Genomic DNA, 70,735 nt, shown 5'->3' with positions numbered 1-70,735 from the left:
TAATTTTCTACTGTTTTAGACTTTTCTTTTTACTGGAGCCCCAGCCAAGTTGTTTACCAGAGGTACATACTGTGAAGTGTATTTTCCGAAGTTTCCCATGGGTGAAATAAATTGCTTCATGTGGGAAGAATGGGAAAATGACATGATGCATTCACTCTACAAGAGATATTTCAAAGTATTTTCTTTTATTTGCAGTGGGATATTCAGCTTTCTACCTAAAGTTAAAAAACTTTTTGACATGATTTTTTTTTCCTAATATGTTTGTCTTTTTGGAAGAAACTGAAAGAACCTTCACAGTGTGTTGTGAAGTACTGCCTGACCCATGTGCCTCTCTTCACCTCTGGTGCATGACACCTTTGAAGCAAAGTGAAATTTTAGTCCTTTTATTATGCACTCCTTCAGCTGGGGAGAGCTGGGCTGGAGACACCTCTCTTCCATTTTTAATGCTTTTGCTGTCTCTTTATATGGACATTTTCCCTAATGTGCAGACATTGAAATCATCCTATTTTCTTCTCTTTTTAAGAAGTGGATGGGAGCCCATCAAATAGTCTGGCCCATCAAGCATCTGCACAGAGCTTAGAGCAGAAGTGCCCTTTTGAAGCAGGAATGGATGTAAATACATAAACACACACATTGTGTTCAGCAGATCACAATGTATGCCTGCACAGCTCCTTCACAAATTAATGTGCACAAATGCTGGAAGGCTACCAATTGTAATCTTTGTCACAAAGAGCCCCTCTTAGTGGTAATCTTTTTTTTTTACTAGCATGAAAAAGGAAAAATTGTCCAAACTGATACTGATTTTTGCTTAATGTACTCACTGCCAAACTTGGAGTTAGATTATTATGAGCTCCAAGTGATTTTAAAATCAAATTTTCTTTGATGACAAAGGCACATTCTAAACTGTGTGCCATTATCTCTTTTGTGATATTGCATAAACACCTTTGATGAACTGGCAGATTACATAGTAATGAATCGCCCTTTCAGTTTGCCTGGGAAACCTTCTTCTCTTTTTTGCAGAGCAGAACACTAAACATTTCGTGCATTACAACAAAACAGAGAAATTGAGGCTATGAGTCTGAACTACAGATTCTGTGCTTTTATAAGCAAAGACTGTGCTCCCAGGTTTAATGTAATAACATCATCTCCTTCTCCTCTGCCTTCAAATTGGTAACCTTGCAGCCTGGAAATCAACATTATATTGTCAGTGCTTCCACTGATGCCTCATGTAATGCTGAGCAAGTCCCTCTCCCTTCTTTAATTTACCCTGTTGGATGGATATGATGGTACCTTCTTTTTACAAGGCACTTTGAATTCTGAATATGGAACACAAAATGCCATGTTAAATGCAACTTTATTTGTTATAAGATGGTTTGGAATCATACCACGTAGATGAACCCAGAAGTATACAGAATGAGAAAGAAATGGAACTGCAGAAGTTTTTGTCATGTAATTGAGTTCCCATATAAGGCGAGGACAGTGATTTCCCCAGGTAATTATTTCAAGAAGTGCTGAGATGCTGCATGCAGCATTCCTAATGTTGAAACTTCTTCCTCACAGTAACCCAGGCATGCATTAAAACAGAAGTGTGGTACCTCTTTTTTTGGTTGGATTTTTTAACGTCTTCATTAGTGCAACTTTCTTCCCAAATCAGCAGAACTAGACTTGCACCATTTAAAGCTTGTAATGGATTCCATAGTTTGTGGGTTTGTATGTGTCTGCACTGCTTCAGACACAACATAGCACAGCAAATTAAATTTAATTAAAGTGTGAATTACCTGAAAAGCCAGGAATTTAGGAATAGTTGTATTTTCAGTGGTTCTGTCTTCATTGGAGCTTTATCTTACCACCTTTAAGCTTGAAGGATAATATGGAAATAATTTTAATTTCTATGGATTATTTGGACATGTGAGCATTAATGGGATTGAAATAAATTGATTTTCATCAGGTCAGATATCTTTCCTCTACTTTACCATATATGTGATAGATCAGAAATCAATGTTCAATATGGCACTAATACTCATTTTAATTTCTGGATGAATTTGCTAATGATATTTATTCCTGCTTTGAGGAACTGTTTCTGAGGTAACTGGGGGAATTTCACACTTCTTAGTCTTAATAGACATGGCAAATGCTTCTCTCTAACCTAAAACATCTTAGAGTATTCTAATGATTTTCTGAAGTTCTTTTTCTTCTTTCTCACTCCTTGCATTGAAAGAAATCCAAGTTTATACTTCTTTTGGCAGCTACAAATGTAAAAACTTATCAGCAAGAATATAAACTTTGAGACTAAGTATCTAAATTAATGTACTTTTAAAAAGGCCTAAAACTGTGGAGCTTTAATATAACATGTGGCTCCAGATTGGCACTGGATTGTTGAAAATCTCTGGAATATAGTATTAATGTTTCAAAATTAAAACTGATATTTCTTTTTATATATATGAGTATTTCCTTATTTGTGCATTCATAGGCTAGACTGTACATTTACAGTGAAAACATCCCTGATTGCATGTGTGTCTGTTTCAGCTCTTACCTTTTATATGAAATTAGCTTTGTCTTCTTACCATGTATTCTTGTGTTATATACGTATTTTATTAAGTTGCTATGCTGTCATTGCTATTATGTTGGCAGCTTCATGCAAACAAAATCCCATATTAGCAAAAGAATGAATGGTAAAGAGTGCAAATTACACGGAAAGAAATGTCTTCAGTGCTGCATATTTTACACTTATGCTTGGTGACAACAGGAAAGCTGCTTCCTATCCCCAGTCTAATTACCCCAATTATGAACCAGTGTTGAAGGTTTTAAAATTCAGACACACTGTTGCAAAAATAAACACTTTATTGATATAGCAATAAGGTTATTTTCCCTTTTTCATCTTTGTTAATCAAGGCCTTTTGTTTAGTTTAAATTGGTGATATAATTGAAATAATTTTATGCTGTGAGAAAATAATTGTTTGCCCCACTTATAGAGTGGCACATGTGGTATTTATAGAGATAAGTTATGAACTCTTAAAACCAAGATTTTATAATGGAAGTGTTGACACAGCCTTCATTCTGCTGGCATAATAAATTCTATTATAGTATTCATTATAGGAATTTCCAGTCCTTTTATAGACTATGGAGTCTCTGGAAAGCAAATTAAGTAAAGAATTACTAGACTATCACAGAAGCTCCTCACAGTTATTGCTTAAAAGTAGCATATGATTTGGAGTGTTACTTTTTTTCCCCCCAGGAATATATTCCTTTTCTCCAGACAGTGGGAATTCAGTATGACTTGAATTGTTTGAATTTGTCCTCATTTGGAAAAGAAAATCAATTTAATATAATCTTATTTTTAGTTTTCTGTGAAAGAAAGATACAAAAGCTTTTCTGAATAGCACCTTTTGATCCATCTCACAAATTTGTAAGACCTGAATGATGTTTCTAGTATTTTTTTATTTTCTGAATCTAATGGGTGAGATGTGTGAGTTGTCTTTCTCAGATGGATCATGGTGCACCACCTTGTTGAAGGGTTCATATACATTTTCACCCACAAAGAATTTCACTAGGCGTAAAAGCAACTCCCACACATTAGCCTCATGTACAGCTTTGATTCCTTGTGTTTTGTATCAGCTACTTCTAGAAGTAACTATTTCTTATTCTTGTCTTGTCTGCAGTTTCAGAAAATCATAGAAGACATTAATTAACATATAAAAGATATAATACACTTCACACAACAGGAAAGAGCCTGAATGGAATATTTTGATTCCCCCATAGTTTTCTGTAGATTCTTTTTGGTCATCAGACTGGAGCAAGCTAGAGGAGTGGTTTTGTTGTATTTTATTGCGCCATATTGTGTGTATATACATATATTTCTATAAAATAGCCTGAATCCTCACAAAAATGTGAAAAAAAATCCCTCAGGCATATCACAAATATAAGTAGAAAGATCCAGGAGGACAGGTTCTAATGTTCTTGTATGGGTATCTAGTTATGTATGAAATTTTTGTTAGGAAACAAAATTGTGTGATGCATACATCACAAAAACTCCAACTCATCTTCTTTAAGTATTGGGTATCCTTGAAGTTATTCCAGAATCTACATGGAATCAGGTGTATTAGGTGGACAAGACAAGATATTAAGTCTGAGGAACCCTCTGGATGTTCTTTAATGGACTAAAAGCATGTTATGGCTGTGGTGACAACTGTATCTGAAGACAAGGGGAGGGTATGATGCTAAATGCAGCCTTGACTGACAGTGGAACAAGTTGCTATCCTGAGTAAGACCACAGTAAGTTTCTCTCTTCAATGAGAATTCTGCTTTTTTTTGAGGCTGGTTATCATGTGGGCTTGTTAATTTGTACATGGAAAGGAGATGGGGGCAGTGTTCTTGCTCACTGCTTTTAATTCCCCACATCCCATTTTTTAGCGGTTGTTCTAGGAAATTCCTTAGGAAGTACTGAGGCATAAATAACATGCTTTTACACTTAGAATAGGAGAAGAGGGAAGAAGGTGTAGATGCTTCAATGGCTGGTCTGGTACTGAAGCAGTTCAAGCCATCTACTCCAAGCTGTGAGAGCTGGCTGTATTTAATTAAGAACAGACAGCTGACAATTTATGAGTGCTACATGCAGGCCATCTTTAGCTCACTGAGTAGCTCTGGTATTTGTTCAACTTGGCAAATACAGTATTCTTTTCACCATTCCATAATACACATCCCTTTCCCATTTATGTGTGCAGGCACATTAACTGAACAATGAAAGTACACACAAAGTAATGTGGATGATGTTATTGCACTGTAAAGAAATAATAACCATTGGAATACCCAGTAAGTATAGTTTCATGGGCATTTGTGCACTTTTTCAATTGCTAATATTATAGTCCTGAAATTTCAGGGAACAGTAAATAATAATACATAGTATTACAGTAGAACTGTAATAAAATATGTAGAGCCTTGGTTTAACTTGGGCTAAAGCTTGAAGGTCACGTAGGCTTTTCATTTGATGTATTCAGTTTGTTAATAAATACAGGGATATTATAATTATACTCTTCAAGCTCCTGAAGCCCAACCTCTTCAGAGACTGTGTCATTGATGTCTAGTGCCTGGGTTCTGTCCAAATGCTATACTGTCAGATTTCTTAAGACTGTTCATCTGTCTGCCTTTCAGGAAATTTATAGGTAATCTGACTAAAAAGATAGAATCTAAAAATGCAAATTATTTCAGGTGAAGAAATGTCTCAGTGGGAAGTTCAGGAAAGAAATAATAGTTATTATGAAATGTATTTCCTTTGACTAGGTGCTATAACCTTCATATGCCCTGTGGAGCATATTTCAGTGGACCACTTCAAGGGAAAAATAACACAGGAAACTGACTGAATAATGCATATGTCAGATTCTCTTTCTATTTATGTTTGCCTTATTTGGAACAGAAAATAATGAGTTGAGAAAATAATCTAACAGGGGAGATTGATACCTCAGGGAAACTGAGAGAAAGGTTAAATGACAGTAAAATATATAGGGCAAATGTTATTCATGTATATTATATATTAATAACTTATATAATCAGTGAAAATTTAGGAATTTTTAAGAGATATTCAGTAAGTTAATAGCTGGATAGATTATTTAGGTAGCCATGCATGTGAATGTAGTCTGTAGAAGTTTCTATCACTCACATAACATTATATGTCCAAAAAAGTGAAATGCCTATGGTAAGAAATCAGAATAGACCAGTACTGAAAAATCTGGCACATTATTTATATTGTAATTGTGATCATAAAATAAAGCCTTTAGTATTAATATTTATTTACATTTAACATTTATTTGCATAGTAATACATGCAATATATTTTCCTCTATTTAAAATGGCAAAGTTACTGAGAAATAAGCCTTAAGAGAAATGGAGGAAATTGTGGGTTTTATTTTTTTATGAGTCAATATTAATGCAAATATGTTTTGAAGAGGTTAAAATTATGAAAACTCAATTTGCGAACAAGAATTTGATATGAATTTACGATGGATCTTTTTCTTCTCTTCTCACACTCATTTGTGTCACTTCTTATGAGAATGTACATTTAGAGAACAGAAAATCCTAATTATGAAAGCTTCTAGCTTCAGGAATGAAAAAATGCTTTAATTGTTCTGAGATATAATTAGATTCTGCTGTGCCTCCACGATACATCAGTGCCATACCAATGCCTTTTTCCTGTCAAAGTGAGAGACAACCAGAGACAACTGATTTCTTCTCACTGCAGTGTTTCAATATGAAACCCAGGCACTGACAATCCCACCTACACCAAACACTTAAGAAAATTCCTGACTCATTCCTAACCATCAACAGTATGCCTTAGATGTGAATACTTCACCCACAGTGAAGAATATACAGATTTACATGCACTTGAGGAAATTGGATGGAAAGCACAGGATCTGCACTGCAGTTGCCTGAAATTCTGTTGTAGAGAACATCAATATGTGGTATAAATAATTAATGCCATGTAACAATAATTATGTTTCTTTGTGCCATTTCATTCCCAACAAAAGCATCAAATTAAGACTGAATGCTTGATTGTTGAAGTCACAGTTATGCACATCCCTTTAAGATGTGATGTGTCATTGGGTGAGTCATAACAGCCTCATGTTTTTACATCTATTTTCTACTTTGAAATTTATTAGTATTATTTGTGCTAGTATGGTGATGGTATTTTTTTTTTTTGTAAATCACTGGAATTAAGTTTATATGTGATTGCTGGGATTTTCCTTGTAGATAATTCCTCCAACACCTGAGCATCTTGCACACAGAATTAATAGGAAAGTCTTATGTGGACCTCAAAATAATGCAAATATTTTGGCAGTTCCAGAATGCTTCTTTTTACATTTTCTTTGTTTTCATGGGTTGGGGAGGCAAGGCTGTCACATGGTGGTATTAAATGTAATATTATAATTGTGAGCATCACTGATGTTGGCAAGGTTTGTTCAAAGAAGGCTGTGAAACGTTTTCAAATGAAATTGAGTCTAGATCTGCCTGCTGTGTTCTGACAGAGGCTGTGCTTCATCCCCTGCACACAAGAGTAATGATAATGGTGCTAATGACAATTAATCCACCTTGTTTTGTTGTATCCCTAAGTCTCCCTAAGCATCTCAGTTCTGGTGCTTTACTAATATATTTATTAGTTTTCTTCAAAGATTCTTTATCTGCTTATCCTGAGGTGGAGGAGATTCAAAGTTGCTAGACATCAAATTTCCCATGTCTGTTTTAAGTTCCTTGTAAGGATTATGTATGGGTTTTGGTGAACCTTTTTATATTGTAGAATCGTTGCAGCTCTGTTAGCTGTAGAAAGCCATTACTAATGGAAGAGTATATTTTAAGGTTGTCTACTCTGTGTCCTTCTCTTTTGTTATTTCAGTCTGCATGCTGACCAGTTGACATTACCAAACACCTGTCTTTTGTACTAAGTGTTGGCTTTTGCTGTGTCTGTTAGTTCCTAGTAAATTGTGAAGGAATGAAGAAAGACCTCTCCTATGAGGCCATTGCTGTTTATGCAAAAATCATAGCAACCTCCCCAGCCACTTTGCTTCCATGTTTTTGCTCCCTCTACCCCTTTCTGCCCAGTTCTCACTCTACCATTGTAAGAGCTGCTCAGTGTTGCAGGATTGCTACCCACCTGTTGGTAGCAGCCGGGTGTTGTGGCATTTGATCCAGTCCTTTCCCCAGTAAATTTGTCCTAAAGCTCATATTTATCATAGTCTTACACTTCTGCTGAAACACCTTCCCAGAAGCCTTTAATTACAACACATTATTGGCAGAAATCCATCTGTTGCTTCCTTTCACTGCTTTCAATATCTTTCCTTTGGAACTTTCATGCAGCTGTTCCTTACGTATAGCTAATAAGTGTTCACAAATATGTCTCTACTGCTAAAAAAACCCAAAAGATACAGGTTACAAATTAGGATAAATAAGGAGAAAAGAAAGAGGGAACCAAGACTAAACCAATGCTACAGGCAGAGAAACTGAAGCTGCTATCCCATGCAGTGTAACTAAGTCTCAGAGCAGTTTGTCTTTTCTGGCAAACAAGCAATCCTCTCTTCACACTAAATGTAATGTTTGCCCAGCCTTGATTTTGGCTGTTTCTATGCCTTAAAGCTATAAAAAGCAGGGAAAAGTAGGGAGAGGAGAACAAAACCCTTTCATACAGCTTTCCATGCTGAAATGCCTCAGCCAGGGTCAGAGCTGAGACAGGGAGGATGGCAGAACTGCAGCAGCCAGCAGGAAGATCAACTTCAGGATCTATCACCTCAGGCAGGAGCAGATTAGATAGCTAGCTGCTTATCAAGTCTGAGACAGAGCCAAGAATGAATCAAAATCAGAGACCAAAATCAGTAATAGAAATATGTTTTAGTGAACTACTAACTCTTCTCTTGATTTTTTCCATCTAGTAGTCTTTTTCACTAGCTGGTTTAACATTTGAGCTGTGCCTAAAATACCTTATTTCTTTCTCTACTTTATTTTTATTTTCAAATAGCTTTATATGCTTTTGGTTAATTTGTGTATGTGCATCAGGCAAACTTAGATTACAAAATGAGACTGGAATGTAAGTATTCAGATTAAAAAAAGCAGCGTGTAAGTTTTCAAGTACACAATAGACAGCTTGGCTTTAAAGATATTTCTATAATGTTAGAAAAATATAAGAATGTATAATTAAAATGGTACAAAATCTGAAGGTGTTTCAATTTAAAAGGGCTATATTTTTGGATAGACAAAGCTTACATTCAAATACACATACAGTTTTGTGGGGCTGAAAGTCTAGAGGCACCACATAAATGATTATATATCAAAGGAAATATACTATGTAATACAGTTATGCAAAAGAAAATAATATCCCTAAAAAGCTGACAATAAATGGCTGTCTGGAGTATTTCAAAAATGAAGAAGTCTAGACTTCAAAAATATGTTAATTGAACCAAGTCTTTTTTTAAATACAGACAAATGTGTAATAAATAAAGTTGGCATTTAGTTTCAAAACAATGCTAAAAGACATTCAAAGTTAAGTGATTTAGAATAAATGGCTCTGGATTATGTGGCTATCAGCATAATAGAAGGAGAATACTAATTAGCACTCCAAATCTTTAATACTGTACCAATCCAATTCTCTCCTTTGGTAATACTTTATTGTAGCCATAGTAACAAAAAAAAAAAACAACAAACCTTAAGCCACACAGACATTTGCAATTCCTTTTATTTTTCTTAAAGAAGTCTTAATTTCTCTAAGAAGCTCTGTTTCATACTTGTAGCACTTGTAATTATACCTTTTTACATTTAAATATGACAGCATATCCTTAGGCATTAATTCATTCCTACATACCTCATCTAGATTAAATTTTTAGAAGCTTGCTCTTGCTTTCATTATTTTATGAAGAGCCTTTCAAAATAAGCTGCAGTATTCAGAACTTAAATATATATGTATAATGACAGTACTTACCTAGAATAGAACAGTTATTTTGAGGGATGTTCTTTTAGATGTACTTTTAGAAATAGTTTAGGAGATTTTCATGCCAACACAAAAGAAAGTTAAAGACAGAAGTGATTAGAAAGCTCCAGGAAAGGTCTTAAAACATGTAATGAATCATAGATTAATTCAGTTTGGAAAAGACCCCAGAAGATCTCTAGTCCAGCTTGCCACTCAAAGCAGAATTAGTCGTGAGGTCAGCTCGGGCTGCTCAGGGTTTGATCCAGCTGGGCCATGAAAGCCTCCAGGGCTGAAGGTGGCACAGCTTTCTTGGGCAGTCTGTTCCACTGCTGGGCTGCCACCAGAGCAAAAGGGTATTCCCTGTTTTCAGTGGGACCTCCCCTATTTCAGTTCATGTCTGCTGTCCCTCACACTCCTGACAAGGGCTGTTGTGACTGTGTCTCCATGCTAAATTCACCATAAGCACTGGGGGCTCCCGTTGGGTCCCCCTGAAGCCCCATTCCTCCTCCCAGACAAACAAGCCTCAGCCTCTCCTCAAAGCCTGCCTGCACACCTGCTCCAGGCCCAGCCATCTCAGCAGTCCTCCCCAGAGCTTGCTGCAGCTAACAGTGCTTTCCTTTTTGCTGCTCAAGAGACCTCAAACCAGACACATTCTCCTAGACAGGGTCAGCAGGTGAAATTAAAGGGCACAGACATCTCCCTTGCTCTTCCTGATTATGCAGCCCCAAACACTGCTACCCTCCATTACTGCCAGAGTGTTAATTTTTAAATGATGGCCCACTAATTACTTCTCTACAGAGCTGCTCCACCACTTGTACCACTGCAAGGATTTCATACATTTAAGGGGCACAGCTCTGCTTTGTTTCTTAGGGTTCCTGGCAGCCCATCCCTCCAGCCTGCCTGGGTGCTCCTGGGTGGTGGCCATGGCTTCAATCAGATTGCCTGCATGCACCAACTAGGTGTCCCCTGGAAGTTCGGTGAAGATGAACTCTGACCTCTCCTCCAGATTACTGAACATGGAGTTAGACAAGAGAGGTCCTGAAAAAAATCACAACTGGCCTCCAGGGAGAGCATGCCGCATTAACCACCCACCCTTTGGGCCTCAGGGCCCTGGCAGGTTTTCACCCATCTAACTAGGCCACCCATCCAGACCCACCACCCATAATGTTCCAGTTCAGATACCAGGATATTGTGGGAAAAGAAAAAGTACCTCTTGATATTTTTTTGGCCAGAGTTCATATTTCTAAACTCCAGGAAAATTCTTTACTAAACAACACTGCAATTTTTTGAAGTCACACTTCCATAAATATTTACTCTGACAAAAGTAGTTTTGTGGTTTTGCACATTGTATATAATACAGTTTGTTGATTTCTATACATTATATAGATACTGTTTCTTCTCTGTCTAGCTAGTATAGCAATGGGAGTGAGAAATATCAGAACTATTCAAAGAACACGTTCTTATCATTGTCTAAATCTACCATAACAAATGCATTATCCTGTAACTGACCACAGCTTTTTCGAGAATGATTTCTATTCAAATGTATTTCTCTCATTCCTCTTGTAGTCTGTGAAACTGTGTAGGTGTGTGCAAAACCAAAATGGCCAGGGAATGGGAGTTTTTACTTGGGAAATGTCTTAGCAGTTTTTGAGGTGGGAGCCTTAGAGTACTTGATATGAGAGGCAACATCTAAAGAGACATCTCTCCTCCATAACTCTTTGATGGGTGCCATTCCTAACTGATTTGGTGTAAAGGATACACAGGTGTCTGCTCCTGTTAGATTTCAAGAAGCATCTCCATCCTCGTGCAATTGTCTTCACCACCACAGTTAAAGGCACTTGCAGCTCTGACCCAGAACCAGGCTGCAAAGAGTGGCCCAAGAACTAACTTTGTCATTGCAGACAAACAGATTTGGGCCACTGGAGGCTGTGATACATTCATTCTGAGTCCCTGATGTTTATAGAACTTTTATATGCTTCTTATAGAAGAGGTGATTGGAAACCCTCTTCCCCCTCCTGCCCCTCAGACAAGAGCTGATACCTGCATATCTAAGTCATGTATGTTGTCATGCTTTTCCTTTCTTGGCTCACTTCCATCAAGTTATTCTCTTACACGCCACCATCTTTTGCAGTGTGGTTGTGTAGTTCTTCGTGTCCAGCCATTTAAAGTTGTGTGAAATTTTCCTCCACAAAATTTTGAATTTCTTTTACTCGGATTTTCCCACCATATAAATAATCTGAAGAAAATCAGGACAGGATGAATCTGAAAAAAACCAAAGTTGCCTAATATTTACTTTAAGGCTCTGTGTTCCAAACTGCAGCCTTTATGACTCCTTGAAGCCATAAAGGGTCTGCATAAATTTGGAGCCACCTGAATTCTTTAGTTGTCATGCTTTTTTTCTGATCCTTCACACCGATATGGCTGCCCAGCTTCTCAAATGGAGCAGGCTTAGCTGGAGCTGGGTTGGAGGCAGTGCAGACTGAACCTGTCTTTAGCCACCCGTTCATGTCAAAATCCCTGTATTTCCTGAAGGCTTTAAATTCTTTTTTCATGGGCATCCCAGAACTAGCTTAGTGTGGAGTGACCCAGCCGTAATTTACTTTTAAGCCTAATTTGAATTCATATGGAAGGCATTCCTCAGTCTGTTTCACCTGAGGGGCTCTATCCAGCTGGCATCCTTCTAGCATGACTAATGGTGCAGACTGTGCATGAAGCACAGCAGCAGCAGAAGGTGATGGGAATCTCCATTCATTCAGGAATATGAGAACGCAATGTGGGTTCAATCTCTGCCTGGCAGAAGGGGTTTATGTCAACCTTTCACCCCAATCTTCCATGTAAAATCTATTTTAAGCTGGCTTTTCTCTGTGAAAATCTCTACATTTAGAAGGAATATGTACTTTTTTTTATTAGTAGGAGGAGGTGGGGGAGAGTGTGGGCAGAATTTATGCCAAAATAGTCATGTTCTTTAGGCATCCTGTGGCAATTAGAGCTATTGCCTGGGAAAAGGGGAAGGCTGACTTCCAGTCCTTACAATTGTTTATTGAAAAGCTTTACCTGAAGTCTGATCAACAAAAAAAATCATGAACATTAGCCTCCTGGCTATTCTGAGTCTCAAATGGATGCTTAATGCTACTCACAGGTTGAGAGGAAAGAGGTATACCTGCCTTGGTAGAAAGTGTACTCTCCTGCTTGCCCCTCCTTCTCCCACTCTCCCTCCATCCCCACCTCCTTCTAGCAGGCCTTTTATATATTTTCTGGATTTAGACACTGAATATAGGCTTCAGTCCTTGCATTCCCAAGCTATATTGATACCAAGGAGCATGAAATGAGATTTGCCTTAAGGCACAAAGCCCCAACGTATACATTTAAAAAGCTTTGTGTGCACACAACTGACTAATACAGTGGTATTTGAAAATGAACAAAAATGTATGTTATTATGCACGTTTGATGGCAGCGTGTACAGAGCATACAAAGTGGAACAGGCCTTGTGTCTTGTGTGTTCATTCAGAATCAAAAGCAGTGAATAGAAGAGGCTAAATCAAGATAATTTTCACACTTAAGATTGTTTGAGTGTTATTTGGTAGAGTTGCTTTTCCTAAGACATTTCAATGCAAGTGTCCTTGAAAGGCAAAAAGCACTTAAAATGTTGATGTGTATAAATGTAAATTTTCACTTAACAGAATGTGTGTGCTGTTTGTTTTATTGTAAAGTTGTTTATGAGATATTCTTACTGAAGATGTGCACTCAGTACATGAAAAATAAAAAAAGTGCCCACTCTTTATCATTTTCCCAGCATAAAATTTGAATAAGATATTATTGCAAAGCGACTCCATCAGGATAAAATTGTAGGTGTTTGAATATCATTAATCCAGCTCAAGTTATTTTTTACACTGCTCAGGGCATTATCCAGTCTTTATACCTTTGGCTTCAGGAATAGTTGGGATGGGTATGTGGTGGTGTCTGATAGGCATGATGGCAAGCTAAGGGCAGATCCTTGTGCTGTTTGTGTATGCCAAACTCAGTACATGATCTAGAATTTTAGCGTTGCGATAAGACAATCACCAGGGAGGCAGGGAACATATTAAAAAGAGACTTTTTTGTTGAAGTAGGACTACACACGTGAGAAAAAACACTCAGTAATCTGTAGGTGGTAACAAAGTAATTTAGCCAACAGGTTGTTTCTAGTCAGGTTAAAGCAGAAAAGCTGGGAATTGTCCAGCAGCTAAGGAGGGGATCAAGATGTTGAGAGATTAAGATTTATCACCAAAGTATATTTTCCCAGATCTTAAAGAAACTGAGAGGTCCCTTTTTTTCACTTGTAGCACCATTATAAAAGTATCTAAGACAGTCCATTATCTCAGACACTAGATTATCTTGAAACTTCAGAAACTTGAAAGCATGTTATATGGGAAGTGCAGTACTGCATAAGCACTCAGACTTCAGTCAGCAAAAAAAAAAGAGAAATTTAATACTTCAACAGTATTAACATTGTATTTACAGCTGCTGCTGCTGCCCACATGAAAAAATGTTTCCCAGGGGCTAAGATCAAAGGTAGTGCCAATGTGACATACTATGGGACTACACTATAATAATTTTACAGTTTTAACAGATTGTTTCCAGTGAAAATGTGTGTGATAAAAACTGCAGGTGTTCATAAACAGGGAATGAAGGATTTTTTATATTAATACAGGTTAAATTTAAAATTAGCTGCTTGCTTCAGCTGTGCAACAGCCTTGTGTTTGAAAAGTACCTCCTTTATCTATAATTTTCAAAAAGCACATATAATCCAAACATCCTAGAATTTTTGTGAGACCATGAATCCTGTGTAGCTGCTAGCCTACTCTTCCATATTAAACAAATATGTTGAGGGCATATGTTGATATGGGGTTTTAAAATCAGTTTTTGTAAGGCTACTAATGCCTTGCATGTAAGGAAGTTCAAGTGGAAGTGGAAGGTTCTGTGTTGAAATTGAGGCAGAACACCCTCACAGTTATTTTACTTTCCAGAATGTCTTAGTTGAAGGAAAGTAGGCTGTCCCTCTCTGTTTTACTTTGCCACCCTGATGCTGAAGAAGGAAACATCATACCCAAAAGGGCTTAGAAATGGCAGCAGGCTCCTTGCCAGATGCTGTGGCTACGTCATCAGAATGGCGCGCAGGCTTTTAGCCTTCTGACTCTATTAATGTTAATGAGAGTCAGGCAGTTCAACCTCCATATACCATGCTCTAAACATATCCATTGAAGTCTGGTAAAGAAGCCCTGAGGCTTCCTTGTAAAAGTCTTTGAAACTGCTGCTCTTCTCCAGTAAGATTTGTGATGGAAAACAAGCCAGAAAGCTGCCCGCTATACAGAGATTTCCATGCAAAAGCTGTGCCTGAATGTAGATAGGTCTGGTGTTGTGCCATGCTACTAAAATCAAAGCACTGTGAGGGGAAGAAGGGTGATGTGAGAAGTATGTGCTCCCCATGGGCAATGAACTGAATGGCTTTGTAGAGGCAACTCCAGGCAGGCATTTTCTTTGCACATTATATTGAAAGCTGCTGAGAATCACCTGAACCAAGCACCACAGTTCACATCCCCATCCCTGACAAAGCATTACTGATTTATTGTGTTGCTCTGGTCTGGTGCAAAATGGCTCTGTAGTCAATTTATTTCTCTTCTGGGAATATGGAAGTCTATTCATGTATTGCAGAGGGCTGACCATAAAAAGCTCCTCTCTCAGTAGGGAAAATAAGCATATCCCTGCTGTCTCCAGTTATGTGGGGAGCAGGAATGGGGGGAGCTGCCCTCAAAGCAGCTGATCATCTAGCTACCTCTAAGAGGAGGAGACTTAGCCACATCTGTGATTAAGGCCCCAGGGATCTCATTCTTCATGCCTTATGCCATGTGTGGTCTTATCTACAATGAAGTCTGAAGGTAGTATTTATTCCCATGTAGATATTGCAACAGAATCACAGATGGTGCAGAAATGGTTTCTGGAATGCAAATAAAAGGTGAAGGAAGGCAACATCCAGTGCTTGCCTAGTTGTTCCACCATAAGCATGAAGGAATATAACTCCCATCATCAGAACTACTCATTATGAAGGCCCAGGGAGAAAAGAGTCAAGTTCTTCCTTATTTTCAAAGATGCCTTAAATTCCTGGATTCTTCAAATTGACACGTGAAGATAGACTGTTCCAGGTTAAGGCAGTTTGCAGTTCCTTTTGTACATGCTCAGAATCACCGACTTTTTTAACACTGGCCTATTTTTCCCTTCCTGTATTTCTCCAGCTGTGTGGTCCCCTGCAGACTGGACTGCCTTGCACAAGCCATAAAACAACCTGAGGACTGCCCTGATTTAGGCATGTTTAAAAATTCTCCTTGATTGCAGTCACAGGAGAGAAGTGCAGCAGTGCAGGGTGGCAGAACCCAGCCACATTGCTGCCAAGAATCTGCCCCCAAGCTGCTTAGGTTTAATCAAGTCCTGTGCAAGACACGTCAGGTAACAGATTTCCTGTTAGGAGGACTCATTCAAATGCTTTTTGGTGGCACAGAGGGGTGGATATTTCCCTGTTTACTCCTTTGTATTCATTCATACAAAGTATCTTGCAAAGAAAATATGTGGCAGGGTCAGGAGAACTGAACTTGGTGCTTTAGGCTGTAACATGATCCCTGGCAGAGGAAGAGCTCTCTCCTCTCACTGTCCCTGCCTGTGCACATGCAGTGCTGAGACAGGAGCCAGCAAGAGGCTCCTGGTGGTCCTTCCACCTCCCTCACTGGTCACAGCAGAGAGCTGGAGGACAGATGACAGCAAATGTGTGAAAGTCCATGTGTCACACTGTGTTCCTCACCACCATGTGAGGCCACATTTCTACCTATGCTACCCTAACCTGCAGGATTTGTTTGTCTGTCACTCTAAAAGTTTTAATTTACTTCACCAGCAATTTTACTCTCTGGAGAAGTGCCATCTGCTGCCAGCCACTGTCTCCGGAGTAAGATACTCCCACTCTTTTACATGTAAATGGTCATCCTATTTTTAACCTTTTCCAATTTTTTTCTTGAATAAACACATAAATTGCAGTTTATATTTTTGTGCTGCTTCATGCTTTTTTTCTGTCTCCTACAAGACATCTGGTGAAGTAATATTTCAACGAGTAGTATTTTTGATTCTTCAGAAAACCAGTTAAGCATTTTCAGAGGCAAGGATGTTGCGTGTCTTTCTCCATTTCAGAAGTGCAAGCTTTCTCTTTCAAGATTCCATTCAAAAGTCTCCAGACAAACACTTTATCAGCAAGGGCAACTGAAAATAAACTTTCTACTTGACTTACTAATGCTTTGGCGATTGAAATAGAATATCACACAAATTTAAAAATTAAAAACTACAAAGCTAAAAATAGACTTGAATTGTTTATGTTGTTTTTTCAGCAAGCTGTGATTATTCATCTAAGAAGTAGTGGTGTCATTTTAAGATTGCTTTAAAAATAATTTCACCTTCAGTTCTTGGGATACTGGACAGCAAAGTATATAGTGTCAAAGTAATACTAATATCTTGTTCTTAGAGCAGAGAATGGAAAAGTCACCTCTGGTCATATGTTGCATGTTGATCCACTTCCTATTCAGAAAGGACACATATTACAACCCCAACTAGCAAGATTTTGTTTTTGGAGTTTTTGGAGGCCTGCTCTTTTAAATGCAGTCCAACAGAGGCAGGTGGGAGCTCTGGAGGAATTATTTAACTGTTGGGTGCAATTACATTTTGCTGCTGCTCTACAGCTGATAGAAATTGCAAGCACCTGTTGTGGCTTGCCCTTAGCATTGCATTTTCCTGTCCTTGTACCAGCAGAAAGGTTTTCCAGCAGATGCAGCCCTGAGAATTTTGCATTCCTCTTTGTGTTCCTGCAGCAGCGAGGGATTCTTGATTTGCTGATCTGGGATCTTCACTGTCACAAAGGGTAAGAGTACAATTTAATTTAAGAAAATCTGCAGTGTGAGAAGGCTAGAAAATAGATACAGTAGAATACAAATGTTTTAAATTATTTAAAAGTAGCCTTTGAGAAAGTTAAGAGATGATTTACTGTTTCTGTAGTTTTTTATGTCTAATGGGGCATGAGGGGCAAGGAATGTTACTGTTAGTCCTGTGGACAGTCTACCTGTGTCCTGTATCAAAACTCAGCAGCTGCATGTGTGTGGCTCTGTACCTCTCTGGCTTTTTGCTTTGTCTCTGTGTGTCCCATATCTGAGTGATCTGTGTCTGTGGCAATTTTGAAAAGAATGTTCTGTGGCCAAGATCCAGAAGGTTTTGAAATGGCAATTTTGAAACTGCAGCAACCTCCGGTTGCCCTTAAGGAAGAAGCACTGTAAGACACAGATAGGTACTGTTTTCTGGCACTCCTTTTTCCAATCTCCTTTATTTCATTTCATCAAATTTAATAAATCCAATGTCAGTGAATGTGATAATTTGACGAGTACAGCCAATCAGATACTTAGTGGGATATTAAGCTGTGTTTAAACTCAATTCTGTTCCCAAGACAAAAACCACAGGTGGCTGTTTTAAAAGAACGAACTAATTGTTCCAACCAAATGTGACTGCAGTATATCCACCCCATCGGTGGTTTGCACCCTCAATAAACTTCTCAGAAAGAAAACATTGTTGGAACAATAGCCCTTTAAAAAGAAGCTAAAAATCTAGGTAGAGGCTAAAATACTTTATCAGGTTCTGGAAAACTAAGGCTGAAATGCCTTCTTTAATGGCAAGGTTTGAACCCTACTTAACTGTCTCCAGTGGGAATGCTTTAAACCATGGAGTGGAAAAGTATTCTGTGATAAAACACACTCAGTTTTGCTTATGGAATTGTTCAATTAGCCATTTAAATAATGGCATATGTAATATAAAATGCAAAGTGTGGTTAGCCAGCTAACCCTATCCTGAATAAATGTTCTAATTCTTAGGTTGTACCATTACATTTGTTCTCTGTGGACCCAGTTTTCTGACATTGAGTCATTGAGTATAAAATTACTTACAGTATCTTTCTTTTTCACTTTCAAGGAAGTACTTTTTCCACACAAGAGTTACCTCTGTGGAGAGAGATGCCAGAGAGTCCTATAAGCCTGTAGAGTTTACTTTTCATGTTCTATCACCTTCAGCAAAATTGGGAATTTAAAGCCATGTTTTATTCCTTGGCCAGGTGTTCCAGTAAGGCTGATTCTACTGTAGAGAATGCCTCTCCTTTCTCTCCAGATACGTGGGATTTAGATAGAGAATTTGTGGGGTGGTTTTTTGAAGAACACAAGAATGATAAGAAAATAGGAACAATCATAGGCTGAGAAAACCTGGCAAGGAAGGGGATCACCTTCAGAGATCTTGGCAGGGCTTGGGTCTCTGCTCTTTGTTCAGCTTTGCCAAGGTTTGGGCAGTTAGAGGCAAGCCCAGAAGCAGTTCTTTCCCTTTATGCAGAGAATCTCAGCCACCTCTTTAACCCATTCAAGAAATATATGGATCACAGAGGAAGGTAGGAGCCAACTGAGATTTCTGTGTATGAAACTTTCAGGCTGGTGTGGTCAAGTTGCCTGAATATCTTTATGCTACTTCTAAAATGATACCACTAAATGTAGCTTTCTAAAATGAGATAAATGCATAGAAGTGGGTGAATAAAACAGTGTTACTGCAAATCTTTGTCCCTTTACTATTGCCAGGAGCCTTTTACAGATCAATAGGGATTTTTCATGTGAGTTACTGGTTAAGCATAGGAACAAGCATAGTGGTTTGGAGCCTGTCAAATGCATGAATATTTCTAAGCCACTCCCATTCAACAAGGAAAGTATTTCTACCACTACAGATTTGATGTGCCATGTTATGTACAGCACTGGGGACTTGGAATGATTTGTCTGACCGTAGTTCAGAAGAGAGCAATAAATCACAGTTGAAACTGCAAATGATTTCTTGTTCAAGTTTAGTCATTTCAATCATTGTCTTCAGATTTATCTACTGATTCACATATTAGGCAAAATACACTCCTCTCTTTTAAGGGTGCATAATGTCATGTTTTGGACACTGTATTTATATGCCAAGAAAAGCTATTTACATGCATTACTTTAATACTATTTAAATGAGACAAATAAATTGGCAGAATTGTTTTTTACGGAAGAAAATGTTTTGATTGTGCAATATCAAAATTGGGAGAAATACTTTATTTTAAACATTTAAAGGCAACACTTAACTTAATCAAATTACTTAATCAAATTACTAAGAGTCGACTCATAAGGTATGTGAGGGGTTTTTTAATGGTGGGCAATTAAGATAATTCTTATTTCTAAGTAAATGGAAGAGCATAAACTTTTGCTGAGTTAGTACTTCTCACTATCACTTCAACCGACCCATACATTAGTAAGATTGTAATTGCCTGGGATGTTTTTCCCTTTTAACATGATTCAGTTATGTTCAGCATTATGGATTTTATTTTTTCTCTGTTTTTAACATCAGTTGTGAAGTAGGTGCATATATGGGTATTTTACTGAAAAAAATATAAGAACTAAGGTTGTTCAATCTGCATCCTAACCAAGCCTCCCTACTCTTTTATAGAGATCCTTTTATATTTGCCTTCCTATTGCTTTTCCTACCAAAGGGGTTTAAAAAAAGCATTTAACCCCTTGAAATAGCAAGGTGACGAAGTGGGGTATGATTTGCCCTCCACCTCCATGCTCTAGTAAACCATAATGATATGGCTATATATTCTATGGAGCCAAAAGCAGCATTCCAATAATTTGTATGAAAAGCCATCTGTACACTAATGTGACATTGTTACAATTTTTATTAGCCTTGGAAAAGAGAAATTTATTGTCTTCTTTTACAAAGTCTTGCACGAGTCAGTGATGTCTGTTATTGGCAATCAAATTCAAAAGCTATTGCATCAGTAAAATAACACACAGTTTGAAAACCACCAGATGTGGTTTCAATTCCTTTTTACTTATTTTTACCTTCCTTTAATTAGGGAGTGTCAAAATGCATAAGAGACAAAGCACTACTAAACTTCTAACTTTTAAAATACTGTTGAGGTCAACTAAAGTGTCTAATGCTCTCCTGTCCTGAATGTAAGAATTTGGCACTGCCCACTCAACATATAAACAGTGGGTGGATATGAGTGAAAGTGCAAGTAATTTTTCTTTTTTGTGTAACTGAGTCACAACAAGACCTATGGTCACCGATAAAGCTCTAGACTAACCAGGACATTAGGTGGGAAAAGAGCCAGTGCCTTGGCAGGATAGAGGTTGCCAAAGTCCTGAAATTGGTCAACAGCCATGAGAAAGTGCTTACTGGACTGGGGTAACCTCAGCAATTCTATCACCTTGCCCTCAGGCTTCTCCTTTGTCAGCAACTGAAGAACCCTTTGCTGTTTGACCAACTTATGCTGTCAGTGGAGACTTCTCCTGACTTTAGTAACTGTTCAGAGTTTTGCATCCCTCCTTTCTCCTTCTCTTTTTCTTACACCACCCCTGATGTGTTGCAACCACATTTTGTAAGAACTAAGATGCACCTTTTTTGAATGAATCCCCCTGAACGATCTGTCTGTGCACAGCAAAAACAAATATGCAAAAGTGATGTTAAAATATATTTGTAGCAAACATGACTGGATTTTAGTGAGATGGCTCATTTTTCCCTTGCTTATTTCATTTACCTATTGTTTAATATCTCTTTTGTGATAATATTTCCTTTGTTAATCGGATACTTGATTTTTGATAATAAACCTGCATGATACTGTCCTTGATAGTTGACTAATTACCATGACCTAGTATTCCTTAGACTTTTAAACGCAAAATTTCTTGTCTTTACCTAGGTGAATGAGGGGAAGTAAAAATCCTGTATATTAGCACAAAGTTAGGAGTGTGGGAAAGTAGTTTGACAGTGCAGTGCTGGCAGGGCTGCTGCCTCTGTGGTCCCCTCTTCCAGGATTGTGAGCTGTGTATAGTATCATCTCCAGTACATGGCTTCAAGCAGCCAAAAATCCATGCAAATATTTTGATCAAAACCAGGTGTGAGGGGAAATGGAGGACCACTGTGACTTTTGCAGAAACTATCATTTTGTGGTCTGTTGTGAACTTCACTACTGGCTATATTTGATAACTGTGGTATTTATAATGAAGGGCTGGGCTGGTGGTTTCCATGCTCTGAATTGTCAGGCTGTGGTATTTGGCCTTCACAACTATGCTGAATAAAATAACAGCTCTGGATTCACAAGGACTCAGCTCACTGTGACCATGTAGCTTCCCTGATTTTCCTGTGTGCCTGCTGGTCTATAGGAGATGTTGAACAATGAAACTAAACAAGGACAATGTGGTTTGTCTGTTGGTAGCATCAAGAATATGAGACACAAGAATCATGATCATGATGAATTTCAGTCCCATTGAGGCTCAAAGTGCAAGTTCCTTGTTCAATGTCACTGATTTTCTTTCCTGGCCTTCTCTTCCTGCCAAGATATGTAGTCCCTATATTAGCAGTTAGGATGGAGAATAAGGGTGAAGATTTCCACAAAAACACAATGTCTTTAGTTGGCACAGAACATGCTTCTCTTTTTCCCCAGGCTCCTGCAAAGCTAAACATGTATGAAGACTTATCTTCACTTGTATAAATATTCATTTTGGGAATTTCATTAACATAAGTAGATGTTTAACCTCTCTCATTCCAGAGATGGTTTTATGTGCTGAAACAGAATCTCCATTTTTACAACACATACAGTTCCCTAAACTTCCAGATAACTATTGTGACAGAATAATTGGCAGTTACTCTGGATTTTTTAACAGAGAGGAAACAATAAGAGAGAGTCTTATTTTTCTGGGAAGATTTTATTCTTTTGTAATGTGCTCTGAACATACTTGTCAAACTCAATTTTTTGAGCTTTTTCTTTTTTCCACTTCTGGTGAAAGAAGCAGGAGGTAAGGTGTTTGTAATGGCACTGAAATGGTTTGTATGCAAATTGGTGAGAAAAAAATCCCAAAATTATAATGGTGTGAGTCTCGCACCTAAGTGCTGTGGTGACTGTAACCCTAGAGACTTTGTCAGAAACTGGACATGGGAGTTTCCTGATGTAGGAAAAAAAAAAAAAAAGAGAAAGCTCTAAGGTATTATTCTTCTGACCTGTTTCAGATGCCTTCTTCATGGCAAAAAAATGTTATTGCCCGGATATATTTCTTTCTATTGTGTATAGAGAGATTATTTCAAAACTAGACAGGAACACCTAGTGATACAATTGTGGCCACCCAGGGTCCTTCACTGCTACTTAGATAGATAAACAAATAAATACGAAATTGGTACTTTATCAAGACATAAGTTTGTCTTGGTATGTTAACTGCTACCAATGGAAGTAGAGTGTTTACATAAATAATTTAATCAGAAATTTCACTATTCTAGCCAACTGACATGATCTTTTTTCCATTCTCAATTAAAATATTAGAAATGTTTAGAATAATCGGGGCAATTTAGTAGTTTGTTAAGATGCTTTGCATATTGGATTTTATTGCATATTTTTTCCCCTGTCATTCTTTATCTCATACATATGCACAGGCTATTACAGACAGGAGTTTTGTTGTGTGGTTTTGTTTTTTTTTTTAATATGCCTGTCTTTCCTTTTTGGAAGTTTATTCAAGAACATCTTTTGCAAAGGACATTGTTTCAACTTCTTAAGGAAATTTATTGCTTGAATATAATTTATGTTTTAGCTATTTTCCTGAAATGTTCTGCATCTTAGCTGAGCTGTGAACCTGCAGCCAGCTTCAGAATGTGGTGTCAGTATTTTGGGTTCATTCCTACCCTGCCCCTTAGTCAAACTTCAGTGTGGTATTACAGCTTTTTGGTACCAAAAAAGAGGTCAGACATTGTCTGTCTTCCTACAAGAGCTCCTTTAACTGCTAATACACGAATGTGATGGGTTATAGAGGTTAAAGTTTCACTGTATTTTATAGTTTTCTGATCACATTGGGAAGTTTCAGTACAACCTGTTTAAGTTTTGTGCCATATGTGCTTCCTCTTTCCCAAGGAATTCAGGTATGTTTCTGGCTTTGCAGAAATGTGATTAGTTCTAATACTGTAAGTTGGATGTGAACAAAAACCATCACAGCTTTTGTAGATCTGAAGCATTTGGCATTATGCATTACAAAATAAACAGGCAACTCAAACATTTTCACTTAGGTAGCATCTGAAGACCAGACTTTCTGACTAATTGCTATTTGGTGCACAATACAGGTACACAAGGAGCAAATAATATTTATCAATAAGGCCTCGGTTAACTGCAGCCTTAAATTTCTTCATTTTATGGCTCACATTATTTTTTTTCCAGCTGGTGAAGTCTTTGAAGTCAGGTGTTGCACATAACATTGGCATCAGCCTGGTGGGCTGTGTTAATTATTTGCACTGTATTGTCACTATACTAGAGTTGCGAAAACTTTGTAGACGTCAGAGTTGATTGTCCCCTCTGGTGGGGATACTTTTGTAGTTACCATTGACACTTTTGTTTAAATAAATAATAATTAAAAGGCTTTTAATTTATGCCTGTGATGTTAAGGTAACAGCAAGGAGATTAAAGCAAAAGCATACAAGGCTAGAGCATTCCCTGTGTGCTTCGTTAATAATCTCTGTGGCTTCTGCAGTTGAATGAATTCCATTTTATCCTAAGCCCATTCAAGAGGAATCAGAACTGTTGAAAAATAGTCCATTTTCTCCTGCCTGAAGAGTTCCAATAATTTTGCAAGTATAATTGTTTTTACCCTGCTATTGACTTTGCATAGGCTGTGCAACATGATGGCTGTCTGTGTCACAGAGGCATTGATCAGCTGGGGAAATCAATGAAAATTGTTATGTGATCTTTTTTTAAATTCTTTTTCTTACAGCTGGTGTTGTAAAAGAGATTAAGAAAGGTGGTGCGGTGTAAACATACACTTGGTCAGTCTGCTATAATGTAGAGATGGAAACTTGTATGAAAGGAAAGGTATAGCTATTGAGTGCTTCTCTCTTTTCTGCTACACAGGAACAGTTGTCACTTCACCAGATACTTCTGAGAGTAGTCGTGTTAATTCTCTGTTGTAACATCAACCTAAATGTCGATATTGATGACTGATTTAAACCTCTGCCCCTGTTTGGTGTATTTCCAAAGCCTGAGCTGGTCTAGAGGAGCAGTGTGCTTTCACAGCTCATCACCTCAGTGGCCTTGTGTTGGGGCTGTGGTGACAGAGCTCTCTTCTGCCTTGGTGCTCTTCTCCTCCATATTCATGAATACTCTTGGGGCTGATATTGGGAAATTTATGAGCTCAGATAGAATGGGTTTGATGCAAGTAAGTGCACAGGGTTTAAAAGAAAAAAAAATTTGGGTAGTTGTAATATGCTTTGCACTCTAAACCTGAGTTTTTCTCCCTATAAAAAAAAGTAGGATCATTCTCATGTAGAATTGAAAATAATAACAAAAAAATTGTAACTTAAGTGATAAATGACATGTATTACCAAAAAACAGAATTTCATGCAACTTGTTAGGAAACCTAACTTGCCACTGTAATACTTTATTTTCTACTTATATCATTATCCTTTTGATTTGTTTGGCCACTGGAAAATGTCATTAGACTTCATGTGAAGTATCAAAATGTGAAAAAATTTTAAACTGTGTCCTTCATTCTGAAAAATAATGGAAGAGGGCTGCTGTATTTCTGAATTCTTTACTTCTGGATTAAATCAATTATTTCAGGACTATAAAAGAGAAAAACTTGTGTCTCACACAATAGTTACCACATAGACACTCTAATGCCCAGAACAAACATCTGGATCATGTTGACTGACTTTTCACCATGGCAAAAAGGGTGAATGAAATATAATTCCTGCTTTCTGATATCATTAGGATTTCTTCATTCTTGCAACAGCTGGGGCTCTCAATATATTATAAGCATTTATATTTTTCTTTTAAGTCTTGTAGATGTTATGTGTAAAAAATTCACACAACTTACTATGAAGCAACTTTTGTGACAAATGTAGTAGACAAATGGATTAGTCTTTACATGAGGTCTTTGTTAGTCATTAATTTGAGCAAAATATATAACCCTGATGTATTTGCAAGACATATTAGTAGTATCAGAATAAAGTAATAACTGCCAATTGTTTATGAAAAGATTAAGATTTTACATTTTCCTCTTCTATGTGTGTTTTGGGGGGTGTATTTATTGGATCTGTATTTATGTTTGATTTTCCTAAGTATTTCTAATGCTCTATTATCTCTAGAATAATATTCTTAATACAGCATAATCTTCTGTGATAAACTGTAGCAGACTGGCTCTGGGACACAAAAAAAAAAAAAAGCTGTGCTAAATTGTGGTCTGAATTTTAGGTCGCTTGTTAGGTTTTAGAAGAGAGAACGTGCATTAAAAATAGTTTGACTCTTTTATGTGGTGGATTAGCCTGGGTTTAGCTTCTTTGAAATCTGGTAATCAGATAAAGTTTGGCACAAAGCAACTGCAGCTCTTTGCACTAGTGCTTACGGTGCGGACCAGCTTGAGGTCAGTGATCAAAATGAAGGTACATTTCAAAGAATTTCCCTTGGGAATGTGCACTGAGAACTGCTGATGGATCAAAAGCACTGGTCTGTGGCAATGAAAAGACACAGAGAAGCACTTACTGTCATGGAAGTACAAACTGTGTTTGCAATAGCACTTGGGATCTTTTGTAAAGTGCATGGCTATCAGGACAACGGGAAGCATGACAGCCTGCCTTACGTACTTAATCTTCTGAACAGAATTATTTAACCAGCTGTGGCACTTCTCTTTCATGTCTGGACAGGGAGGCCTAGGCACTGGTGTAGGTTTTCTGAGAGTGAAACCAGTCCTTTTTTCTTGACAGTGGAACTGATTCAGTGCTGCTGGAGTGAATGTCTTCATCAGTGGGGTTGTCCCCAGCCATCCCATTAGTGCATTCAGGTAGGACTGTGATGCACCCAGTCAGAGGGAGAGATGTGGGTCCTCTAAAACAGAGAAAATAGGGGTTTTGCTGCCACTCTTGAGCATGAGGGGAGATTTTCCTACTCCCTAAAACTTCCCAAAAATGCAGGCATTTCTTTTGGCTGGACTCTGTATCTTGGTAGAGGAGAACATGAATAATAACATCACACTTTATGTCTTGAACTTGTTCTGCCATGAAAACTATGTGTAATGACTGCAGACTTGAGTGATCCAGAAGTAGTCTGGTAATTAGCCTGTGGCTATGATGTTTTAAGAAGGTAAGAGCCCATACCCGATGAGCAGTACCTGTGCTTAGTGATAAGTATAGCAAAATAAAGTATGCATTAAATTTAAAGTCACTGGAGTGATTTTAGGAGAAAATTGCTTTAATATATCTTACACATGCAGCAGGCCCAGGATGACAATAAAAAAACTAAGAGATGCCTGGAAAGCCTAATATAATGAGCAGGAAGTTGATTACAAACAGAAATTTACATTTTGGAACTGTTAAAATTTATGGTTATCTTGTTTTTTCTGTGACTGTATTGGAAAGGAGAATTCCTGCCATATGGGATATCTGTGTTCACTCTGCTCCTGTGCTTGTCTTGATGATTCTCCTTCCCATATGACAACTGCTATGTACTAGAACTTACCTCAGTGAATGTACAGACTGACTTCTCAGAAGCCACTTAGAAAGTTACACCAAGATTGAAGGGAATTCATCTGTAAAATTGCAGAAATCTTTTTGTGTCTGAAGCTCTGATGAGAGCACTGCAAATGAGAGCATAAGTATAGTTATTATGTCTCAGATCAATTACAGCTGAAATGTTTTCAGCTAATGTATACAGCTGCTACTTTGTCATGTTGATATCCAGAACCAAATGGAGAAAGAGGAGACAGGAACAGCATGAAGGGCAAGAAGATGTAATGGGATTTAATTTTTTTAAGTTAGGCTGATATGCCACTCTCCTTAGGTGGGAAAAAGCGCCAGCCAAAACGGAGACAGAAGAGATGGGATGCCAAAAAATGCTTATGTGGTCTGATGGCTGTTGCTCTCCAGGCAGATGTGCTGCTAGTGCAAAAAACAAAGAGTTTGCAAGCATTCCTTACAGGTTTTTTTCCTTGTCTTTTCCTTAGAGATTGGAAACACAATCCAGAAAGTAGCCAGTAGCTTTGCTTTAGCTCATACTCGAGCATGAAAGTGCCAGAGGTACTTGGCAAAAGGGGCACAGAACAGAAATGGATTAGATTTTAAGCGCTGAAATGTTAACGGGGCCTGGGGAAAGTTCTCTTGTGAGCATGCTATTCTGTAAGAATCCAGTTTGTACCTTCCTCAGAAACATCCAATTTTAGTCAGCAGTAGATAAAATATCCTGGCTACTATCCTGATTCATGAAGGCAATATTTGTTAAACATTGTTTAAAGCTATACTGACAGATACTTTTAGACCATGGTTAAGCAGGTACACAGATTGAAATATTACTCAGTACTGGTTTAAAGTATAGGAAAATATGTCTATTCAATTTTCTTTAAAACATTAACCCTAATACAAGACATGAAAGAATAGATGAACTGAAAAGTTCACCTTGTGTTTATGCTTGTCTTTGTCCTCTGTGACATTGGGACAAGTGAGTGAGAGGTAGATACTTACTGGCACTGCTTTGCTACCGCAGGTAAGAGTATTCCTAAAGGGGCAGTGATTGTATGCCTAACTTTATTTGAGTTTTGAGATATTTTCATCTAGCTACAGAATATGCCTGCTCCTAGTTCTGCTTCAGGACTGTTTAAGCATAAAATGTAAGAATGAGGCAACAGAAGTGACGGTGTTTTCTCAGGTATCTAAGCTGGTTCACAGTCATTTAAAAAGTCCAATTTGTGCGCTCTAATTTCCTTCCTTATTTTCTTACAGTCTTATCATATAAGGGTCCTAATGCTAATGGCACATTGGACTGCACTGGCATTTTAAGTCAGGGATGTGCTTTTGAAGCAAATCTCTGGATTGTCCCCACTTGCACTGGATTATATTTATTGGGGGCAGGGAGGGTGGGAGGGGTGGTGGTCTGCAAGCACATAAAATAGATTCCAAATGTATTAAAGTGAGAAATGTCATCTAGGCACCTAGTATGCTCCTCATCCAATAAGGGGCATCTAGTACCCCCTTGTTTTAACTTACAGTAGGAAGAGCCATCTTTTTCACAGACTGGGTAAATACATAGTTCAGGAACTACCCAAAGCAGAGGAAGTGTTTTTGGATGTAATTCCTTTTCATGCACAGATGAATGTAGAAAAAAAACCCCGACCCAAACAAACAAAAACCCACAAAAATCACCAAAGAAAATCCAGCCAAACAGTAAGGCACAGCAACAAACCTACATGTGAATAGTTACACAGTTTGGTTGGCACCATGCTTAACTATACACTGTATTGTAAGAAGCCTCATTTTGGTTTGTTTTGACTACTCTGACCCTAGTCTCATCTGGTTTTAACTCTTATTCTTAAAAATGGCAGTGATGTTTTTTCTTCACTCATTTTGTCACAGTGCAGGGGGTTTTATGAGCCTCTGCCACATTACCCCTCAATTTTATCCTTGCCAGGATGAAAACAATTGATTTAGTAATTTCTTGTGTGGAAACAAATCCTGAAAATCCTTTTTGCATTCACTTCATTGCTTACTAATTCTACTATTCTCTTCAGACTCTTGTGCTTCCCTTGTGCTTCAAAATGAAAATGTAGGCATGTTTATACTGACTTGATGTCTTCATAGGGTTATTCACTGCACCTTTAAGATGCAGGCTTGCTTTTCTTCTTTCAGCATCTTACAGAATTATACTATGAACTATTTTCGCTGCACTGTAAATAAGAAGTGCTACTCACACCACTTGCTTGTGTTGGGACTGGGATATAAGCCCTTCCTATGAGCTGATTTTACTTGCTAGTATACAAAACTTAGCTGCAGAAATAGTTACTTTATACAATATCTGACTTAGTGACTCACAGAAGGGAAAAATGGGAATCAAAGCTCTCTGAAGGAAAGGATAAAGTCCTTTTAGACATAGAGCAGGGGACATCTGAAGTGTAGAAACTTGCCCCAAACAAGAGATCATAAGCCTGTGGCACTCTTGCAAATGACTCTAAAACCAATGACTTTAAACTATGCTGTTCTGACCAGTCAGAGACAGTTGATTCAATCAGGTGGATGTTCACTAGTTAGGATGGATTTTCCATGACTGCATCATATCTATTTAAAAGAACAGTAATAAAAAGTGCAATGAAGCAAGAGACAAGCTAAGTTCAATGTTATAATTACAATGAAATAGATTAGAATTATAAGTATTTGTTTTCTCAAAATAATATTGTAAAGATTCTTGACTATTCCAAATGAGAATAGCTAGTTCTGAGATTTGCATGTGATGTATTATGTGTTAAAGTGCTTGCTAATTCATGGTAATTTATTATGAATAATTAGTATTGTCCTAAAAGTTAATGTAGATTTGTTTAATATTTCTCTGCTTCAGTGTAAATAATGTTTCCTCACCAAAGGCTGTGACTGCTGTTAACCAGTCCTACACAGAGCCCTTTAGAAATGTCAATTTATTGTGTCCTCTGTATATTTATAGTGTCAATAGCTCTCTGTTAGGAATTTTATTCTGAACCACTTTGCTAGTGGAACATAAAACAATCTGTTATGACGAGTTTAATGATCTAATGGAAGTTCACTGTGTTCAAATAAATTTCAATCTGCAGTTCTTTCTGTTATAGGGCTGGTTGTGAGGAGTTAGCACCTGCCTGTAATCTCAACAAATTCTGCAGAGTTTTGTGAAGAAATTGAAATGGAAGAAGTAGTAGATGATAAAACTGAGAGGAAAAGGTTTGGATTTCAGGTGTCTGCCTGAATAGGTTCAGCCCTTAGCTCTGCTTTAAGACCAAAATTGGACAGTGTACTTGAGTGTAAATGTTGAAGAGGCAAGACAGGAAGCATTACCCTTCCATACTAATTTGACACCTGATGCAAGTCTTTATATTACACTTGCTTTGAGGTTAGTTGAAAACATTTTAACACTCAGCACACTTGATTTCTTCTTTTTTAAACTGGTGATAGCCTGGGAACCATCAAGTGCCAAATGCTTTCATCAAAGCCATAAACAAAAGGGGATTCTATAGGAAATCCATTTATTCTCAGGAGGTTTCAACAAAACACATTTTCACTTATTCAAAGTGGGAGAATAAATCTGTAGCTCTTTTTAAAGAGACTTACTTCATGGCCCTAGGAGGCAGACACAGTACTGGATTTAAAACAAAAGCTGTAACAAAAGCATCCTCGCCAGGCTCAGTAAATTGTGGTAATGTTTTATAGGTCTGCAATACATCTGCATGTGAGAGCTATTCAGTTAGTGCCCAACCTAGCAACATAGATAGCCTATGAGGGGGGGAAATATGTGCTGTGTGGATGCTGAGTTTTGATCAAACAGAGTAACATTGAGTGAATCGGCTTCTCAAATAAAATAAAGAACTGTGCTCCGATAGCTGTGATCATGAGAGAGAAAATTACTTCTACAGCAACGAAAAGCTTGAACAAACAACCTCGTGTTTTACCTGTATTTAATCTTTCTTTTCACAGATCATCTTTATACACAAACACACTGTTAATTAACCTTGCCTGACTTATTTAAGGATTCATGGTTGCTGCCACAGCAGAAGTTCCCAGCTCAAACACTGGGCTGATGTTACTGAATAAATACTGTAAGGGGAAGCTGTCTAAATCTGGATGATAGCCAGCAGGGAATGTACCTATATACATCCATCTGTTGTTTTGCATCTTGGATAAATGGATTATAGACATATACATGGGTTTTGGTGGCAGGGACTACTTCTGTGTGTATTTCTACCAAGCACTGGGGTGTCAGGAACTAATCAACTGCTTGTTTATTCAGTGCAAAATGCAAAACTATCTGCTTGTGTGTATTTTCTGGACAGATTAGGCTACAGCACCTATCAGAACTCTGGTTTAGGGCGAGCACTTGTTAGGCCATTTGCAACCATCTCTCTCGCCATGGTAAATCTAAATACTCCACAGAAATGTACTTAACCAATTCCATACTGCTACAGCCATTTGACCACTGATGTGTGGACATCCAATGCAGAATTTTGCAGGAGTAAATCTTTCATGTGATGATCAGTGTCCTTCTTCTTCAATGATAGCAATGGAGATTAAAATGTTTTTGCCATCTGGATCTTAGAGTCTAGGAACATTACATACTCTGAAATAGTACCAAAAAAGAATACGGGAACTGTCTGAATTAATTTCTCCTCTGTTGTTTGTAAGTTAGGTGAACATATCTATTTTTCCAAAAAGTTTCTAGAGAAACATTAAAAAATCATAATTCTTATCATAAGTTAAAGTTTGTTTTAGTTGCAGAAAACACTTTTATTCTGACAGAAAATTGGGTTTTTTTAGATTGCTTAATAGAGAGACAGTTTAAATCAGTATTATGCATACTATTTAAAAAATGGAAATGAGCTTCAAAGTTTGCAGTGCAATCCTGATGTATAAAACTACTTAAAAATATGTTATGTATGACCAAATAGACTTAGCAATGGAAATAGGGTTGGTTTTGGTGGGGTGATATTTTTTGTGGTTTGTTGTTTGCTTCATTTTGTTTGGGTTTGGTTGTGTTTTGTTTTTTGTCCTGAAGCTATGGTTTCCAGATGTGTGGGATCAACAGTAGTCTTGCTAGTTTTGATGATGTGTTGTGGCTGAATGCTTGAGACTTTAAAGATGCATATTATGTGCAGCAAAAAGAACTGCAAGGAGCAGACTGGCTTAAAACATTACTGTTTAGAGCTAAAAATTAAAGCATGTAAAAGAGAATAGCCTAGGAAGCAGTATATTTGTTATGAGGAATATTTTAGGCAGGCAACATTTTAAAAGAAAATAGTATATAATACCTTCATTGCTTGAAATTGTATTATACTCTGAGTTCATTTACAGTATGTAAGCTGAGCTAAGAGGACAGAACCCTTGCTAATGGATATTGCTTCATTGGAATTAATTTTTTCTATCATTTGCTGATAATCTGCACTTTAGGTGTAAATGTCTTTAGTTTCACCTGCAAATAAAAAAACATATTGTTGCAAAAGTACCCAGGACAAGGAACACCCAATATGATGATAATGGGAAGATTTAGCAAGTGTTGTAGACGTGTTTTACTAGGATTGTAATTTGGCTAGCTCCACAGAAAATGTAGGCATTTTTGGTATAATTATATTATTCCCTTGAAGATGTGTTTAGACTTTGTTGTTAGACAGATTAAATTAAAAGTGATAATGCTGGTGCAGCCCACATTAAGAATTAGGACACTGCTTTTAGGGTCAGTTCTTGCCCAGAAACTCTTAATGTGACTTCTTCACAGAAGTCACAAGAATATAAGAAGCATAAGACACAGTCTTTCAATAAGAAATTACTCCGAGTCTATAGTCAGGAGCTTGGGAGGTTTTATGAGAATGGAAACAAAAAAGAACAGGAATGGACTAATTGCTTGTGTTAGCACTAGACTGAAAAAAAAAATAGCATCCACACTTGGTTTCAAATTAAAATGCAATTTCCTCAGAATAGTATCAATGTGTTATTAAGGGAATAAAGGGTTTAATTTTTTCTTAAGGAACCAAAAAATTTTGGCATTGACACTGTTTTTAAGGCTTGAAAGGAAAAAGTATGACTTAAGTCCAGCAGTGATAAATAACAAGTTGGGATATAGGTTTCCTAATCCCATCTACAGAATATTTTCTTGTACCTTATTGGGTTAAAAACTGTTTTTAAGGTAGGTAGATTTCCTTTCCTCATCATACGTAATGATGCTATTTCTTCTCATTAAAAATACCAGTAGATAACCAGTGCTGAGAACAAATCTTGGATTACTGGGGGTAAGTTTCTAAATGTGCTTAGATCTCTGTGCTCATCTGCACATGCAAAAAAAAAAAAAAAAAAAAGTGTTCTCCTTGAAAAAATAGGTATAGGGCAAATCTAGCAGGTAATTCCCAATCTGTAAGAATTTGCCTACCATCTTCTAAGGAAGTTCTGCATTCACCCCCAATAAAAATCAGTCCAAGATGTCTATATAACTTCATCATGCTGTCTTGAAAAACTCACAGATTATGGTGAACTGAATCTTCTATCTCTTCCTCACAGTAGTTGAATGATAATTGCATGTTTTTTCCATGCAGCATTTTAAAATACCACTTGATTTTAAATGCATTTTTCTTTTAGACAGATATTGTTTCATTTTAATAGAGTAGGTGATCAATTAAAAGCAATTAATAGTCTTTGTGAGCTTCTTGCCTTAGTAAAATAAAGAAATCTACAACAAAATGGAAGATTAGTCTGGTGAATGACAGTTTTATTAATAAGATGATATGAGAGGAATTTTGGAATCCAGAGCAATAGACGGTTAGAGTTCCTGCTCCCTGTGGAAAAGAATGAGGCATAAATCTTAAAAATTAAATTCTTTACATTCTTGAGACCAAATTGAAAATGGTAGTTTATATTCAGGCCTGCTTGGGCTACTCCTGAATAAATTAGTGCTGCATCCAATACATGAATATGCAGCCAGAAAGTTTTTCTCAGTCTGAGTCATGCTACTGCCACAAGTCTCCCACAACTTTATCAATACAACTTGCCAACAACAATCAGATCAGCTGTGTGGGGCAATATATAAATATTTCATAACCACCCACAGAAACAGATACTGTAAGCTCTTTGAATGTCATGAATGTGGACATTCTATATCTTTGTACGTTTGCATTCTCTGACAGGTGCAAGATAAATTATACCTTTAAAAGCTAGCAGTAATACAAAAAACTGTGGTCAGATTGAACATTAAGACTGTCTCAGAATAATTTCAGATGTGCTCTATTCTCAATTATGAATTCAGTTTATGTGAAATGTCACATTTCTGTCACATTCTGTCATTTTGCATTTACAACAGCAGAAGACTTGAATTGGGTTCTTAGTAAGTCACATTCTATACAGAGAAATATTTCCATATCAGTGGAACTCAGTTCCTGGAAAACTCTACACTGAAGTATAAACAGCTTCCAAGAAGAAACTATTGACCTTTGATTTGAAGAAATATGATTGCCAAATATGTCCAAGAACTAATATTGTGATGTTCTTAATCACAGAACACTTAATTCAAAACACTTCTACATCCAAAGGGCATCTTCAGCAAAGATTTGTCAAGGCATTGTAGCAATAGTTTTCAAGGACTATAGTCAATAGAGGCAAAAATGAACCAACCAAACTCCACACACCACACACACATACCAAAAAAACCCCTAAAAACCAAAACCACCTAAACGAAAAATCCCAAACCTAGGAAAGATATTTTCTTATAGGTTTTGTATCCATTTTTTTATCACACCCATCATGGTAAACCTATACAATAAGATATGTAGATAGACACACCTATGTTAAAGTATTTTTTATAAACTTAAACTAATGGTTACTTCTCAGTTAAGGTAAGATATACGTTTTTTTTAATGCTTAATTTAGGAAGTCTTCTTTCCTGCCTGTACACCACTCCCATGCTACCCTTGCTTCAGATGGGGAGAGAAGCAACTTTTGAAGTGAATCATCTTTGGAAGTGTATAACAATGAGATCTGTAAACACAGTTTGGGAAAACTTTGTGAATGAGGCAGAAAATTATGGGTCTAGAGGACTGCTATTGTGATCAACATTTGCACAGCCAGGAAAAAGAGATTTCTTGTCTTAATCTGCACATAGACATTATAAATGGTCTGAGCAGACAATCAAGAGCAGTCTATGCTTTGGTTCAAAAATAGGGAAGTTTAAAAATACTGTGAGGAATAAAATAATTTCCTTCTCCTACATCTTTGGTAGCTTCCTTGCAGATATCAAGAGGGCTATGAGCTATAATTTCCTTCCACAAATTGAGCAATTAAGTGCCATCTGAATAATGCAGATTCACAGCATGGATTCAAGTATAGACTTTTCTGAGCAAGTGTAAATCAGAACAACAATCACTTCTTTGTTTTCTTTCACTGTCTTTTTAACAACACAGTGTGAAAATCACAGTAGAAATTTGCTGTGCATTGCATACCCTGAAAAATTTCTTGGGGTGAACAAGATTGGGATACATACCATCTTACTCTGCTCAACATTTTTTCAGTGTTGAACTGCATTATTGTAAGCTGAACTGTGTCATCTGTAATTTTGTATTATAAAGGTAGTGCAATCAGGAACAAATGACGTTATCTGAAAGCTGGGCTTGGGTTGGTTGTGTGTTTGTTTATTTCACAAACAAAGGAGAATGCCCTGTGCTTAAAAACAGAAAGGAAGTAAAGCTACCTATCATGGTCATCACAGTGTCACTAGCAGATGATTTTGAGTATCTCAACAGTACCTTTGCTACTGGATTATTTTGGCGCAGAGGAGAGTCTGGTTCAACCAGAACTCTGCAGTGGGATTCTGCTCTGTGCATGACCACCCTGCCTGGTGGCAGAGTGGCTAATGCCTTCACAGCCCTTTGGCAGGCAGAATAAATACTGAGTAATCAGTGGAAATAGCCCATGGAAAAAGGAAAATATGAAAACTGTCTTTCCCAACCAGAAGTCTATGAAGAAGTAAGGTATGATTTTACACCTTGCAAAACACGCTTTGCCACTTCCAGTCTTCCCATTTATCCTTCACTTTACTCATCTTATGAGTTTGTTTCTTTTGGGTGGACAGCACCATGGGATAGTAGCATTATTCCTGATTTTAAAAACACAACTGACCGAAAAGTGCTGTATCTTTTGCCTAAAGTTTCTAATCAAAGTGCTAGAGTATACAGCTGCTGCTGTTACTATTTTTTCCTTTGTTGTCATAGTTTAAGGTGAGATGCTGTCCTCTGCTCAATGATTATTGAGGCAATTATTACTTAGATGTACAGTCTGTTACTTGAGTAAGTACATTTGCATTGGAACCCTGTAGACTTCTGGCCTTGTATGTTGCCTCATTGCCCAAATAATGTACATGCACTGATCTTTTGAAAACTAAAGATGTCTATGTTCTTCTTTGTGAGCTGTTTGAGCACAATTCCTTGGCCATGAATTTATATTTGCTGAAACTTTAGAACATGTTTGCAGCATTAGGTGCCTATAGTTTCGATGTCGCTGTTGAGCAGCTAGCAGAGTAATGAATGCATCAGTTCTCAGTGGCAAGAAGGAATGACCTTTATTGTTTTGATTTCATCACATATATAGAGTTCTCAAAAGTCACCCAGATTGGTCAGTCAGAAGCCTTCCCCCAGGCCTGACTGGCCAGGCCTGCACTGCCCAAGTTCTGGGACACTGTTCCAACAACATCCAAACTTTATCTTTATTTACAAAACACAAGAAAACTTCTCATGGGAAAAACCTGTGCTAGCCACATTTCATATCAGCTTGCATGTGTTGAATACATAGTTGAAATTGGGTAAGACTCAAGTCTTGTTTAAAATGCCTGTTTGATTAGTTTTTGTAAATAATCTAAAGTGTGTATTTGTTCTTAAAGCCTATTCTTAACACTCAGAGATTTTATAGCTTAGTCATTCGTGAAGGAAAGAAAAGATCAAAAGGCTACAGAGGAGAAAGTGTTGGACTGAGTCTCAGGAAATCTGTAATCTTGGCTGGGCCACAGACTTTCTGTATGAACCTTGTATCTTGGTTTCTTCTGTAAAATAGAGGTAAGAGCATTTCCCTGTCAAACGGTCTGGGGCAAATGTTTTCAATGTTAAGGAAATAGTGAGAAGTAATAATGGTAAAGAAAAAGGACTCCATAGTAAATAACTGAACATGGAAGTGCATGAAACTGAAGTTTGAAATTATTGGCTTAATAAAGCATTTGTCCCGCTCTGTCATATAATTTATATGGCCCACTGCTGTAGCATGTAAAAATAAAGGCAACAACCTTAATGTGAGTTTTTTATTAACTCTGTGGCATAAAAGGATGAAAAAAGACAACTGTTTTGCATCCTTAGATAATGCTATTAATGAGTTTGCTGCAGAACTATAACTCCTTTTACTTTAATCACAGCTAGGGTACTTATGAAAATTTGCTACTTGGCAACTCTGTTCTTTTCTTTCTGTTCCTGGCTGATATTCCTGAATCAGAGCTAAAAATAAAGCTACTTTTTTTTCGCCCTCCATTTTGCCTTGTGTTTAAACAGACATCCTTTTACTTTCAAAGCTCAGGTCATTGGACTAGGCATCACTGCACTTCATACTCACAGAAATACTAAATGGCCCTAAGTAGTGTGAAATCACTGCTAAGGTATCTAGAACAGGACAGTAATTTGGAGAGGAGAATTTCAGAGCACTGGGTAAAAAAAGAGGCAAATGTACATTTTTCTTTTTCTGGTTCAGATCTGTTTTGGGGGCATTTAGTTCAAGTGGAGGAATGTTGGTAATGTAATAATGGGAGTATGGTGAGTGTAACTGTTGGTGGTGGTAACTCATTTTCTTCTTAGAGGTCAAATAAAGTCAGATCTTAATATTATTTTTTTATGTGATGATCTGGGATTATTTTAAAATTAGAGGAAAAAGAAATGAACTGCTATATCAATGCAAATCTAGAAACTACAGTTGTGAACCAGCAAAACAGGGTAGTTTTGAGAGACAGTTGCTAAAAGCATAGTGAAACTGAAGTCTAGAAAGGAAGAGTGAGCTTCCTGGGATGGTTCAGGCCCTTGTTTGGAGTCCAAGGATACAGACACACTGCAATCAGGAAACTAATGTTAGCTCAGACAGGATGCATGAGTCAAGGATATTGAAAAGAGATGAAAAACGTGGTATTCAGGCATCTGCCACTCACCAATTGCTGGGCACTGTTTGTGGTTCATGCTCCTGATTGGAATGTACTGGAAAGGAAAGAAAAATAGTTTAAATTGGGTTAACAGCTAACATTTGTCATGTGACTTACTGAAAGAGAGAACTGTTTAGCTCCAAAACATGACCAGAAAGGATAGTAAGGGAAAAGGTCATAATAGAGAGTTCCCTTTTTCTACCCCCCCAGTCCCCCTGATCCTGTTTATCTCAGCTGATAAAGTTAGAAATACTGAGTATAACCTGGCAATCAAAGCATGTGCAGTCCAAAAGCTGCCTGTTTTACTATCCTCTTATATAATGGATTGTATATTCTGACTTAGCATCTAGAATCTGTAGGTATTTGAAATGGATATCATAATATGGTCCACTTGCATGGTTTAATCTAGGTTGGATTCAAAACAAAAGATCCCAGTGGCCTTGCTCAGATCTAGTAACAATAATTCCTTTCTCAGAACTTGCTTTGCATTAGTTAACAGCACTTTCAGGTGTTTGAGTGGAGGGATGTAGTCAACGTATAGAGCAGAAACTTTTTCATTTATCATGTGCTGGTGACTGTGCGTTTTCCATGAGCTTTAGACTGGAGTTATGTTAGTAGCTGGAAATATCTACTCAGATGAGAATCCACTTTGCATGGTCAGTTCAGATAAATACATGATATGCCTTAGCCTCACTGTTTTTTATGACCCTCAAATCTTTGTCTGAACTCTAGTAATAACTGTGACATATATTTTAATTGATTTTTTAAATGCAATGTGATGATCTGTATTCAAACAGCTTTATTTGCCTGCATTCCTGGGATCCATCAGTCAAGAAACCTGACTCTTTCTTTGTTACAGTGTCTGTATCAAGAAAAAATTCATTGAATTTTAGCTTCTGACCTGTGTAAGCTGTTTTGGCATCTCTGGTATTTTCCAGGAGCAAGGAGTTCTCAAACTTTGAGTGATTGTTTAGTTCTGTGATATTTTTAACCCACTTAAATTCTCTTGGATATATTGGATAATTGTAGACAATGATAAGCTGGTAGTCTGAATGCACTGCAGCTTGTCTCTTGTTATTAAAATACTTATCCAATGGTGGAATTTTTTTTCTTGCAATTGAAATTTACTCTCAACAGAAAAGATAGATTTCAAAAGTTTCCAAAATAGCTTGGAAAAAACAGTGAAGTAGAACTACAAAGTAAAACTGTCAGTTATTTTAAGACTTTCTGCATGCATTTGTCTAAAACAAGTCCATGTGTTTGTTATGCAGAAATGCTCAGTTCTTGGGCTTATGTTTTCTAAAACCTAAAGCTATTTATACTTCATACTGTGACTTGTGGCATTTCCTCATGTCTTACCTTTTTCTTCCTCAGAATATAGTAAATAAAATTACTTTTTGCATTTATTTGACCAACAAAACTTGAGCCTCGAGAGTAGGATTGATTGGCTGGATGGTGCCTGGAGGCAATCTGAACCCATTTTTATATATTGTCTGAAGTTTATGGGCTCTCAGAGTCTCAGAGCACTTTTGCCTGTTGTGTATATAAAAAAGGGCTTATCTGACCTTTGTGTTAACACAGTGGAATGAACTTGCCTTTCCAGCACTGGCCAGCAATAGAGGTTATCTTTGATCTCCCAAACAGTCTCGTTATTTTTATCTTGTGAATAAATTCACCGGTTTTATTGATAAATTCCCTGGCTGAGAACATCATATTAACATGGTTCAGGGATTATTCTAACTGTCCATGTCATTAACACGAAGAAAATGTCACAAATATTTTTTTTAAAACCTTAACCTGACAGCTGTGGAACTTTTATCAGATTTACATTTATTATGTTTATTTTATCTCCAAAGCAAAACCTAATATTGTTTGTTGCTTATTGCACATCTAAAATTGAAGAATTTTCTTTGCCTTATAAGGTGGATTTTACCCAATAACTGTCTGACACTTTATTTAAATATGTCATACAGCCAAAAGGTGTTGCCAAGTTACAATTAGGACATCTACTGTCCAGAATATTTAGTGTAGTGCAGATCAGTTACATGAAAAACAATTTTTAAATTATGTGACTGTGACTGTTTTATAGTGTTGTTTTATGTTTGGTAGTAGCTGTGCTTCTTTGAAGACTTCTAAGGTTTCCTGTTCATTTCTTCTAAAGCTTTTTTTTTTTTTAAAGTACCCAAACATCCAACCCTTCAAATGAATAAAGATGGAAAATGTGTAAAACAGTAACCCCTACAGTTCTTTCAATAATTTGGGAGATGCTTTGAGCTTCTGGAAAGCTTTCTGATTTTTAGGTATTGACAGTTGTTGCCATTACTATAATAAATTTGCTGAATCCGAATATGATTCAGAGATACCCAATCTCCATGTCAGGCTGGTGTCTGGTGCACATGAGGAATGAAGGTAAAAGCAATATATCCAGCTTAGCTGCACATCCTTCCAGCCACTAACAGGAGTTTGTTAGGCTGTCTCCAAAAGTGCAATGGGCTGTGTACACCAGCTGGCAATCAATAGGCAGCAGCATTGCCTCCCTGTGCTTTTTTCATTCCATTTCCCACCCCTTATTTTAAATAGCCCTGTCTAGTGACTGAATGAAAATCCTGTAGTCTCTTAAATCCACACCTGACAGCTGAGTCATTCTGGCTTTTGTTTCAAAAAAGTGAGAAAACTCCTAAGTAGAAGAGGAGATCTGAAAGGAGGGTGAAATTCAGGACTGTGCTCTTATGGAAGAGTAAAGTAGTGTATTGAAATTCAGGAACTGCTTAGAGACATTAAATACCTTTGTCTTCAGTTAGATCATGGCTGATAATAGGAACTATGACTGCTTCACATTATTTCTGTGCAGACAATGGCCCCTTGGCTGACAAGCCTACATACCTTAAGAAGAGATTGTCCTTGCTGGGCCTTGAGACAGCCCTATCTCAGATCTACAGAGTGGTAGTCCATAAGGCTGTGCTAGAATTTGGACCTAAGACTTTTATGCCTAAAACTTTCAAGTGTGTTTTCTTTTGTATCATTAATTTAATTTTTGCTCACTTTATGTGGGGTACTTTTAAAAAATCTCATGTTGTATCCATGAGCAGCTGTACCTCAAAATTTACCTTTGATCTGATACCACTCTTGAAGTCCTTGAGATAACTACTGAGTTGTTTTGTTTTCTATTTTTTCCTTGGTTGGTTCAGCTTGTTTTCCTCCAGAGCTAAGAAAAATATATTGCTGCCAGTGCTCTTGTCACTGCTACTTAGTATATTATTCAAATCAAAATGTCTAAGGCCTGTAAATTTAATAAGCATAATCTAAAAAAAGAAAATAAATCTGAGACATGTTTCAGTGGATCTGTTCAGGTGTGTTGAGACCACTGTGTATCATCTATTTCATCTGATTATTTGTTTTATTTATTTTTATGGAGCCTTTTTGAGTTCTCCCTCAACCTCTGATTTAGAAATACAATATCCATGTTTGTGTATTTTTGCTGTGGAAAGTCTGAAGCTAATGGTTATGTAAAGCAGACTAGGCAAAATATGAGAGCAAATCCTTGCAAAGGTAAAAAAAAAAAAGTGAACTGGATATTTGGATTCCAAAGTGCCACCACAGTGATTAAAAAATAAAACATAAAACTCAAGCCATTCATTTGATCTGAAACATGAATACAAGTTCATTTTGAGTTTACAAAGCTGAGAACACTGGCATCCTTCAACCTCTTTGGAAAAGCAGCCAATTCAAACTTCCTGAGAGTGAAGTTTGTGGGAAGTAGCTTAACATCTTAGAAAAGTGTTTTGAACTCTAGACAGAATAAGGTATTATGCTTAGCAAAGGAAACTACAAATTGTGAAGCATTTGGTGTATGGTTTGACTTATGCCAGTGTTAGAGTAATGTTTGCAGCTCTTCAAAATATTCTCATCACAGGGAATGTCTTACTAAAACAATTTTTTTTCTTTCTTTTTTCTTCTACTGTGCAAATAAGGAAATGGTTAAGAGCTTTCAGACATTGTGATCAAACATTCATCCTTACAGACCCTTTGAAACAACGTAAACTTTAAAGTTTAACCTGACCAAAATGAATCTAAGAAAAAATGAAAAAAATCTTATAACCATGTCCTTGGAACCTTACACAAAACTACATAAAGGCCCACTGTATAAAATATGGTCTACAGGGACATTTGAGGTATGTGAACCAAAGAGTAGGGCAGTCCTGAAAAGTGATTTTTACCTCAGACAAGCATCAAGTCAGCAGTCAGGGTGCCATCAATCTGGTGAAATTCTGTGTCAGAGGTGGAACTTGGGATTCTGTCTGGTTTTTTGTACACTGCAGTCCCAAATGGTGGTTGAGCTGAGAAAATTCAAATGGTTTTATTTTGTCTTTGCCTTGTGAAGAACCATTGCCCTTTTACTGTGTCACTCATGAATATTGCAATCGAGTTATGTAACCCTAGACAGGAAGAGAAGCTGGACTAAGTGGCCTTCCATTTTTTTTTTTTCTTTTATCTACTGCATGTATTATTTTATTTTCTTTTTTAAATACCTTTTTTCAAGGCTTGTCTTGGATTTCCAGTGGTATAAATTGTATGAGCAATAGGTTGCAAACAGTTTACCGAGGTGCTGCTGTTGAGCTTAGGTGGTATGCTCAGCTGTAGGTGTGATATTGATTATATTTCTGTACAAAGGCAGACTAAATGTCTGCACATGAGAAATCATTAAACATCCCTGCAACTTATGCTGAGTCAATGTATAATTAGATCTCAGAAAACTTTCTCTTTTCTTCTGAAAAGAAATAAGTGGCTGCTCTCTAATATGTTTTTCAAAATAAATTGTGGAAACACACTTCTTGATGTTTATTCCAAAACTAAAAATTGCTAAAAGTGCTAGGGTCCATTTTGTCATGTGTACCTGTGGATGTCTGCAAATGTATGAAGTATAAGTACAGTCTGTAATGTTAGAAAGATATTTATTTTTGCAGTGAACCTTGATTTATGGAGTTCATTAGCAAAAGCTGATGCATATTGTCAGGCACTAATTTCTTTGTGAATGAAAGCTTTCAATTTGCCTGAAGTGCAGGGGTGATACACTAGCAAGAACCCAAGTCTGGGAGCCTGTCCAGAAAAGAAAGCAGTGAAAGATGGAGACAAATAAAAAATTTCTATTTATGACTTCTTGAAGATCCTTCTGCTACCAGTTCTCTGTTACATCTATTTCTCTTGTGTCCTGGTTCAGAAAGCAAATCTACCTCCCTAGTAGTTTGATATTTAAAGATGCAAAAGTCAGCAAGTCCTGAATTGCTTTTCATCTCATACATCTAGCTATAAAAGCCTCTAACAGGGATGGTTAGAAAAAAGCATATCATAGGAATATTAATATTCAGAACCTATACAGGTACCATTAAAATAGCTTTGTGCATTGCCTGTATCAAAAGGTATACCAGTAAAAGTACATAAGGAAATTCACACGTGCTTCAGGGTTTGTGAAGCTTTTTGGTTACTTTGTTGTTTTTCAAATATTACTTTAAGTAGTGGAGTTCACTTTGTTTTTAGGGTTTTCTGTGCTCCAAAAGATGTAGCAGTTTCTTCAGTAAATATAAAAGACAGTGGAAAACAAAATTACAATATGCTTCCTGTTATCCACAGGTAACAGCAGGTTTTCAGGTAGTAGCAGAGGGATACCAATTTCTCAGTTGCATAAATGAAAAAAGGACTCAGGTACAGCAAAGGAAAATTCCTTGCTAAAGTGGGGAACAAGACGTGAGGAGCATTTTAAGCAGCTTTGCATATTGTGTTTAGATCAGAACCACCCTGGTAAAAAGGAGGCTCGGGGGGGGACCTTATCACGTTTTAAAATTGCTTGAGAGGAACTTGTAGCAAGGTGGAAGTTGGTCTCTCCTCCCAGGCAGTTAGTGACAGGACAAGAGGAAATGGCCTCAAGTTGTACTGGGGAAGGTTGAAGTTGGACATCAGGAAGAATTTCTTCCCTGGGAAGCCTGTTCCAATGACTAACCACTCTTTCAATGAAGTGGGGGAGTCAGCATGCCTGGAAGTGTTCAAGAAATTACTGGATGTGGCACTTAGTGTTATGGTTTAGTTGGCACGGTGGTGTTCTGCAAAGGTTTGACTTGACAACCTTGGATTCCTTCTCAACTCTTAATTATTGTATGATTCTGTAAAATCTTAATTCTTGCATGTTTCTGCATTCAGCACTGTTCAGGAGAGAGATTTTTTTTTTCTTTTTTTTTATTTTGGGAACTCAATACCATTGCATGGACAGGAATCAGATAATAATGGATGGTCTCTACTCTGCTATTTAATGGATGTGAAGGGAAGATTTACCATTATTTTTATAACTTCTACAGAAGTTCCTGAAACAAGAAAGCCCTTCCCAGCAGCTCCTCTACTGAAAGCAGTAAGAGTATAGTCTGTTGCTTTTCAAGTAAGAGAATTTAGGAGACTTTATGCCTAGGTTTAGGGTTGAGAGCTCTAAAGAGCCTCAATCTCCAGGCACATTGGTGCTAGAAAGGGCCTGCTAAGATGATCACTGCAAGGCACAACATTGCTGTTCCCACACCTTTCTGATCTGGACCCCCATAGAGGTTGGCACCTCAGCCCCAGTGACAAGTCACCCTGTGGCTTGGGCTTAGGCTTCAGAGAGCTGTTGAGCCTACAGCTGCAGGCACACTGGCACTGGGCAAAGTATTGCAAGGGCATCACAGCAGGCTGCTGTCAGAGCCTGGATGCTGCAGGTCTCCAAACACCTTGGAATGGCAGTGCCTGGTGAGTCTTTTTTGGGATGCTATTAAATGATTCTATGAATTTGTTTTTCATTCATGGTATGAAGGCATTTTAATGGCTGTGGAGCAAGCCACTAGCACTCTCATACCATAGCAGTAGATTAGATGGTCTCATCAGCACTCAACAGAATTACTTATTTTCTGTTGTTTCACTGATTATTAATAGGAAAAAAATTATATCAAAATCAAGACTTTTTCAAAATTAAATGTTCATTTTGGCTGGAGCCACAAGGGAGTGGAGAAGCTTAACTGAGAGCTAACAAAGCATTTCACTAGCATCAGCATAAAATCCAAATGGATTTTCTAACTTGCCATTCTATGTTTTAAAAAATGCATCTGTCAATAAGTCTTATATGTATTGAATGGGAAACTTGTTCTGCCTCCTCTGCCTACACCAAGGGGCACAGTATTTAAGGTAAGAGGTGGTAGATGCAGCTTCACTCCTCTCAAGACCTTTCACGTCAGGGAAACGATGTTATCTTTGTCATACTTGTGGTGTGAGAGACTAAAACCTTTGTATAATCTTTTTTTCACTATTTACCTTATTTTTTTCCCCCGTCTCCCGTCAGTATATTTTCAGTGATGAGGGAAATGGATCTTGGGATTTGCATGTGCATGCAGAACATTCTTAGTGCCTCAGGAGCAGTGAACTGGTCTGTTCTAGCCTGTGCCTAGAAAAGTATGACTTCCCATGGAACTAATTCAACCTTTCAGAAAATTAACTGTGGATTCAAAGACTGAGTAAGAATCCAGTAATTCAAAATCATAACGATCTGAGCAAAAGCTGGTTGTGTGGGTGAGGTCTGAAGCTTCGTTTGATGTACTTCCATTTTTCCTGCCTGGATGTATCTGGCACTGAATACACTCACTGTGCCACACTTCAATCTCTTTCCAGCCCTGACAGTCACTGTTACTTGCCTGCTCACACCTGCCTGACCAGTGGCTGCTCTACAAGAGGAAGCCCCTAAGGCTATTGGTAGCAAACCTTCTTCTGGCAGCAAGGAGGACTGGTAAGGAAGGCACTGAATTGACATCCTTCCTTGGGCATTGTGGAGTTACCCAGCTCTAAAACAAAGACTTAACAGTTTCATACCAAATGTAGTTTGTAATTTCATCTTGGGCACTCAGACTTCTGTCACCAAAATCTATGCTGTTTCATGTGGTGAAGTAAAAGTTCAGGGCTTGCATTTGTAGCCAAAACCAACGAATGAGGCTGGAAATGGCCAAGAAAAGAAGAACAAGGAAAAGGTAACATTGTTAAAAGCTAATATTTTTTAATGCAATCTTTTTGATGCTATTCATATCATCTATCATGAGAATAATAATGGAACATTTGTAATCGTAGCTGACGTGTTCAAATAGTGGGAAAGTATTTTTCTGTCTACAAAGATGAAAGACAGCGTGATTAAAAATTGCAAAAAGTATATCAGTGAGTAGGTATATTTTTTTCAATCTGTCTGTTAGCATGTGAAACAGCTCTGTGTATGTGTATTCCAATGACAGAAGCATTATTTATACACATATATCAATATTAGACAAAAAGTGTCTTGTGTATCATGAAATTGTGTTCTTACACTTCACTTCTTAACATTATTTTGTATTGGGTTGTTAAAAGGTAAATTAAAACTGGCTGTAAACGTAGTATATGTGTAAATTATTAAGTTATTGATTTCTGCCAGATTATAGGCATTTCTACTGTTTTCACATACTTTCTCAGGAGGGCAATTCTTTTCCTATGGTCTAACTATTTTCCTATATGCATGGCCTCCTGATCTTCACTTGTCATGAAACATACTAGGGCAATGTAGGAAGTTCTCAGTGAGATAGGGAGCAGCCCTTTCTTATTGTGTGGCTTTCTGATTGAATTTAGAAGGAAAAGGGACTTTTTTCAGCCATGTTTTATGAACTTTGTTGTGGGGGAAGCTGCAGATTATGAGAGCACCTCATTACAAGTTATCAATGCTCAGATGTTCATCTTACATGATATGCTTTGATGTGGCAGATGTTCAAAACTGCTACTTCCTTTTTAATTCCCTATATATGCTGTTTGAAACAATACAATAGTTCAAAAATGAAACCATTATTATTCACTCTGTAGCATTACAACAAAAGAACTCACAGGTCACCAGAGCAGCAGTTATTTGAATGGCTAGAGGTCTTAGTGCAAGGTCTGAGGTCTCTAGCTGAGAAACATTCCTCATCAGTTTCTGGAAGAAAATTTTGTATTTCGCATGTAGATTAAAGCTTCAGTACAAGCTTTCATATCAGTTTTTTGTTATTTTTGCTGTGGCAGTTGCAATACCGATGATGACATTTAATATTTTAGATTGTACACCAGAAGACAACTAAGCAGGTGTAGTACTACACAGTAACAGATGGCCTTCTCACAATTTGTCCTCCATGCTTGCAAAGAAAATCATGAAAATAATTCTGTTGAGGATGACAGAGCAGTAGTGATGTCACTGGCAGTTTTTTGATGGATAAGCCTTTCCATATTAATTTATTATCCATTTCAACCAGAATAAAAGCTTGATTTGAACAAAGATCTAATGCTGAAAGCACAAAGTAGAAGATATTTCCCTGTGAAGGAAACATTTTAGTGATTTCCATGGGGTCAAGGCGTTCTTTAGTCTAATATTCTCCTGTCTGTGTAATGTGTACAGTAAAAATGATCTTTTAAAACTCTTGTTTATACTTTCCCTCTGATGGTTGAGCACCTAGTGTTGAGAAAGGTGCACCAGAATGGATTTCTGCATTTTTTTCCACAGTCCCATAATAGAGGGTTGTTCCACTTGACCTGCTCAAATCCACAAAACTTCTCAAATGGAAAAGTGGCTCACTTACAACAGCCAGTGTGTACTGGCTGTGACTACCCTGCTTTCTTTTCTAACTGTGTTAGTTTTCTTGGCTTGGTCTTCCCTTATGTTACCAGCTTTATTACAGAGGGAGATATTTTAAGAAAAAATCTGCCCAAATAGCATCAGTTCCCAAAAATCCTAGTGTGAGGCTGTGTGGAAAAGGACAATGAAGTTCCCACACAAATACTGTTTCAAAGGATGGAGCACACAAAGGACTGAAATATCAGTCCTTAGCAGGATTTATAAATCAAATCTTTATGTGATCATTTTTTTTGGCACTTCATTTTAACTACTATCCCTAAAGGGCCAGTGTCCTCTACCTTTAGTCCCTTTACTCTCATTTGAATAAGCTGAGCTTTGTATTTCAATATCAGCATGGATATTAAAAAAAAAAAAAGGCAACTGCTGTTAGTTACAATAATCACCCTCTTGAAACTGCTTCTATTTTATCCTTTCAATGAACTGTGACCTAAGTTCATTTTCCCATTGTTCAGTATGATATTGGGAATGGAGTTAATATTAAATAATACATATATTTATGGTATAGTTATGTAGCTGTCATTAATGCTAGGAATTGAATAGCTGTATTTTTAAAGGGACTTCAGAATAAAATGTAAGAATTCTGTTCCTTTGTACTGTCTGTGGACAGCTAAACAGAATATTAAGAATATCTGCACAGATGACAACAGTGAAGCCTGGGATTGAACAGTCCGTACTAGTTCTGTAGATGTATGTTGCCTTGTCACTTCCAAACCCATCTGCCAGACCTAAATTTGTAAGCCAAACAACATTTGGAATTTTAATGTTTAATCATCACTTATTTTACTAACAATTTAATACACAAAAAGGCTGTACTTTGATGAAGAATTGTTCGGTGCTCACCTACCTTTTTGACAACAAAACAGCATCTCTCAGCCACCCACTTTTTCCTAAGTAAAATAGAAATTAATTTAAAAACATGTAGTAGCAGTTTAACTATAGATGTTTTTTCCAGAAAACAGATGCTGACTGCAGTATTCACAAGTAACTGTCTTCTCAGGTATGTTTACCTGGAGAGATGCCCCATGTCATATGAGGTGTCCTGGCCAATAGAACATTGTCTTCACAGACTTATTTAAGCCCCTGTCCTTCTATTTGTAGGTTGGTGTGGAAACAGGCAGAAGAAATCTGCACCTGGCCTGCATTATGTTGATTTTGATACTTGGAGAATGATTCATTTACATCGCATTTGAAAACACCAGTTACTGCCAATGGCTCAAAGCAATGGTAGCCTGACCCACTACAAAAGTCTTAATTTCTGTCAGGAAAGTAATTTTTCCATGTTAATTTGGTTCTATTTACTTTTCCCTAGCTTTGCAAACACCACTAGTGGAACTGAAACAAGCCTACTCACATTTTAAGTACAATATTTTTATCAGCTATGGCTGCATCTTCTAAGAATGACAGAAGCCATATTGAACATCAAATAGACTTTCCAGATATTTTTGCATCTTGCGATGAAACTGGGTCATTAGTAATTATAGCAGTGCCGTTAAATCTGACTTTCTTCTTTTCTTTTTTTATTACATATCATTGAAATAGGAAAGAGGAAGAGCAATAATTCTGTTTGGAAAAAATAACCCAACCAAATCAGCTACAGCCTTTCTCTAATGGATTGTAATTATTTTAATTTAAAACATTATAACAAGTTGCATTTTTAAATAACTTTGCTAATTTCCAAAGTTATTCAAAAGAGATGTCATTGTAAAGAAATTGTTTGGTAGATGTATCAGAAATGGCATAATCTTATCGACTATACATATGGCCACCAAAGCACAGGACAAAAATCTTTTTCCTGGGAAGAAGACTTAGGATCTCCTCTGGACAAGTTCTGTTCCAGAACTTGTTATCTTTAAGTCTGTGCCATATCTCTTGTGTGCCCATTTATCATTCCAAATAGTCATGTAACTGATGCTCTATGATCTTGAGGAAGGGCAACTGTATGATCCTGTTCTATCCATAAGCTCTGGGTAACCATTGCACCACCAGGGACTTGCCAAATGTATTTAAGCCCAAGGATTAATACAGGACACAGTACTATAAGTCAGCGACCAACTGAACAGAGGATTGTATTTCTTGCTCTTGCTTTTCATATCATAGAATCATTAAGGTTGGAAAGACCTACAAGGTCATCAAGTCCAACCTTTGACAGGACACCACCATGTCAACTTAACCAGAGCATTAAGTGCCACACCCAGTCATTTCCTGAATACTTCCAGGGATGGTGACTTCACCACCTCCCTGGGCAGCCTGTTCCAGTGCTTGACAGCCTTTTCCATGAATTCTTCCTGATAGGGTTCAAGTCTTCCTTGTTAACTTTCAGAAATTAGAGGGTTTACTCAACATATTCTTTGTTCTTATTTTTACAGCTAGTACAGTAAAAAAATGCTGGCACATCACTGAATATTTTGTGTCATGTGTAAACACTCATATTTTCACAATTCTCAGCTACTCCATGGCTGAAAAAAATTATGTAAGTGAAGAGCAGCAACAAAGGTAAGACAGAAGGGAGATTATCAGATCTGGGAGGGAAAAAAAATTGAAAAAAATCCCACTGTAGAAGCAGTGTTCATTGAAAAACTTGAACAAGTGTTGGCAGCCTGTATATCATCTCATTATAAAGCTAATAATATTTAGAAGGCTGGTTTCTAGTACTACATCTCTATTCTTTCCTGCCCTGCCTCCACCCAAATTCCAGTTTCTCTAGGCTACATGCCACTGTTCACATCCAGAGAATTTCTGCAGAGAATAGGTTATCCCTTGTTGCTCTGGTCGGAGACTAAAAGTAATAATAGAAAATGCTACAATAGTATAAAATTGAAAAAAAAGCTACCTTAAAAAATACTGCTAAAATACAAGCAAGTCTGAGCAATTATTGCCTCAAAAATAATGCTTTGTTTTTGTAAAAGGGCTAGTCTTGCTTCTAGTGCACCATAATCACCAGGATTATTATTCTTCTGTGGCCCATTACTGAGTCTGGGTATGATAAGGAAGCCAGTAATAATTTTTCCAAGTACAGGAGAGGATTTATGTAGGGTTTTCTCCTGCAGTATCTTACAGCACTAGAGCACCCTGAGCCATAAGCTACAGTACCCTTAGGTCCTGACATCATAGTGCATAGGGAATAGGATCCATCTCTCTAAAAGAGATTCTCTGGGAATGGAAAAAATTGAGAAATCCAGCAATATTTCTTTAGAAAAAGAACTTGTACAAGAGAAAACTGGCCAAAAAGGGGAAAAATTTCTTTCCAACTCCTGTTTTTCATTCCGACTCACTCTCATTACTGTGCTTTGCTGGGAAAGGGTCGTTTATTTTTGCCTCCTTAATAAAACAATTTATTTTCCTTATTTGCTTTTGCAAACACAAAAGGAACAAACAGATCCTTTATCCTGCTACCCTTTTGACACAGCATTTGAACCTATCAGTCTGGAGTTCAGAAGCATGACTTGTTGAGCATGAGGAAGGAAAAGAGCAGTCCATGCTGCCAGCCCCCTGCAAGGAATTGCAGGGCTGCACGATAGAGGCTGACTGAAACCATGCTCAGGCAACAAGATGTGGCAGGAGAAAGCCACCAGTGCTTTTGTAGAAAGCACTGATCTTTGCAAGTTTTAAAATAAACCAGCCATTAATATTCTAGTATTACTATAAATAATTGCTACATACTTTTTTCTAATCAGCATAACAGTATTCTGTTCTTCCTCACATAATATGCGTTACTGTTACTAATGGAACTCCGTGCTTGTTTTCATCCTTCTTTCAATCAGGTTTCACTAGATTGACTAGTTCACATTTTACAGTTAAATTGCCTTTTTTCTTTCATAAATTGTTTGCAGCTTGTCAATTCAACAAACAGAAAGGAAACCATTTTTGATTCAGATCCACACTATCTATATTTAGATTCCTTTGGGATTCCTAGTAAAAAAAAATCCAACCCACAAGCAAAACAAACTATGCCAAACTATGCTCTGTGAAGAGTTGCTGCAAGGAATGTTCTTTACATTTGAACATAGAAACAAATTATTTACTGCAGAATCATGTCCTGTAAATAATTTATTTCACTTGAACAAACAAAATAGATTTTCTTTTTCTCTATTGGCTATCAATAGCCTTTTACACTACTTATGAAACAGTTATCTGCCACTGGAAATCACAAATGATCTTTACTGCCTTATCTCACCTAGGGAGACTTTATGTTTTAGAAGAATAGTTCTACTGCTTGGTCAAATTTATACTTCTAAGCAGTACTTTTAGGTGATTCAGAAAAAGCATTTTAACTTCCTTTTTTATAGCATGACTTATCTAAAATGCAGGTAAGAGTTCCAGCTCAGTTACAGGTGTATCAGATAGTGTCCCATTTTTTATTAACCTTTTTCAATGAATAAAAAAAATTAATAGCTCTATGCATTTTAAATCCACCACTTTTAATCTTTCCTTACATATACATATGCTGTTTTTCATTTTTTTCTTTCCCAAGATCCAATATATCTCACACAGCAGTTGGGCTACATGGACACCATTTTAGTGCAAATCAATATGAGCAGTATGCATATTTTTATTAGAATACTACAGCTTTCTGAAAGTCTAAATGAACCAATAGTCCAGTTCTTCATGCACCAGAAATTATAGACATTAAGTTTTTTTGGGGTCTAAATTTTGTTATGGCATTTTGATGCTAATTGTCTAAAAAGGGATTTTCCCTTTCTTAAACATTTTTTTACTCTATAATTAAATGTGTTCAGTTTTACAGAGAATTACAATAGTAGGAACTTGAGTATGCCAATAAAGAATACTTGCTAAAAAACCCTTATGTTTGTTTAGAAGATATGGAAAAAGCAGGACTTAGGTGCCTAATGTGACCATGAAATGGAATTTAGGTGTTTGAATCCAAAACTGAAATTTTACAAAATTCTGTATTACTTCCTTTATCGTGGAACCTGAAATGCTTTAGTACTTAGCCCTCCTCTTCAAAGCTTGTGTCTGAATCTTGAATTTTTGAATGTTTCCAGATGGATCTAATTTTCCTCAAGGCTGAGTTTTCCAAGGATATGGAGGGGAAAGCAGAATAAATTAGATGGTAGCATATAGGCATTGGAGTCCAAGGCAGTAAACACAATGGAGATGTAAAAACAGTAGTTCATATGTTTAAGCAACTGTGAGTCAACACATACCTGTATTCATTTACTAGCAAAGCTAAAATGAAGACTAAAAATATCCCATAACTGAGCACAGCCAAAAACATTCATACACAGACTGAGCTGCACTCTCTTGATTAGACCACATCTGAGGTGGCTTGGGATTCATAAACAAGTTTTCCCTGATTCTAAGGTCCTGAAAGTTTGACTTTGGTCAGACCATGGATATTGCTGTGCAAAAAATGGGGATGGGGGAGGACATTCTGTTTCTGCTGTTGAGACAGAATATCTCTGCAACAGTGAAGGTTAGATGCACGCAGCCTGAGGAACTGCAAGTGGGGGAAGCACTACTTTTCAGTTCCTCGTCCCAGCATTCAGTGTATTATTTCTTTAGCTACTGTTTAATATGAAATGCTGACATGCTTGGGCTATTCTCCACCCCAGACAGATGATGACCAATAAGATATTAAATTGTCACATACCTTCTGATGATCATCCTTTGATTTACTGGATAATGCATTTTTATGCCCACACTTCAGGCTGCTGCATCTTGTGGAAGAAAAAAAAAAGAGGGGAAAGGGGGCAGAAAGCAGAAAGTCCAGTTTCTGAGATAGCCTGCAACCTTCTGATTCCATATCTCTCCAAGCGGAGAAGGAAATTCCCATCTGTGCTGGACATGCTGGACGGGCAGCCTAGTCAAGGAGGCTTTTATATTCAAAAGAGATATCCATTCTTTCCATAATCTACAAAGAGAGGGTTCTAGGATGTGGATTCTGATGAAAAATAGTCAGCAAGACCCAATTGAAAAAAATTATTAGATACAAAAAAATAATGCTGACAGTTTATTAACTGGACATATTTAGGTTTTGAAACCTAAATATTTGGATTCCATTTTGGCCATGAAATCTTCCCAAGTGCTCCCCACAGTCTACATGGTTTTGAAGGTAGGCTTTGAAGCCTGGGGCTGGTTCTCAAAACTTCTATCTAAATGAACAGAGAAATTCTCATGGGTTGATAGCTACCACTTTTTTTTTTTTTTTAAAGGCACACAACAATTCCAGATACTCTTGAGAATCCTAATTCTTTTTTCTGTGCTTACAAATATTTTGATTCCTTTGTTCATGGAAACTAAATTAAAGTTTGAGAATAAAACTTAGGTAAAGGGATACGGGTTGTATAGGTTCTTTAAGCCTCTAAAAAAAAAAATTGTCCAAACAAGCTTCTATGGTAAAGAGAGGGGGAAACACAGAAATATTTAATACATTATGAAATTCATACATCTTTTTCTCTAGCTCTACATTTCAAGAGCTTTTTTGCAACTTTTGATTTAATCACACAACCATGATATTATTCGAGAAAAGAGAAGCTGTTTTAACCGATAACAGCATTTCTAAAATAGCCAATTTAAATAAAAATAAATGAGCTTACTAGCTATGACCAAAGGGAGAAGAGGGTACAGTTTAACGCCATCGTTACTGAAAATCCTGGCACAGAGAAAGTACACAAGTACACCTTGGCAAAAGTACAAATAAGAAATTTGCTATCTCACAGCTTTTGTTTATTTGTTTGTTCACTGTCAGTAAACAAACCCAAATGAGCACAAATGAGATGCCAGAAGTTCATCTACTTCTCTGCCAACATGGAGTGGAAACCCTTGTACAATGCAAGTTCTTCCATGGGCACATATTATTCTTATCTCATTCTCAGAAGGGAAAAAAAGAGAAAGAAATCAAAAAGAGACAAATGAAATCAGAGTTAAAAGTAGAGACCATGTCTGAAATAAGAGAAAGAAGAACTCAAATACCATTATTCTTTCTGGCTCAAATAGTCAGGATTTTCACCTTTAGAAGTAGTTAATTACCAGGTTTAGCTGTAATCCTAATTAAAGAGAATATATTCCTTTTTGTTTCCCATTCTCTCAGGAACAGATGCAAAAGCAGTCAGCTTCTTGTCACAAATCAAAGCCTCTTTGCAGCTAACACTTTGGACTTAAAAACTTCCTCTCTTGACTCCTGAATGCGAAATCAAACACTTCTCTCTCTCTTTCCTGCATTTCTTGTGTGCTCAGCTGCAGGATCCCAGCCCCTCTTTCTCCACTGTCAGTATTTAATTGATGCTGCATTTTTTGAAGAAAGGCAACCAGAAAGTGCGTGTATCAGCTTGATAATATATTGTCATTGACCTAATTTAACAGACATAAGAGAACTATTAAAAACATTAGATATTTATCTAATGACAGTAAATGGTTATAAGCACCTAGTTGATAAACCACAATTATAACATCCTCTATTACAAATTATCTGCTAGCATTATAACTGGGTATGTTTTTTCACCACTATTGGCATTCTGTTATGCTCAGACATGACATACAGGGACTGTTCAGCTTTGGTGATCAAGAGCCACCTGCAAATGCATCCCATCAAATAAGATCATTGCTTACTTGCAGGAATGAAGTTTCATAATTTCCACTGGAAATTTATAATCCAAGCTGTTTGACTGGAGACAAGGGCACATGCTGAAAGGCAGAAGCCAAAGTCTGTCAGTTATGGCTGTCGGCAGTCAGGCACATCATACTGTACTGAAGCTTGGAAAATAAAGACAAGGCAACTTGCCTGAGATGTTAGTACCAATAAAGCAGTGAGAGTTAGCAGTCCTGTTGTCTTCTAATGGAACATGGTATGGTCTCCTTCATCATGTTGCACTTTGCCAGCCGTTCCCAGCATGTGTGAAGACTCAGGCTCTGGTCTAGTGCAGTATTGCACTGAAGACACACCAGTGTGCATAGTGTAAGGTGTAGGCCACAAAACTGGAACAAAAGAAAAAAAACAAACCAGACATAATCTTTTCCTCTGTATAATTTACTTTGGAATAGGGATCAGAGATTAAGGTGCAGGGCTGGAAGTAGAAGCAAGTACTTTTGAGACCCGAAGTCTGGATAAAGGAGTCATCCATTGGCAAGCCACTCATGAATATTAACAGGATGGGGATAAGAATAAATTTTCTGGAGTTTCTTGAGAAACAGACTCTTCAATATTGCCACAAAGCACTGACCTGTAAGTGGATGTTGTGGTTTAGCCCCAGCCAGCAATCAGGCACCACCCAGCCACTCACTCACTCCCCAGCCAGCAGGACTGAGGAGAGGATTGAAAGGATAAAAGCCAGAGAACTAGTGGGTTAAGATACAAACAATTTAATAGGGAAAGCCAAAGCAGCACACACAAACAAAGCAAAAGAAGGAATTAATCCACTGCTTCCCATGGGCAGGCAGATGTTCAGCCATCTCAGGACAGCAGGGCCCCATCATGTGTAATGGTTACTTGGGAACACAAACACCATCACTCCAAATGTGTCCCCTGCTTCCTCCTTCCCCCCACCACTTTATATACTGAACGTGATATCATATGACCCAAAATATCCCTTTGGTGTGTTGGGGTCATCTATCCTGGCTGTGGCCCCTCCCAGCCTCTGATGATGCCCCAAATTCCTCCCCAGCCTGGCAGTATGAAAAGCAGAAAAGTCCTTGGCGGTGTGTAAGCTCTGCTCAGCAATAACAAAAACATCTCTATATTATAAACCCTGTGTTCTGCATAAACCCAAAACATAGCCCTGTACTAGCTAGCCACTGTGAAGAAAATTAACTCTACCCCAGCCAAAACCAGCATAGTGGAAGAAACACTGAGCTCAGAAAGTTGGAAAGCATGACATTTTCAGCTGTGGGGATTTTTTACCTTCTCCCATAGATATGTCTGCAAGACAGAATTAATTCTAAACTAGCACAGCCTTTTTTTCCCCTCTCTAATGCACCATGTCAGTAGTCTAAGCTCCAAAATCCTTATTTCATGGAAAATAAGGTTGTTTCCATTTGCCTAAGTATGTTTATCACTAAAAGTTTTGCTGTACTTTCTCATGGATTTAAATAACAGGATTCAGCATACTTGCGAAGACAAAAAGGGACAAGGTGTGGGGAAATGGCACAAGCAGGCACACACAAGTGTTCTCTCACAGTTCTACAATTTGCATCTTGCATGCATCTCTGCTGTTCTAACACAGAGATTATCTTCAGTGACCAAAATGTACAACTGTTTGCACAGCAACAATATACACAGATTATTTTTAGTTCAAACATGTGGCACTACTCATTGTGCAGCTGCTTTCATGCATTAATGCATTGGGATACAAAACCCTAATTGCAAGAGCCCAAATTAATTGCAAGCAATGAGACATTTTGGACTGAAAACCCCTTTTGGCTACACTGTAACTGAGTTGTTGACTTTTCAAGCTAAAAGAGATATGAATCATGGAAAATATTTCATTCTTAACCCCTCAAAGTACCTAATATTCCTAAACTAATGCAAAATACTGTTACGTGTTGGCTTAAAATTACAACTTCTCTGCCAAAGGTTAATAGACTATTCATCCAAGATTAGTTGCAAGTTTTTAAAACTGTAAATAAATTCTTGTTCCTAAACAGCACAGGTTTTCAAAGCAGGGAGTATAACCCACAGCCTATAAAAGGAAAAGATTTAAAGCAGAAATGGGACATTTGACTGCTGCATATTTGGAACATTTAATCACCCTCTTGGTTATATGGAATAAGTTAGACTGGCGGCTTTTTCTTCAGCTCCTTAGCAAGAGTACATTTCTTTAATAGAGCCTTAATGTTTTGTAGGATGATTTAGAATAGAGTCCTGCACCTTTTACAGTCAACTGTAGAACTCTGCTTCAGGAGGGAGGAGGCCCAAAGATTGTAAGCACTTGAAGGTACAGAGTCTTTTTGTCCTGTTTGAACAATGGTGCCACCTTTCACCTTCATAATACAAGATATTAATGAGTGCATAATAGGAGGATTTTAGTCTCATTCTATTACACAGAGAGAGTTCTGCAAAACTTAAGCTGTTTTTAGCGGTAAGCACAGGGAAAAAAAGTTTATGGTATAAAAGTACTATCTCAGGACTTACATAAAGTCAAATTTACGAGACCTAGGTCTCAGGCAGAACACGCTTGGGCAGATTTGGCTGTAACACTTCAGAACACTGATGTTGTTGAATCATCTCATACTGTCCCTTTGCTGCAGACAACTATCCACATAAAAACAAACTTGTCTTGCATAGTTTAATCTTAGCAGGTATTTTAGCACACATTCACTGTCAGTTTAAATCTATTATTTATGTTGCCAATTACCATATTCAAATAAGTATGTGTAGTATTGTCCTGATCTGAGGGGGGAAATAAAGGATAATTCAAGTCACTAAATTCTCAAAAAAAGCCACACACATATCTACCAGAGAACCTTGTGCAATTTCACATCTAATTTTCACATTTCCCTTCCAATTCTGAAATTTCTGTAGAGATTTCATGAGGGAGCACAAAATTTTAATCCAAGTTAGACTGTAAGCAAATGTGGTTTTGATAGGTTCACCTCTGACTCAAGTAGTTAGAAGCTTATTATTTACAATTTGATGCAAGCTTAAAATTAAGGGCAATATAATAGTTAATATAAGCCTTGATGTCAGCAGAGGAAAATTCTCAAAGCTGAGGATGACAGCATTACAAGGCATAGGTGAATCAAATGTTGGTGAGTACACAGCCATTAAATAATCTACACTACCATTCAGTCAGTGGGCCAAGGCACTCCAGCTGCTGGGTGCATCCTTTGACTTGAATGATTTTCCAGTCAAAGAGTTTGGATAGAACTGTGTCTTCCCTCAAAGAGCCAGGCTGCTTGCAGCATTACACGTGGCTGGGATCTTGAAGAGCCTCATGCTGTGTTGCAAGCAGTCAGGAGCACATCTGCAACTTCAGAAACCCCTCAGGCAGTACCTGTGCTTCCTGTTAACTCATCTGACCTCACTGCACGGAAATTGAGCACTTGTATTTAGTTCAAATGGACAATTTCTGTGGTCTGTCACAGCTGGACTTTAGTCAGTGATGCCTTGGTGAACATAAAGTGTGACCATTGCCACTGATCAGCTCATCATACAGTGTCCTCCAGAGAAGGGACAGCTGGTGTATCCATGGCAGAACTCCAGTCCACAGATTTATCTTCTGTCCAGCTCCCAAAGTCTTATCCTGCATGACAAAGTAAGCTCAAAACTTTAATACACCTGCTGGAGAGCCTGATGCAAGACTGCTATTTTCTTGGAAGTGCCTGCCAGTAATGCTTTTTTTTTTCTGGGTCCATTTCTCAGTAGGTATTCATTACTCAGCAAATACCAAAAAAACAAGCAGCTTTCAGACATGGAGCTCAGTTTAGAGGGTCAAAAGACACTCTTTATTCTTGTTCCCTCTAGCAGCCCTAATTTTTCATCTGACAACCAAATTAAAAGCTGTCTGGAGAAGAATAAATTTGTGTTCCAGCACTTGTAAATCAGAAATTGGACTGGATAAACTATGTGTGGCTATAATCAAGAATTCTTAACTTGTCCATTTAGCCTTTTTAGATCCACTATACTATTAGGAGAGAGTAAGTGACTCTCCTGAATTTCAGAAATCCAAATGTTTATTTGAAGGTCCCAGTGATCATGTACCTCACTGTGCTGAACAGCATGAACAAGACTAGTTACAGGATGGACCCTTTGAGTTATCCTGTGGAAAGTGTCAGTCTGCTGAAATTGTTTTGCTACTCATATGAAGCAGTCCTGAAGACTACTGCGAATTACTTATAGAGACGAATTTTCTGTGAGGCTGCAAAAACCACAGCAACTTACCACATCCAATGCTTTTGTCAGATCAATGAAAGGAGAAAAGGAAAATGCTACATTTCCAGCACTGACTCCATACAAACCTTCCTATCCTAGCAAAATGTTCCTTTTTCTAGTGTTGCTTCCATTTATATATTCTGTAAGCACTTACTAACATTAGTAAAATTTAGTTTTGAGCTGCCCTCAATGCACACCTATTCACATTTAATAGGACACACTGAAATTGTATTCTGTTAGTTATTTGGTACTGACTGTATTAGCTTTTGGCACAAAAGACAGCTAAAAAGAGACCTGCTGGTACTCTAATCTGTAAAAATGCCTTAAAATGGAAAACTATATAAAACTTCTTTTCTCTCTTTGTATTACAAATACGGTGGGACTATTTTACTTGGATGGTATCTTCCTTTCTCCTCTTACCTGAAAGCAGTTGGAGCAGGAGAGGGAGCGGAAAAAAAAAGCTGTTGGACTTTTTCAAATACTTCTTTAGCTTTAAAGTCTTTAAAGAATTTAACAACAATTAAGTAGTTGTTCTCACAGTTACCTTGTGAGGTCTACCTTGTCTCATGCCTGCCTACCTGCTATTTATGTAGAAACAATTAGCAGCTGTGGTTTTGTGCCTTAGATCCTGCTTTATCCCATGATAATTTTCCTTGTGTTCTTTCCTTGGGCTATATAACTTAAGCAATATTTCTTACTCTTTCTTACTCCCCTCTATAAAAATATGAGAGCTTGAATTAGAAGTACTGTGATAATGTAAGCCATAATGGAGAAGCAGGAATCACAAGGAGAACTTCACAGTTGAATGATCTGATTTGTCAGCATTTCTTTGGTACATCCAGGATGTCCTGAAGCACAAGCCATATAAATATACAGACACACCTACATCAAGTGACATAAAAATCATTAGCAAAAGGAATTTTTGTGATCAATTATTGTGCAAAAGTTGCCTAAATGTGCAGTAAATAATCAATTCCATGGTTAAATTTGTGTTTTATGAGAGTCAGCTAAGGAAGTTTAGAACAGGAGTCATACAGATCATGCTCAGCCACATCTTTTGTATAATTATTTTTGCCAAGTTTTAACCTACTTGCATGATATTACATAACAATAGCTTATTCTTTACTTTGTTTTCTCTCCATTTTTAGGAAGATAGAAGTAGCATGATTTCTCACATTTCTGACTAAAAAGCCTTTTATCTGAAGATCACCCAAATATTAAGAATAAAATAAAATACTTTTCTAGACATGTGTTATCTACATTTTTCATTTTGCCAAACAGCTGTTCCTCTTCCGATCTGCAATGTACTTCATAACTTAGAAACACTAAGTAGTAGGTCTCCATGATTGAACCATGCCAAGCAGAATTCAGGTGTGACTGAATTGTGAAGTGCAAGTGCAGAGCTCTGATGCATTTTTTGTACTCTACACAAAATTATTTCTTTGAGTGGCTAAAAGTATAAAGCTTCTCAAATGAGCTCTGCTCCTACAGCTTCTCTTTCAGTGCTATGTTCATGTTAGATCACTTGACATTTCCTATACATTTACAAGCTTTAATCATCACTTAACTTCCTGTATTCTTCATTATCCATTTATTCTCTCCAATTAACATATTTCAGGCACAATTACTGACAAATTCCTTTTCTGTTGGCTACATATCCAGCAGTCAACTACTATGGCTTTTCTGTTTCACTCCAGATGACAAGTACAATCCAGAGAAAGGAAAGCAGCGGGATTTGAGAGAAACCCACTCCCTGCTATGTCCAAATTCAGTGGAAGTGGTTAAAGTTGCAACTCCAGCAGAAAAACCTGTCCCAGGCAAGACTGGGACAGGCAGCTAGGCTCCAGAGAGGGAAGCAAATGTGCAAACTGACTTCAGAGAATGCAGAGCTTAGATTTAACAAGTTGAGCAAGAACTGGCTACTGCTAAAAAACACCTCCGATATATGTATCTTATGCAATTGTAAATTTAAATGTGCAGATTTAGACATTTTCTTATACTACCTTCTTTCCGAAAAGTATAATTATGCATGTTGTGGGGAATGGACTGGCATATGCAATAATATGTAGAAAAAAGCCAGCTTCTTGGGCCTCTACCTTGCAGATCCTCATTCTCAACTGCACATGTCAATGCTGGTACATTATGTTACTGAATTGATATAAACAGACACTGGGGTAGTATATGATGTAGCCATAATGTACTCAGATTAGGAACAAGGCAGACTTTCCAAATGAAGGTGCTGAATCAGACTTGGAAAAAACTGACTTTGCCAGCTCCTATTCTGATACAAAGCCTAAAGGTATAAGATTAAAAACTGTGGGGTTTTGTATTGGCTCGAGGAAATTGCAGCATATGTCCATAGCTAACTATGCAGCAGTACTGCAGTCTGTCAGTTTTAATCTTCCTTTAAATCTTTTAACATTAGGGACACCAAAGAAATGTTCTGCAGTTGGGTTTTTGAAAAATGTATAATTTATGCTATAGCATGCTGCAGAAAACTGCATCACCACCATGATTTTCTTCTATTTTCCAAATGTCTGGTAAATTAATTTCCCTGCTCATGTTCATAATCTTTAGCAATACTAGGGTTATCTTTGTTGACAAAAGAATGGAATCTTGCAGTACATTACATATGGAAAAAATACTAGTTCTCTTATTGCGACTATATTTCATTTAGAACTCGTCATGCTGCAAATCTGAAGATGGGACATATGACACCAAATCCATCCCTAACATTCTCTCCTAATGATAATCAGATCAGAAATGTCAACAAAGCCACCCCTACAACCACTGTTCTATGAAAGTGCATCAGTTGGCAGCTGCTGCTGCATGGAGCCTGCATTTCTCACCCTTACAAAACTTTAGTGACTCTCTCTTCCATCTCTAGTACTGCAGCTGCTACTTAATAAGCTTGGCAAGATGGGATGATGATTTAGGTAGCCCTCTGCGAGTATATTGAGTAACACAGAACACAGTCTGTGGTCTAAAATAAGGATTTTGTTCTCATTATTACTAACATTCTGTGCTGCGGTTTACACTATTTTATGGGACTCTTCTATAAGTCCTTCACCCCACAGGGAATTTTCCCTGCACTGGGCACTTTTTTTTTTTTTCTGAAAAGCAAGCATGAGACTTTTATTATAAGAGACGGTATTTTAAAAAATAATCTTCTTTGTTCATTGAAAGTTGCCTTAGAAACATATAAACAAAAGAGATGAGCCCTCCCTTTCCTACCCCTTTCAGTTTTGGCTTTAGCAGGTCAACACACAGGATTCAGGAGTACACTTCCCAGAGCTAAAAAGAGAGGAAAGAAAATTATCTTCTATGGTAAATCATTCTTCAGGGATTAAAAGCTTTTTTTGTCTTTAGTGAGATGTCAGGTGAGGGGCAACACATTTTTACCATGATTCCAGAAGTCTTTACACAATAGACTCCAAACTTGTTGGCTTTTTCCAAGTGCAATGTTGATGTCAGTTGTTCTCCCTTTACTGCTGTGATTTCTTTTATAAGTTGATTTGCCTGCCCTGTTCTTCCAAATCTCCTCCTCTTTTTCAAAAAGATTCCTAATTCAGTGACTCCAAGAACCATGAAATATGGTCCATCCACTTGAGAGGTACAATCTTCCACCTTTCAATCTTGCCCTTTTCCTCTCTCAGCTCCAGGGTCTATATAGCTCTTCACAGTCATAAGAAGTGCTTATAGCAGAAACTGTTTAAACAGTTTTTACTTATACTCCTTTTTTGAAACAAAACCTGTTTTTCCATTTTGAAAAACATTTTAACAACTTCAGAACTGTTATGAAATCTACAATACTGTTTTTTATTGAAAGACTCTCTAGTCACAGGAGTTCAAAACCTAACTTAGAAAATCCCATATCACAAATACTAATAGAACTCTAGTGTCCTGATATATAGCAATATCTTTAGTGAAGATCCTTGCAGCACTTTTTTTCACTCATGCTGCTGATTCTTCTCAAAGTTAGCAATGGGGAGTATGGCAGCAGTCCCCCATCAGCTTCAATAGAAAGAGTTCTCAATTCAGTTCAAGAACTAGATTTGAATTTTCCTGTCAGCCAATTGCTGAAGAGTTCATGTTTATATAGATTATGTCCTTCAATATTCAATCACCCCTGAAGTTTACCTTTTGGGAATTACTTGCTTACAAGGTAACATCAGTGGAAACCCAGATTGCAGTAACATGAATAATTCAAAACTTCAAAAGAGGAAGGGAATCTAACAGATGCATGTCTTGGCAAGATTCATTAACATTTTCCAATAGAATTGAAGTATGCAATGTAGGGTTAATAAGCACCCTAACATGTTTGTCAGAAGCCTTCAATCAATTTTACCAGTTAATCTGTATCAGAACACACATACAATTTTCCCTGCCACAGCACCATTCTTAAACAGATGTCAAGGCTCAGGTCCTCAGCTGATGCTACCTACTTCTGTCTCATGGGATCTGATTCTACCCTGCAGGCACCACAAACCTTCAAGGAAGACCAGCACACTCCCAAGATGCCCCCCAAGCACAGAGGAACTGACCAGGTACTGCCAGTGTCCCACAGTTCAGGGTACCTTGAATCCCCCTCAGGGCACATCTGTGAAAGTTCTGATGAGACTCACGAGTGAGGTGTTCCTCTTTTCGTTTTACTGGGATGTTCCTCATACCCAGACTTATCATAGCTGGAGTCTCCTCAAAGAGAAAGGGAACAAAGAGTGTATTCAGCCTGTGCTCAAGACACTAACTGGAATATGACAATGTACTCTCATTTTATATGACATAACCATTTATACAGAGAGAACATAAATGAAGCAAAATCAGAATGTTTTTACATGAACGTAAGTTTGGAGCTACTTCTACATCTGTACAAAACTTGAATTTTTCAAAACTTACAGGATTAAAAGTTATTCACCACATAAATGATCTTCCTTCCTCCCAAGAAATGAAGATAGCTTTTTTAGTTGGGCTGTTTGGGACAGCTTGTCTATAAAGCTTTTCCCAGGTTTTCTAGAAACTTAACCATACAGTTGGTCAGATCTCCTCTAGATGAAAGGTCTAACTTTTCTAATGATGAGTGAAAACAAACAATTCTGATGCACTAATTCCCCAGAGAACCCTAGTTTTAAGGCAGTTAAAAAAGCCAAATCCTTTACTACAGCCACCACCTCTGCACTCCTTGGTTCTTTGCCAGGAACAGGTCAACACAGCTACAGCAGCCTTTCTTTCTTTCTGCTCTTTCTCTTCCATTTAGTAAAATAAAATTTAAACAAACCAAGAAACCCCCCAAAACAGAGGTCTTTTTCTACTCATTTCAACAGTGTGAGGTCTACTGTCTGTGGTGGTGTAATAACAAGGAAAGATGCTAAGTTTAGTTTGTGCATTTAATTTTGTTTCAATACAAACATTTGCAAACATTCCTTTTCCAGGGACTTCATGCTGTTTCAAGAAAGACACAGTTCTAAAGTCATCTTCCTAATCTGACAAAAGGTTTAGGGTCACCCCAAAGAAATGGACATACAATGTTTTTAACATCCATCTTTACCTCAGACTGTTTGCCATGACTGTTGTCTTTTTTAACAGCTTCACTGCAGAATATAATTGTGAAAGAATGCTCACAATAAACCAGAGTTCTTACCCTGAACTGTAACTGATGCCCAAAGCATGCCATGAAGAAGAGAACTGCAAGATAGGAAGAAATACAAGTCAAAATCTAATATAAATGCTAATGTACTTATGTACTAAAAATCTAGCAAAAGCTGAAATAAAAGATGTGCCTTCACTTCTAGACCAGAATTCCAAATAGTTGCTTATTGTTTTTACCCATGAAATGGCCAAATAAAATAAAAAAGGGTTCTACTCCCTGTGCCCCATATTATTCATTTGTATAAGTAACTTAGATATTAGACTGGGGTGATGCATGAAAAGTTTTAAAACTTAATATTTGCCAAAATATTAGTTGTATGCAATATTACTTTCAAAAAACCCAGAATCAGGACATGTTATGTGCATACTTTTGGCAGCTTAGCCATCTAAGAGCTAAAAATAAAAGAAAAAGAAGCTGGTAAGTGCATGAGAGAGAATGAAGCCAATTATGGCTGTTTGTTCAAGGTAAGATTTTCTAAATCAGCTCCATTTTTTAAAATATTTATTTAAATATGCAATATCCAATCTGAAAGGCAAAAATTTCTCAAAAAGGAACACAACTAGACAACTGTATGGGAACAGTCAGGAAATCTATTTTAGCTAATGCAAAGCAAACATTTTAGTCTGCTTTCTCCATTAAACCCCATCAGACCACCATTTTCTCTCTTTTTTATTTCCATTTAAATTATCTTTATTTTACTTTCCTTCAGTTCAAATAAAAGATTGCCAAAGAAAATTTATGATTTTCTGTATGTTTCATAGACTGTGAAAAAATTCTAAGGTATTCTCCTGAGAAGTAATCTTTTCAAAACTAAGCAGGAGATAATCCTTTCCAGGTTCATATTTTGCTAATCCTTGATAAAACCAGATAAAATTAATAATGGTGAGAAAAAAGAAGGATATAAATTTTGTTTTCTTTAAATACATCATATATGAAATCATGTATTACACAAATATGTACAGTGAGAGCTCCTTTGATACAGCTGGATCTATAAAGCTCAAGAGCTCTGCATTCTTCTCTGTCAGGGCAGAGTGGGCTGGCACCTGCATTAACCACTAGCTTGGATAATTTCTTGAGTGTTAAAATTAAACAAAACTAAACAATCCACAACAAATTGGGGAAAAAAGGAAAAATCACAGATACTATACATAGGCCTACAAATATTCACTAGGGAGTACTAACCTTATTATTCAAGTACTTTCCAAAGCATATACGCTGCTCTCGGGTTCAGCATTTATCTGAAAAATAGAAAAATGTACAGTAAATTGTGGCAAATCTACAGTTTGGCTACAGAGAAACCCAAATACTGACTTTTCCTACTTGGATGCACCTGAAAGAAACAACCAACAGTAGCTGCCACCTTAGAGTGTGTGCATTTCAGGTAATCATTATGCAGCTGCCTGAACTTCCTGACTACAGAGGAAAACCAAATTGTGCTGCTGGCAGAAATTCCTTGGTCAGGTGCAGGTTCTCTATATCCAGAGCCAGGGCTCAGCTTTTTATTGGCTTGACTCTTATACCTAGCACTGTTATGAATACTTCTTTTTAACTATTATAGCAGCTCCTGCTGCTCTGCCCTCTCACAGAAACATACCTTCTTCCCTCTTATAGTGATATAAATCTGGGGTCCCCCAATGCTAAAGGATGCACAGACTCATATCCTCCCCTTGTAACAGGGGGAGTGCTGTAGTAATTCATCTAAAAGGAGAAATTAATGCATTGCTCATAGTGACAACAGAAATTACTCTGGCAGTCAAGGGAAAATTGGAATATAATGCACTCATGACAAAGGTGGAGGGTGGATGGCACATTCTTAGCTTGTAATTATAGAATTATTTTCAGCTATTTTCCTGAGAAAATATACAGTATGCCCAGACCATGTGATGCGGCAAGGAGTAGTGTATACAGTGAGGGTTACATGGAAATACCAGAGAGATGAGATACAGGTCTGTAAGATTCCTACATGTAGTCCACTTTGTTCTATAATACATATTTTGAAAATTCAGTCTGACAGTTTACCAGTGACTCAGACTGCATAGAGATATTAAAACAATGTCCTGGTAGTATAAATACTTGATACTTACTAATAATTTAAACAAAAATTATTTTTTGTGATTACAGAAACAAAGTCAGTTTAATATAAGGCACATAGAACAAAAAGCCCCCACCAAACCAATAAACTTTTCTAGTCATGACTCATTCATCAGCTTTGCCAGAGCACTTGTTTGCATTTCTAGTGTCACCAGTGATGATGCCTATTGAATAAAATTCAAAACTATTTATTTAATCTGATATGACTTGATTGAAAATGTGTAGCTATTTAAAGTTTTTTTTCTCTTTCTCTATCAGCTGGAATAGCAAAAGTCACTGATAAGCAGGGCAATCAGAAGTGCTGTAACATTACAACTAGGATATTTATCATCTCGCTTTGAACGATGAAGCATTCAATTATAATGGTGGGCTGTAAGGACAGAGTTGATACTCCAGTTCTCAAAATGGTCTAGAGAAGCTGCTTGTTAAAGAAGAAGCTTGCAGATGAATGCCTTCCTCCCTTTGGACTACAATAGATGCAGCCTTAGAAGTGGTATAAGCCTAAGATAAGTGATCAGCTGCAGTCTCTAGAAGGCTTGTGTGACAGTCCAATGTCTGTGAAGAAGGAATGAATCATAACTGTCCCTTCTGGAACTCATGCTTATCTGTAAGGCAATAGTCTAGAAAAATAATAGTCTGGATAAAGCTGGGAGTTGAAAACAAACAACAAATAAGCCCTCAGAAAATCTTTCTGTGTTTTTGCAATTCAGATGTTCAAAAAGCATTTTGCTGTTCTTCCCATTTATGTCTTTTATGCCAAATATACTTCTGACCACCACAAATGTCCCATACACAGATGTTTCTGTGAACATTCATACCTGTATGTCCAGTTTTACAAAGGAATCTCTTCTGGGAAACAACAAGGGTTTTCTTAGTTCTCTATAAAATAATCCAACTATCCACTATTTCCTTTTATTTTTTCTTTTGTTTTATTTGGTTTTGATTGTTTGGCTTGGGTTTTTTACTCATCTCATCCAGTAAAAAAGAATTGTGTGTACTACTCTGGCTCTGAAAAAACCTTACATAAAGGGATTGGGAAAAGAAAAAGCTATTCATTAGCAAACCTAAACATATACAAAGTATTACAAAGGCAGGTAAACCATGGGTATTGAATAAAAAAAAAAAAAAATCAAGCTAAGCTTTTTGGATCATATCCCATGGTCTCTCACTTTGTGTGCTGAACTGTAAAGCTGCTCTGATGTTTTTCAGTCATGCAACTCAATCCCATGTATTGCAAGAGCTTTGTCTTCAATTTTGTTATCAGCAAGCAGAATCACAGCTTGTGTACAAATAGTTCTTCCTCTCAACCTCCCCACTTCTTTTGTTTTTTTCCTCCATTTCAAAAGCTCAAGTTCTTCTCAGAGCTACATTAGGAAAGAGGGATACCTACCTAAAAGTGGTACCAGTTATTTATTCATGGAACAGCTTGAAGTCTTTTTTGTAATATGAACTGCTTCCACCTCTTTAGAAATGCTAATATCCAATGGCTGGATGAGCCATGGTCATCTGCTGTCCTCAAACAGATGTTTCACTAAGTTCTAAATAAATGATTAGCCCACAGAGAGATAAAATGTTCTTTCCTGCATCACACAGCAGTGTTCTAATTTCAGGGTGAAGATTTTCCACAAAATTAATCATGTATTTCATGGGAGCATGCACACTGAATCATATTTTGTACAAGTTTATGAACTGGATCAATGCACACAGCCTACTTACTACAGTATCTTGAGTGACCTTTTGAATTCAGTCACTGAAGGGTAGATTGGTCTTTGAAGGAAATTTACAAGTGACTTTTTGGAATAATGGTGTAAGCATGAAATCCCACAATAAAAGCATAACTTAACCTTTTCCTTTTCCTGCCCATTGGAAAAAAAAAATCAGAAAATAGCTGAGCAAGATAGGGCTTATCCATATTTCTAAGCAAGAGGGAAACTGAAATTAGCAGGAAATACTGGGAGTTAATTGAGAGTATAGTAGAAACTTGGTACTCATAGTTCTCCTTATCACACTAACTATAGTTTTGCTCCTCGACTTTTATCTGTTCATTGAAAAAGCAGTAAATTATGAAATAGGCTTGGTTCTTAATAAATATTCATAACCCAGGGCACTGAACAGTACAAGCAGAATCCTGTGCTCATCATGCCTTCAGGTCCCAGGATATGAGTACTTCAGAATATGGAGTGAGCAGGGAGAGTTTATTTTAATTCCTCTGCAGTACTAAATTCTGCTTTTGAAACAATATAAAGAATTACAAGAATCAAAAATTACTGCTGCTTTTATGTCAAAAGCTGCAAAATTTGCTTTTAAGGGGCAGTGTTTATGGGGTTTGGCCCTGTCTGACATTTGAATAAGGCAGCTGCATGCCCTCTTCTGAAAAAAAAGTCACAATAGGTCTGTGGCAACCATGCAATATTTCGGACATTATCAATAATTTTTCATGTTCATTTCCTGAGTTTTCTCCTACTCTGCCAGGACACAAATAGGTTATGCCATTTTCTGACCTGATCAAAAGCAAGTAGAATTAAAGAAATCTGGTTTTTAATTTTCTCATACTCTTATCTCTCACAGGGTTCAATGGTTACATTCTCATTACAAAATAAAGAGAGGCCCATAATTTGTGCCATCTTGATGAACATTCAAGGATTTCAGTTTCTGATTTTAGCTGTTTTCTACCAGAGAAGTCTGTTACACCATCTGAAAAGATATACTGGCTTCTGGTTTCAATGAACTGAAAAAATACTATTAAAGAACAGAAGTCATGAATAAGATTATACTGAGATATGGTTTTATGGCAAATTAGAGAAAGAACAAGAGTTTCAACATGTTCCTGCAAATATTTTGGCCCATGAAACTAATAAATATATTCTAATTGGAAAGTAAATAGCTTAATGCTCAGCTTCCTCACAGCATTTTTGTGTCAAAGTACACCAGGATTCACCTTTTAAGGATCTTCCATAAACTGAGGCATATTGGGTTGAGATAATCCTTGCATACATGCCCTATTTCCTACAGTATTGAGGAAAAAAAATCAAAATATGTCACTTCACATCAATATTGGATCACTTCCTGATAATCTTGTCCTTGTAAAAGGATGCATTCCATCAACTTATCCAAATAAGAATATAAAAGAAAAAGGCTAATTAGTGTTCCACTACATTGCATCAGTTTAGCCTTTGTATCTCTCTCATCTCAAAGAGATTTTAAGTGCTGCTTAGGAAGGCAATTGGGAATCTAGCATCTTTCACAGCTGTGGGTTTATTGCATTCT

The 70,735-nt window shown here is 37.3% G+C and overlaps 3 long non-coding RNA genes across 4 annotated transcripts; 2 read left to right on the top strand and 1 right to left on the bottom strand.

Moving 5' to 3' along the window:
- The first annotated feature begins 17,227 nt into the window (after positions 1-17,227).
- On the top strand, positions 17,228-46,934 carry LOC146438192 (uncharacterized). Its single transcript, XR_014851688.1, has 4 exons — positions 17,228-17,371; positions 36,961-37,103; positions 45,573-45,744; positions 45,899-46,934. It is a non-coding gene; the product is annotated as an uncharacterized LOC146438192 (long non-coding RNA).
- On the bottom strand, positions 27,057-49,381 carry LOC146438191 (uncharacterized). 2 transcript variants are annotated; one of them, XR_014851689.1, is made up of 4 exons: positions 48,748-49,381; positions 42,439-42,558; positions 38,231-38,276; positions 27,057-27,152 (listed from the first exon to the last, which is right to left on the bottom strand). It is a non-coding gene; the product is annotated as an uncharacterized LOC146438191 (long non-coding RNA). The 2 variants fall into 2 exon arrangements; XR_014851690.1 differs by lacking the exon at positions 27,057-27,152 and adding an exon at positions 33,761-33,842.
- Positions 49,382-57,700: 8,319 nt separating this feature from the next.
- On the top strand, positions 57,701-65,474 carry LOC146438190 (uncharacterized). Its single transcript, XR_014852031.1, has 3 exons — positions 57,701-57,793; positions 64,209-64,277; positions 65,160-65,474. It is a non-coding gene; the product is annotated as an uncharacterized LOC146438190 (long non-coding RNA).
- Positions 65,475-70,735: the final 5,261 nt, after the last annotated feature.

The sequence above is a fragment of the Lichenostomus cassidix genome, chromosome 4 (assembly GCF_008360975.1).
Source record: "Lichenostomus cassidix isolate B80296 chromosome 4, HeHo_3.0, whole genome shotgun sequence".
In the NCBI taxonomy this organism is placed as follows: Eukaryota; Metazoa; Chordata; class Aves; order Passeriformes; family Meliphagidae; genus Lichenostomus; species Lichenostomus cassidix.
The sequence above is the reverse complement of the archived record's forward strand: the minus strand, read 5'-3'. Positions and strand labels throughout refer to the sequence as shown.